Source organism: Rhyacophila brunnea, unplaced genomic scaffold (genome assembly GCF_057557595.1).
Source record: "Rhyacophila brunnea isolate RB1 unplaced genomic scaffold, BYU_Rbru_1.0 scaffold_18, whole genome shotgun sequence".
Taxonomy (NCBI): Eukaryota; Metazoa; Arthropoda; class Insecta; order Trichoptera; family Rhyacophilidae; genus Rhyacophila; species Rhyacophila brunnea.
Genome location: NW_028232837.1, coordinates 12921454 through 12988209, shown reverse-complemented (window position 1 = coordinate 12988209; position 66756 = coordinate 12921454). Strand labels below are relative to the sequence as shown.

Sequence of the window (66756 nt, the reverse complement as noted above, 5' to 3'; positions counted from 1 at the left end):
CCCTGCCTTGACCAAACCATAATAGTAGAGGCAGGCTTTGGAGATCCGACAAAAATAATACACACTTTGTCATTGAATTTAGAGTAGGTACAAATTCCAGATGGTGTCTTTTTTATATTTTGTTTTATTAAGGAAACAAACAGTTACATATTGGTTACAAAAATTTAAAATATAATAATGAAAAGTTATTGCAACCAGCAAAGTTGATTAGTTTTTTTTTAAATTAATGTTACCTTTGCCTAACCAAACCATAATAGATAAAATATATACTTATATCTATAAAATATCTAAAATTATGTATAATTGAAATATAGATAGACGAATATTTTTTTGCCTATATAAATATTATGGCTCGGTTAACACATGTATAATTGAATTTTAAAAACTAACCAATACTATCTACAATCTGTAGTCTTAGTTCAATGAAAACAAATACGTACCTATAACTGACAAAGTTTAGTGTGCACTATTTACGTATGATGTACCAGGCTATCTCAACCTTTCGCTACTAATGGTAAGTAAATGTTTATGTGCATGGATTCTTTGTATCCGAGTACGGGACGAGTCATTGGTCAACAACATATTCTTGCAAAAACTTCCAGAATTTCTATGTAGATAGGTGCTCCGCCTGGTAACAACAGTGGCGAAGGGTGGACGTAGGCTGTTAAGATTCGACATAAATAAATTGTTCCCACTAAACTTTGTCAGTCATGCCTACATATTTGTTTTAATTGAACTAACAATATAATTTGCAGATGGTACTGGTTAGTTTTTGAAATGCAATTAAACTCTACCTAAAGTATAGGTATGACAAAATAGTCCACACTTTTCGTTGAATTAAGAATAGATACATATTAGGTACAGATGGTGTTGGTAAGGTTTTCAAAAATCATTAAGCCCTGCTTATACCGATCCATAACCGATGAAAAATTATAGATAAACGAATATCGTTAGACTATTATTTATTAGGGCTTGGATTAGCAGGGTTTAATTGAATTTAAAAAATAATTAACAAACACAATCTACTTTCACACTGTAGTCTTAGTGCAATGAAAACAATTACCACTAAATGACGAAGTTTAGTTATCACTATTTATGTAGGATCTTAACAGCCTACCTCCACCCTTCGCCACTGGTAACATACGTAAATGACGAATTGATTTAGGTAGGTATTTAAATCGTTTTAAAAATATACTCGTACATAAAACAATATGTTCTAATCGTTTTTGACAGGCATATACGATATACAGAGGACTGAGAAGCCATCTCGAGGACAACCTTCGGTTAGTTTGATCTCTGCTGACAGTGCCTAGGTACTTACTATGTATACTGTATATATATATTATATTTCTTTTCTGATTTATAAGTAGATATTATTCGTAAAGAATAAGCTCTGCTGTATATTATACGAGTACCCATTTGTAAATAACATAAATATTATAGGTAATGTTATCTGATCCTCTTTTGTGAATAGAATTAAAACGGTTTCAATGAAAATCTAGATACGAAGCATTAAATAAAATGATATTTCTTTCAAAGACACGCGGACATCAAATAGCTTAGTGTTGCTTTTCAAAGGGAAATTTCATTACCATGGCAATATTGTGACCCTACATCAGTAATTCCCAACCTGGATTCTACGAGCTTGGGTCCGGTGTTTCACGAGAACTTTATAAATACAAATATGGTTGCGACAAAACGCTAGCCTGTCAGATTTATAAAAAATAATTACAAGATAAAAAGAACTTTTTATATACAACGTTTTTAAATTTTCTGTTGAATCATATAAACTTGACTTGACTAGCGTACACGATCAAAAATTTTTGTAGGTATTTGATAGAAATAATACTGAAATGTCATTTTGACATTTCATATTGATTTCCATAGTAACGCACGTATACATTAATAATTTAGTTGCTAGGACCCCAGACCCCTAGCTACCAATAATAGTGGATTGGATTACGAATTTCTTCCGAAATAACGTTTCATACAAAACAGAATTAACTGAAAATGAATTCAATTCTACTTAAAAATGGCTAAAAATATTTTAAAAAATGCATTGCATTGTGTTCTGATATATTCTAAAAGTTTCAAATGTCTAGCTAGTCGGGAAGTTAGTTAAAAATCGATTGTAAGATTTGTACTGGATAAACAACCACCGGACAAATAAGAATACGACCTAATAAAAACGTTGTAAAAAAGAACACAACTTATCTCGGCCTTCGCAATAAATACCCCGTCGCAGGACGGATGTTATCTTTGTTGGTGAGTGACATCCCGTGGGGGTAGGCAGACCATACGTTTCTCAGGGGCGGCACATTATATTACAACTTTTGAGAACTGTGGCGATTTTTCATGAAGCAGACGATGCGGTCGCTTCGTTCGAAAGTGCCGACATCTTAGTTTACAAAATAATGGTTTAACAAATCCTGGCAACTAATAGGTATTGTAATACCCAATGGTGGTTTATCGCACAGGTATTTTTTTCACAAGGGGGTCTCCAAACCTGTCTCAACGAGCTCCAGTCCTCCACGTACTTAAAAATACCGTTTTTGAGAGTATGTTTCGTGGAAATGCTTGTATTTTTTTAAAGATTTTTTTTCCATTCGATTCCATTGATAGCCAAACATAAACAGGTTAGTACCTACCTAAATAGGTAGGTACAATTTTGCATACAATTTGAAATTAAAAATTATTCTATTAAAGCATACTCAGTCAGGCCAAGGGCGGCACTTTCCCCAGGGACGCCACTGTTGACGATGCCGTGCATCGTTCGATTAACCTATTTGATGGCACCATAAAGTTTTATATAATTTATTTTTCTGACTTCTTCTTCTTCTTTCACCCTGTCACGATCGAGCATTGGGGCAAAGGGCAAGCACAAGTTTGCACCACTTACCTCGGTCCATCGCCAACTCACTCGTCTCCCGCTATGCCAAACCTGCAGTGCGTAGATCGCTTTTGTAGCACTGCTGCAGGGTGAGGGAGGGCCAGCCACGGCGACGGAACCCGTGAGGCTGTGCCACAAGGGTATAAAGTGTCGCACTCTCTGACGGCATCCGAAACACATGTCCCTAATATCTGTGAACGTGTTAAATAGCTGAATTTATAATTGTTTTTATCAGTATTTTTTTTCGACCATGTCCGATCCTAATAGGATCATATGTGCCTCCACAGAGTAGAGGTTTGTATTAACAGATTTTAGTTTTTTACGAGAAATTGATGTCAGCCACTTGCTCAACCTATTAGGTCCATACCCTGACTCACACACAAATTGAAAAACAATATATTGTGTAGGTACTTGCCAGACCCAGGATTCGAACCTGGGATCCACGGCGTGATAGTCCAACGCTTAAGCCGTGCGGTCACCGTGGGCAGTATTAGTATACTTTACTTTTAAATAAGAACTTATTTTCTCTTCTTTTTTCTTACATTATGATGATTGTTGTCAGTAATTAAACATTTTAGTATATTATATTTCATGACAATTTATAATTTTGTACTTAATTTATATTATATTGTATTATGGCACATTGGCCAATAGCTGTACTGCCATAATACTCTTTTTTTTAAATAATTAATGAACTTGGTAAAGCGTCAATTACATTGAGCTTCTTTACGAGCTGTTTGTTGGCGAATTTATAATCTGCCTGTAAAGTCGCCCAGTATAATCATCGAACAAGTTAACAAGCACTCCCGGTAAAAAAAAACGCACTGGGTTATGTCGAAATAGTCGCTGGCTTGTGGCTTCTCAGCGAATGGAAAGTTTTGTGTGTAATCATCAAATCACAGTAGCTGAATCGCCCGCTTTTAAATTCGCCAACAAACAGCTCGTAAAGAAGCTCAATGTAATTGACGCTTAAGAAGATACTAGCTTTTTACTGATTTTTCGTGAGGATTGTCTACCAATCAGTACATATTAAATTTGTAATTATTTTATTAGTGTCTGTTTAATGGTAAACGTTCACTTTGTATACCTAGTCTCTTGAAGACTGATTTTTAGCTTTTCCAACAGAAACTTATTATTTTTGTTTGTGCATATGTTGTGCGTTTCACTATTACTAATTTTCGCAGAAGTAATTATGACACTTAATTGACACCTTGACAGCACTCGAAATGGAAAATTTATTAACCGGAGCGCTCATTAATTTTCTGAAAATAGTAACATAGTTATCTAATTTTATGTGTGTTTTATAAAAATAAGTGTATTAGATTTTTTGTTATATGGCCATTTTAGGCTTAAGCGGTAAAATTATTTTTTCCATGAGACGGAACGACAATGTTGCCAATTTTACAACCCGGAACGGCGCTCCGGTGCGCTCCTGTCCATTTTGAGCCCTGCACCTTTATTTAAAACACAAAAACCGATAACCAAATATACTACTAGTTAATTTCGTTTTAATTAGATAGTATGCCCATAGCTTCATTGATGAAACACATTGGCGCGAATCCAGTGGTTACAGGTTCAAATTCTGTCGGACATCTATTTAAAAAAACATATAAGTAGTAGATTATATATCTGAGGTGTTTTCAAATTACAGTTATGTTCAATTAAAATGATTACATTAATTCTATTTCATTAAATATATTTTTATACTAGGGGTGGCAATTTCGGATTAGCACCCGGTCGGCAGCCGCTCTTAGCGCGGCCCTGCCTATGTTCCTTCTGACTACACCCCTGTGGATACCTTAACGTCAAAAGTATGTCATATTTATTTATCTAGATTTCGCACATCATTTATATTCATATGTAGCAGTAGCGAAGGGTGGAGGTAGGCTGTTAAAATCTGACATAAATAGTGCTTGCTAAACTCTGTCAGTCAAACATATTTTAAGTTCATTCAAATAAGACTACAATAAATGTAGATAGTGTAAAGGTTCAAATAGACTATAGGTATGACGATCGGGCACATATATGCTAAGAGCGATTTAGTGTCTATGATCAAATATATGCCATTCCGACATATTATACATACATATTGTATGACAACTATGACATCGTATTTACACTCTGTGAAACCCTGTGACACAGGACGCCAACATAAGAAACGGGTTTTTCGGCATTTATATGACCGATCGACATATAGTGTATTTGAAGCATTACCAATTCAATTTTCTAAAGTCTATTTGAGCCATTAGCTAGTTTTTAAAATCCAATTCAACCCTTCGCAATACATAGTAGATAATAGAAAAAAATATTCGTTTATAGGTATACAAAATTATGCCATAATTTTGGATACTTTATAGATATAAGAATATTTTTTATTGATTATGGTTTTGTATAGGTAGGCAGGGCTGAATTTAGAAAAAAACTAACCAACACCGTCTGTAATATGTATTTGTAATTCAACGAAAACAAATAAGTATGACTGAAAAAGTGTGCACTATTTTGTCATGCCTAAACTATTATGGTTTTGATTTAGGCAGAGTTTAATTGAATTTCAAAAACTAACCAGCACCATATCTGTAAATTGTATTCATAGCTCAATGAAAACAAATAAGTAGGTATGACTTTAGTGTGCACAATTTATGTCGAACCCAGGCTACATCCACCTCTCGCCACTGATATGTATTGATAGGTGCCTAGTATTATTGAACTAAAAAAATATAAAACTTTATAAGTTAACACATCGAAAAAAATCGGTATGTGTACTTATGTACGCGCGTTAGAAGTAATACTTCTTTGGCGTAACAAAACAAAATAAGCCGTTACCTGAGTCTATTAATATTACAGTGGATTAGGTTGATGAAAATGTCGCGATTAATCTGTGCCTCATATAGCATATGATAATTGTAATTTAATTATTGTATTGGACCAAAACTCATCCTTGCCATACAGCGGTTATAATCGATTCAGAAGTGCCCATGATGAATTAATAAAAAATCAAATTTTAATACATTTTTTGAATTATTTACCAACTCAACATTCACAAAATTTATTTATTTATTGATACATAATTTTACTCATAAATAATACTTACATAAATATAGCCTCAAATCTTGAAACACACACAATGAAAAATAAATATACACTCCAATATAAATAAAGTTTTATGAATATAAATTAACAGTGTAGAATGTTAGTCTCCTGGTTATGTTTACAATACGTGCTCTTTACTTGGCTGTATTGAACGACTAACTAAATGACACTATGCGCGTGCGCATGCACTCTTGAGACTGAAATGAATATAATCATAATAATAACTAAAAAAATCATAATCGTCACACGCCAAAAATACAATCTGATATGTTTTTCCAAACGCGCCAAAAGAAGTATAACTTCAAAAATGCGTTTCATAATAGTTACCAATAAAGCATTAAAATATCAAAGATTTGTAATTTTTATTGATACTATCTACTTATTAATTTTATTGTCATGTCAGCGACTAAACAGATTGATGGCGGAACGTAGATACATATATATTATATTTATTTCCTTAGTTCGCAATTCTGTCCGTGAAGATTGGAGAGACTGAAATAATAATATTACGAAAGCTTTAACATTTACATTCAAGTTTTCAACTTGAAGATAATATCTACGAGGAGAAAATACATTGAAATAAATTCTCAAAAGAGCGGTCTTTTGCAAAATAAGCTGTTGACCATTATTAATAATTTTATTTAAGCGCCATGATAAGAGTAAGTCTCATCTAAATCCTAAATAAAATAAAGATTTACTTCGAATGAAATTAGATAAGAAAACGTCTTTTGATTTTCAAAACTGTTTTAATGCTTATATACTTAACTGCTTTTAAAAATGAGAGACGAGGAGTAAAAGTAGCATCAGCTTTTCTTCAATTCATTACATTTCGCCTATCTACCTGTTCTATGTGAACAGTGACGTCCATGGCCCCCACAAAGGGGGGGGGGGGACTGACAGAGCTCTAGCATGGGGGCCCGGCGTGGCGAGTCGACCAGATAAGTAAGATGAACACACATCACAAATTTGCTCTAACAGCAAAAAAGTCTTTAAAAAAGTCAGCACTATTTTCCATCTGTAATGTTAATATTTTAAAGTATGTGGTAATGCGATGCAACTTTTAATTGTGTGTCGGTACTCGCTAACTCTATAATTCAAGTGGATTTAAGTACTATAAATACACTAAATATCTATAATTTTACTGTAACCACCATTTGGAAAGCGCTACTATAAAGCGTCATACTGCCTTTAACCGTAGCGATAGGTAGGGGGGGCAAAATATATCCTAGCCGGGGGCCCGCTTCATTATGTGGGGGCCATGGTGACTTCCCTGGGCAAAGTGGCGCCCTTAATCAGACTTAGAATGCCGCCCCCAATATATATTTTATTTATCTGTAAATTCTTTATTAAACGACCTAATTACCTGTTTTATTATTTATTTTGAGCTATCTTAAAAAAAATAAACCAAAAATCTTTAAATATACATACACAATGATAATTATAATTTTTCAGGAAATCTACTCTCAAACATTGGTAGTAATGGGTTTGTGGATATCTGTGGTTTTGAAGCATCTCTTATGAAAATCTTGCCTGTGTGATAAACAGGCATTACAACATTACATTTGAGAAATTTAAAAAAATTATATTCGGAAGCAGCGTTGCCAAATTAGCATGTTATGTGTATTTTTTTAGAAAATAAGGATTAAAAAGACCGAAATATGAATCCTTTAGCCTTGGGGATAAAAATCGATTTTTTTAGATTCCTGGCTGATTCTATTTTTTTTGCTGACATAAGATAAAAAAAAAGCTCAACGATTCTGAATATTGTATTCAATATCAAAAACATCTTCGATTCTCGGACGGCTTTGTGTCGGAAATTCTCGAGAATTCTCGAGATATTGAGAAATAAAGAAATCAATCTGGAATTCTCTAGAATAAAATATTCTTGATTTCGAAAATTCTTCAATCCTGAGAATGGAAAAAAGCTACCCATGCTCCAATCAGATCTCAGACCGATAGACAGTTTTGACAGTTCAGACGGCTAACTTATTGTAATTGTTACAATAAGTGGTAATATTTCGAAACTTTCCTACCCTAGATAGCTGCCGTAGAGGCTGAAAGCAGTCTTGTGTATAGAATACATGCGCTGGCCCTGGTAACTACATTCTTATCGGAATAAAAAAATATTCTGTAAAGTGATTTTAATAACCCTGTTTCGACTCTGCGTTTTAAAGATCCAATCGTATTCGCAAAGGCAAACGTCGACGTAACAATAATAATACCACAGTTTATTGTCTGTACGTACACTTTACAATTCAGCGACTTTGTATGGCGATGAATATTGGATTGTAATAAATATGTTCGTCGGGCGGGAATTTCGAATTAGGAATGGCGGGAACTCGCCATTGTTGTAGCCAGCTATTGAGGGTGGGGGGGGGGTTTGGGGTGGGCTGTGGCTGTGGCTGTGGCATCGCTTCGCGCCTTCAAATATCATGGAAATGCGATTACAACATCTCGCGTGGACAATTCTCAATGATGTCATTACGGGGCCTTTGTGAGCGAGCGACGCTTTTCATTAAAAACAATAATATTATTGTCGAATAGGTACGTACCCACTTGCCTCGACTCAATCAATATACAATAATTATTGTTTCCAATTAATTCCATTATATCATGTCTAGATTTTAAACAAAAGCAGTATCTAGGTACGGTGGAAAAATCAATTGCTCTCTTTCTCATTGCAACAAATAGGTGCGCAAGTATGTGGAGAAAGAATTGTACCTACTTGTACAGCATCATTGTCTTCACAATGTCGAAGAAATGATTGCTAAACAGGAGAAATACCCCCTGGACTAAAACCACACAGATGTTAACGCCACCGTCAATAACCCCATGTTTAAAAAAACCCAAGATTTATTGACAGGGGTTAATGTGCGGGATGTTTTGTCCAACCGGTAATAATTGGAACCGTTACCATAGTTACAGTGAACTTTTTTCGTAATATATAATTATATTATAATATACTTATAGGTAATAACTGGAATAGTGTCTTTTCTTAATCAATTGGCAATGTAATTGTGTTTTATTTGTTTCCAATGTTCAATAATTAATTAAAGTTTATTTTAGTGCACTGTATCTATAAAAGCTCATCAGCTTATCACGTTAAATTGCGTTGTTAAATTTATTTTCACGATATCACATGCACATACCTACATATTATATTATTTTATGTACTTATAACATTTTTATTGAAGAAGTTAATTAAAATTTTCTACACTTTTCTACCTTTCGTCTCATCCAAAGATTCTCATCTCCCATTCATGGCAAGCTATTTATGAATGGGACATTAGACGACTTTTTTAATCGCTAAAAATACAGTAACTGTTGACGTAAAGTACCTATGTTGTTTTGTTTTTATCTTATAGTATTTTACATTCATTATGTACCTACTTACTACAGTACAGTATTACGTAAACACGCAACAATATTGTCCAATTCACCTATATTGAAGAGTTGTGAAGACTTATCCAAGCATGTCCCATGCATACAATCTCTCTCCTACGTCATATCGGCTTTGCCTTATGCTTATACGAAGGGAAAGAGAGAGGAAAACGGTAGAAACATCACCATTTGCCAACATGCTGACTAACCTTACATTATGTTTTCTTACGCAGTCTTTTAGCTAGTTTCCGGCATCCATGGTTGCCAGCAACCAGAAAGTGTGGCTTGCAAATACGAAAACTCTGATTTATTTATTTTGCCTCATGGTTGATTACTGGAAATCTGGTCAAAGGAGACCAGTCAACAGTGCGTAGAGGACATAAAGGCGTAATTACACCGGCCTATCCTCTATCACAACCAGTGACGTCCCTAGACAAAATGCCGCCCCTAAGCAGCGCTAAAATGCCGCCCCATTTTTTATACAGTATTTTTTATCATCTTTTCATGACTCCAATATCAAAGAAATGTGTTGTATGGAAACATTACTAAAAAAATAATATATACCTACCACTAAATCTAATTTAAATGCCATACCTACTTCAACAGACAATATTGCGGGTCCATGGTTTCAGATACATTTAAATATACACCTGATAACTTTAAAAACTCGCGAATGACTGGCAAACATATTTGGATAAATTAATTAGGTCAGTATGTACATACCTATAATTCAAATATAATTCGCAAATATGTCCGTGTCATTGCCAGTCATTAACGATGTGACGTTCAAGGACAACGGAAGTAAACTAGACATCGCGAACCCGATAAAAAAATCAGGTCTATTGAACCTTTTATGTTAATTAATAAATTTTGTTTCCAATCAGTGAGCTCAATCTTTTAGTATAATGATATTTCCGTTATTACTAAGTTAAGATACCTATTTCTATATAGTATATACACCTAATGATTCTCCTCGATTTGCCGCCCTTCGAGTAATTGCCGCCCCCAAGCGATGCTCAAGCTGCCTACCCCCACGGGACGTCACTGATCACAACCAGTGACGTCCCTAGACAAAATTCCGCCCCTAGGCGGCGCCAAAATGCCGCCCCATTTTTTATACAGTATTCTGTTTCAACCTTTCATCACTCCAATATCTAATAAATGTGTTGAATGGGTGAATTAGGTACTAACGAAATATATACCACTAAATCTAATTTAAAATATTGCGAGTCCACGGTTTCAAATACATATATTTAAAAATACACTTGACAACTTTCAAAACTCGCGAGTGACTGGCAAAAATATTTGTATATGTAGGTACCTACCTATTATTCAAAATATAATTCGCAAATCTGCACGTGTCATTGCTGGTCATCAAGGACGTGACGTCCAAGGACAGCGGAAGTAAACTAGACATCGCGAAACCTACATTAAAATTACAGTCCTGTTAAACCTTTTAAGTACTTATGTTAATTAATACATTTTGTTTCCAACCAGTGAACTGATTTTTTTTAATGGAAAGATATTTCCGTTATTATAAGTTTATGTACTTACATATTTCTATAGAGGTAGGTATACCTAATCATTATCCTCGATTTGCCGTCCTTCGAGTAACTGCCGCCCCCAAGCGACGCTCAATCTGCCTACCCCCAGGCGGCTCTCGTGGTGCAGTGGGTAAGGCGCTGGCCTTCCACCCGAGAGTTCTGGGTTCGATTCCCGGTCATGACAAAAACATTAATGTGTTTTTTTCGAAGCCTGGGTGTTTGTGATTGTTCAAAGTTACTAACAACCACCTTGTACGAAAAAGCAAGGACATGGTTATTAATAATTCAAAAAAAAAAAAAAAATCTGCCTACCCCCAGGGGACGTCACTGATCACAACCACCCGATCATCTGCGCCGATCAACCTCGATCATGAAATGAAGTCGTGGAAAAATAGAAGAATTCCTATGTTTCGCGCATTTATGCGACAATTCGGTCCACGGTTACCAAAAACACACAAAACGATCCAAATTACATTTCACAAACGAGTCGATCGACGCAGATGATTGGGGTGGACGTCAGGTTGAGAGTATGCCAGTGTAATATAAGCTTGATAAAGTTGCCGTTATCCGGTAACTATTCAAATCATTAGCTCATGATTTTTTAATGTCGTTCTTTAGAATTTTATAACCTACATATTTTTTTTCTTTCGACCATCTCCGATCCTAATAGGATCATATGGGCCTCCACAGAGTGGAGGTTTGTATTGACAGATTTTGTTTTTACTAGAAATTGATGTCAGCCACTTGCTCAACCTATTAGGTCCATACTCTGACTCATACACAAATTGAAAAACAATATGTGAATTGTGTACTTACCAGACCCAGGATTCGAACCTGGGACCCACGACCCAATAGGACATATTTTACGAAATATGAATAAGTAATTGAAGTTATACTTCTTTTGGCGCGTTTGGGAAATCAGATCAGAGTGTATTTTTGGCGTGTGACATATTGTAACAAATAATTTATTTTTTCACACGTAAAAAAACGCACTCGATTGGATTCGAATCACCGATTGTTCGGTTATCAGCCAAACGCACTACCTTTACGCCACAGTATGATACTGAAATCGTGACGATTATACAGTATAATATTATAGTTTAGAATTGTTCCGTTGCCTAGGCAGCGAATTTATTATTGTCGGCCATTTGCAATTCCTTACGTAAACAAACGATTAAATGTCAGTTAGTAATATAAGTTAAAGTGTATAGAAATAAACAAATACACCAACGGCATTCCAATAAGCGGTATTTTTTCTTGAGTGTTTAATTTAACAAGATAATAATTAAGAGCTAGTCAAAGAATCTAGTCTCTTTAGTAAAGAAGTATAACTTCTAACGCGCGTACATAAGTACACACACCGATTTTTTTTATTTATATTGTCAATTTCATTTACTGTTATAAAGTTCCCCAAACAAAATCGCAATGATGTTCGCTGTTTAAACTCCCATCACAATAAAATTCAGAGTCCAGTGTGCCGTGAAAAAGTAAGTGGGCACTAGAGCTCTATTGTCGCGCGTGGGAGGCGCCATCTGACGGCCAAACCCGCAAACGTATCTACCTACTGAACAAGAAAACAGATGGAAAATGATACTTCTTTTTTTAAATAATACCTTTATGGCTATTCAAGTGGAAAAATAACGCGTTGACAAAAGAATCTTTACAAATTTGGGAAATGTAGGTAAAGTGTTTATTTTATCAATTTTATTGAAATGGTTATTTTTGGCTAAAGAATTATATAATATCTATTGTGTAGGTATATTATGTAAAGCTTTAATTTCTTGTAGGTGTTATTCCCATCCTATGTAGGTATATTGTATATTATCTCGGCACCTTGTATTAGATTAATTTATTATTATTATGTATGACGATTATTATCTCCGTAAAATTGTAGAAATGTTTTGAATCCAATTATTAAGAGCATACATTAGTGAAACGGCAAATAATTTTCAACAATAGGTGGGACGTAATTTCGCACTCGTTGCCAATCGGAGAGTATCGCTCTATATCTTTTGTGATGGCGTCGGAGGAATATATTCTTAAATCGTGTTGTATTGTCGTGACCAGGGAACTCAGAAATAATGGGAACTGAAATACACAACGGGTAAGGCGATAGCAGGTAACCGACTCGAGTAAGGAAGAACCGGGTTAAACTTACACACGTGTTAAGAATACGTTTTACGTCGAATACTAAAAACTGCTCTCGGTTTATGCATTTACGCTCATTTAATGTTGGTGTATTACACACACTATTGCACGTGCATAATGCGTGCTTCATTTTCGTAGGACACTCACACATTCAAAAGCCTGCTTCACCATGCGGCGTATTGAATATTGCCTATCGGTATTATATTTATTATCTGTTCTGTGGTCGTGACGCATTTTGAATTTTTATGACAAATTATGTTTTGTTCGTCACGCGTCGTTTGCACAATCTGCACGTCGCGTAGTCACGATCTTTTTAGACCATGCCTCAGCCTTAATAATATATCAACTCTAGAATAATATCTACAGTATCCGTGACCTCCTAAAACCACCTCATTAACTTCCATTAGCTCATTTATAGTAAGTACTGAAATCAAATATATAATATTATAGGTAAACAGTGACGTCCCGTGTGGGTAGGCAGGTCGTGCGTTGCATAGGGGCGGCACATTATAAAGACTGGCGAATGAAGGAACTAATACAATTATTACAATGTTTGAGAGCTGTGGCTGTTTTCCATGAAGCAGATGACGCGGTCGCTTCATTAGAAACAATCGACACTTTAGTTTAAAAAATAATCGAAGCAGAAAAATCCTGATACCATAACTATTTTTGTAGTGCAATAATATATAATATAATGTAATACATATTGTAATGATTGTTTATCGAACAGGCAAAATTTTTACAAAGATGCGTCCAAAACTGTCAGCGCCACATACCTTCACGTACCTAAAACCACTGTTTGAGAGTATGCTTCGTCGAAATGTTCTAATTCTCGGTAGCCGATTTGTATGTCAATTGAAAGATTTTTCGTGTATTTGTCTGTGTAAGATAGCCAAAAATAAATAATAAAATAAATAATTAGGTACATAAGGAATCTATAGCAAATTTGTAAGAAAAAACTAATGGGGACTACATTCTATTTTGCCCAAGGACGTCACTGTAGTTAAGTAACCTGTCATTGTTATGCTAATGCAGCTATCGTTCTTCTATTAGATAACTATTATCAATCTGGAACAACACTCTGCTGGATGAAGACCTCTTTGAGATTATTCCATTCCTCTCGTAATTTCACATACTTACGTACTTCCTCATAATTTATTAATCTTACTTACTATTAAATATAATGAAATAGTATAATAGCTTTGCTCTTACTAACAATTGAAATGCGAAATTATGAAATCTCATTGATACGGTGCTATTCCCCTATATTCAGGTGTGCTCATTGGGTCGGGAGTGGCGTGCCTTGTCACTTATTGAGGGTTTAAATTTTGTAAAATTTAAAAAAAAAACTAGAAAAAATACTTATGAGGGTTGTCTATTTATGACGTTACGTCTTTACACCCTAAGGGGGAGTAGCGGAATACCCAAAAACCGTACCCATGTTAATGAAGGATGTACTCAATAGCAATATTAATGTAAGAATAAACGAACAATATTCTTTAAAGCATATCTCTATTATCTACTATTGCTAATGTGACCATTTATTTTTTTCCTCAAAACGGGACATCTAATTTGTATGTGTGTATTCAAGAAAACGCATATTTCGTCATAGTTTTTATTTATTCATGAAAAGAACAGGAATGAACACGTGAAAATAAATAATTTATGTGGTCTCATATTTTTCTGAAGAACAGTATTTGCTCAAGTAAGTATATTAGGTTTGATTTCAAATAGGAATGGAATTCTTGGCAGGACTTTTAACTTAAATTTACTTTGGTAATTAACATTGCTTTAAGAACTGCGACTTGCAACTGTGTTTTTCCGCTCGTCCACAACTTATCCAAATGCTTAAGATTATAGAAAAATAGTCAAATTGTTATAATGTAATAGAATTTGAAAGTACATGACTTTGTTTCATGTCTTCATGTCGCCTGCGGTGCAATTTATATTAATGTGATAACAATATATTTTTGTGTTAATATACCTACATACTTTAATAACAAATTAATCAATTATTTCATGATACCTACGTTAATTTATTCAATATTTATGGTAAATATGTACAGTGACGTCCCTAGATAAAATGCCGCCCCTAACCAGCGCCGAAATGCCGCCTGGTTTTTATTTTTACCTACAGTATTTTTATCATCCTTTCAAGAGTCCAATATCTAAGAAATGTGTTGTATGGATACTTTTACTAACAAAATATCAGACTATTTATTCACGAATCTGCACGTGTCGTTTCTGGTCATCAAGGACGTCGAAAGGCAATGGAAGTATTCTAGATATCGCGGACCCGATAAAACCAGTGAGCTGATTTTTTTAATGGAAAGATATTTTCGATATACCCACAATCGGCCTATAGGCTTATAGGCCTATAAAATTCGTTATTACTAAGTTTATGTAGCTATTTCTATGTATTCCAAATGATTCTCCTCGATTTGCCGCCCTTCGAGTAACTGACGCCCCCAAGCGACGCTCAATCTGCCTACCCCCACGGGACGTCACTGAATATGTATTAGATTTGGTTCAGGGTGGCAACCACCCTTGACGCGTTCTTGTTTTCACGTAACTTATTAATGACACAATTAAGTGTTTTTAAAAGTGAAAATATCTGTAATTTTTATAGCTATATATCAGCTATCGGGATATAAAGTGAACTTCGTTGGTAGTGCTAGTTATAGCTCATAATGCAATATGGTAAACTGTTTCTAGAAAATGATGATGGTTGCATATTTGAACGAAATGTACAATCTAAAATCTTCATTTATTGATTATAATATGTTGCATCGCATTCGAAGATCATCAACAACTAGCACAATAATATGGTAATTCGCAATTCAGTGCCACGACCTGAATATAGTCGGTTTTGATCAGGAAATGATAATGAAATACGTGAGAATTTCCCGAGATTGTCTAAAATATTTCAAGGGTTCCTCCGACCTAAAAAGATTTGGAGATCTAGAGTAGTGTAGACTGTGGAGACTGGAGAGAGGAGTGTAAAAAACAAAATGCTTCATAGTATCCTTAGATTATATACCTATATTATCAAATCTCTAGTAAGTTGTCAAAACTATTTTAGGTGCGTTTTCATCTCAAAATCTTAACGAACTGTTGCATATTTAAAAAATATACAAACATGTAGGCTGACCGGTGGGTATTTCATCAACCCATTATTAATGCAAACGTATGCACGTCAATGGATGATGGCATGCAATTTATTGAGAGTTTACTATGCGTTCTCCCAAATTTCTATTATCACTCGCATTCCCTCTGTTCTACGTCAGGGATGCTGTGATGACTGATGAGTGTTCATGCCAAATTGTGATGACACGCAATCACTGGACCGAATCAGGACAAGTAGACTAATTTTAAATTATTGCTAAGTTTATTATAATACTAATTACGATCTTTCTATCTGCTATAATAATATTATACAATACGGGGCTAAAATTCCCATTCAAATTCGAATATATTTATTTATTTTACAAATTACAAATTCAAAACATTCACAAAATGACACGAAAAATAACAAAATAGAAGCAATGTTTTAATAAATGAGTTGCCGAATGAGTTAAGTAGACCTTATTTTAAGAATTCCAACTTCAAGAACGTCCACCAATATATCAATACCCGAAGCGTTTTGTTTGAACACAGCTATTGTCCGCCTAATTGGCATGACCAATGGCAGGTTACTTCTGCACCTTGGCAGAACAAACAATTAGTTATTGATGTTACCGATTTCTAAGATAGTTAGCAGGGGGACACACCTATTACATACTATGCTAAAGTCCACTTTAACGATTTACGTTACTTCTAGAATAAGCCCTTACACGAGTTTTTGAGCAAACCAATTAAGGTTTATTTTAGAAGGTCCTAACTTTACTCGCCGAAGTTTAGGAGGAATGTGGCCCTCAGCGTATTGACAAAAAAGCTCCAGCGAACCGAGTGGCGCGAAGTTACTTATTTCGATGTTTGCGAGATCTTATTATTAAGAGCATACATAAGTGAAACGGAAAATAATTTTCAACAGTAGGTAGAACGAAATTTCACTATCAATCAATCAATTCAATCGGAGACTGACAGTCGAGGTGTGAGCACGTCGATTTGTTTTGTGATGGCGTCGAAGGAATATATTCATAAATCGTGTAAATATGACTAAAAAACGTTCCGCATGTACTTGAAAAAGAAAACATGTCAATGAATATACTATAATTATTACGAATATAATAATAAACATAACATTAAAAGGACGCATTTTGGATTTAAATGACAAATTATATTTCGTTCGGCTCGCGTCATTTGCACAATCCGCGCATCGCCTAGTCACGATCTTTTTAGACCATGCCTCAGCTGAAGTATAGCCTTAAGATGATACTTCAGTGAAACGGCAAATAATTTTCAACTATAGGCGCGACGAAATTTTGGACTCGCTGGCATTAGGAGAGCGAACGTCGATGTGTGAATACGTCAATTTGTTTCGTGATGGCAACGGGGGTATCAATTCTTAAATCGTGTAAAGATGACAAAAAACGTTTCCCATTTACTTAAAAAAGAAAAAACGTCAATGAATATATTATTATTGTTACTAATAGAACAATAAACAGAACATTAAATGGACGCATTTTGGATTTATATGACAAATTATATTTCGTTCGGCTCGCGTCATTTTCACAATCCGCGCATCGCTTAGTCACGATCTTTTTAGACCATGCCTCAGCTGAAGTATAGCCTTAATGAATCTACTTCTTACATGTCCGTTAAATAGTATTTTCCACTGTGTGGATTAACCTATGTATGTATATACTTAAATTATAAATTTGACAATAATACAATTCACGCGTTGTTGGGTATACCTAACCCTTAATTCGATTCTGTCTGCTGCTATTTGTTCAAAATGTACAACTGTCATGGTCCCATGAATGGGGAAGGGACATTATCATAGATGAGCGATATACTATGTATTTCTTTTTGGCGAAATTTCAAATATATTAAATTTATTATAGTGGTGTAATTACGAATATTATGTATAATATATTATAAGTCAGTACAGTAGCTTTAAAGATTTTTTCACGCGCCATAAAAGAAATGGATGCCATGTAAGACCAATCTTAATAATCCTTTTAGAATCTTATTCGAGACATTTTTATTAACTTTACCCAGTGACGTCCCGTGGGGGTAGGCAGATTGAGCATCGCTTGAGGGCGGCAGTTACTCGAAAAGCGGCAAATGGAGATAAATCATTAGGTATATATAGAAATAGCTATCTAAACTGAGTAATAACGGAAATATCTTTCCAGTAAAAAAATCAGCCAACTGGTTGGAAACAAAATGTATTTTTTATATTTATATTTTTTTGTCCGGTTCGCGATGTCTAGTTTACTTCCGTTGACTCCATGTACGTCACGTTATTGGTGAATGCAAATTTGCGAATTATATTTGAATTATAGGTAGGTACATACTTACATAATTTAAAATTTATCCAAATATGTTTGCCAGTCACTCGCGAGTTTTTAAAGTTGTCAAGTGTATTTTTAAATGTACCTATCTGAAACAGTAGACTCGTAATATTGTCTATTGAAGCAGAGATGAGATCTAAATTTAGTGGTGTAGGTATATCTTGTTATTAATATAACCTTATGACACATTTCTTAGATATTGAATTCATGGAAGATTGATAAAAAGTACTGTATAAAAAAATGTGGCAGCATTTTGGCACCGCCTAGGAGCGGCATTTTGTCTAAGGACGTCACTGACTTTACCTATCTGTTAATCGAAAATGACCCTGTTGGATATAGTAATATGTGTATTGACAAATTTTCAATGAAAGTAATTTACTATGTACCTACCTAATAAAGTAACTACCTACCCATTATTTGGGTTTTTGAAAGTTAGATAAAAAATCTAAAGAACTGTCTCCTAAATAAAGAAAGAATGGTTACACACTGATTAATAAAAAAAACACCCATCTCGCGTCTGATAAAAATTCACAATAATATGTTGCCTTTCAATGTATGTTTCGAGCATAGAGGTATTAAATAAAGAGAGGGGCAAGCAATCGACTTTCTCATACAACTGAATGAAGCAGGCCAACAATTAATAGCCGACAACTTACAAGGAATAGCGACGCGATAAAAAAAAATCAGGGCATCACGAAGGATTTACTTTGGTCATTATAACGTACCCATATAATATAATGTTAACGTGGAAATTTTGTCACAAATTGATTACCAGCCCGCCTCGTCATACTTTTTCACCATACTTTCATATCACCTGCCGCCCCTAGGTTTCGACCTAACAGGTTGCGCAAATTGCTAACATCCATTTCTCGTACAAGCATAATTCGGTTAAATGTGTGATAAACCGCCATTGGGGATTTAAAAATATATGCCTGCTAATAGGTATGGCCATGGACCTCACGGGCTGACCTAGCTCTAGCCCGGCGTGGCGGATCGACCTGATTAGTGAGATAAACACACTCATCATAAATTTGCTTTAATGAGAAAAAAGTCGCCTGCGGTGCTATTTTACTGATATTTTGAAAAATCTAGTTCTATGACCCAATTTTTGATTATTGTGTGTCAATATTCGATAACTCCATAATTCAAGTGGATTTATTCAACAATACAAAAAAAAACGCTAAAAATACACCGAATACCCTTAATTTTACCTGATATTCTGTAGAGCGTCCCACTACACTTAACCCAGCAATGGGTAAGGGAGGGTCCAGGGATCTCAGAAATAATGGGAACTGAAATACCAAACGGGTAAGGCGATGGCAGGTAACCGACTGGAGTAAAGAAGAATCCGGGTTAAACTTACACACGCGTCAAGAATACGTTTTACGTCGAATACTGAAAACTGCTGTCGGTTTATGCTTTTACGCTCATTTAATGTTGATGTATTACATACACTATTGCACATGCATAATGCGTGCTTCATTTTCGTAGGACACTCATACATTCAAAGGCCTGCATCAACATGCGGCGTATTGAATATAGCCTGTCGGTCTTCTATTTATTATCTGTTCTGTGGGAGGGTCCCTTCAACCCATCAAGATGTGAGGGCCATGGGATATCGCTAGAAATTATTATATTCTCATCAAAGATTCTGACGAAGCGACCACCACATCAGCTTTATATTTGGCTTTTTTTATTATTTTATTATTTTATTATTAGTCATAGCACTTCTTTCGCGATTCAACCTAGACGTATTTGACATCGCGTGGTCCACTTTTAATTTACCTACCGAATCTGATTATGGGAAAACAGATTGCGCTTACCGTAAATGTTTCATACATAATAAACTTAATAAGCAGTGTATTTTTGTACGACATTTAATTAAAAGGCATAGGTACACAAATAAATTTACTGTGACCTGTGACTAATCTTTAATAGAACCAAATGAATATTAATATTAATTATAATTAGACTCGTGGTCGACTTTATATAAACATGTAATAATTATAACAATGATTTTTTTGTTTTGATATTTTTAGGCTACAAGTTTGTTTACTGGAACCAGAAGGGAACAGCGGAAATTTTCATGACCGATTTTGACGAAATTCATGAATTCAAGAATGATAACCTAACCTAAGTTAACTAATAATCCAGTATATCGGCTATCTTCAAAAAATTGCCGGTGGCTTCCACTGAAATCTAAATAAACAAGAACCATAGACTATAGATACATACATACAGATACATCGACGCTGCGTGAAGCGATTCAGCACGATTTGCCGGCGATACTTTTGGAAACTAACTAAAAAATAGGTAGACCTTTTATCTTACTCTAGCGCGTGTCCCAGAGATTATAAGGGTGCCGAATACTTTCTCACTCGCACTCATGCATCGTTTTTGTTCAGGCCTTGACAAGAACCCTTTTTAGTTGTAATGGTAGCTTTCTTATTGGAAAGAGATGATCGTATACTAAACGATCTCCAATTTTATTAGATTCAATATGAACATGAATTCAATTTTCATAGCTGATTTTGTCAAAATTCATGAATTCAAGAATGAAAACCTAACCTAACGGCTATTTTCAAAATTTGTTTGCTGCTGGCTTCCTGTAAAGTGTAAACCGACAAGAACCGTGTTTTATTTAGATTTGAATATTATGTCAATCATATAAGACCCAAAAAGTTGGACGGTCTTTAATATATGGCCACATATTTCCGATACATCATTTCACTGTGAAGTTTCATACGGCGAACTGCATACGTTCAAGTTTCCGGACACGGGAAGGAACAGCGACATTGCAGTAGAACGAAGGGCAAGCGTATTCTTAACACGTGTTTAAGTTTATACCATATTATTCCTCACTCGAGATCGGTTGCATGTTACTATACACCCATTAGGTATTTCAGTTTCCATTATTTCTGAGTTCCCTGACAAGAACCTTTGTGGTTCTAATGGTATTCATAGGCAATCAACTGTTGCTACTGGTACAGTAACGAATTCAGTCATATTAGTTTCTTACCTGGAAATAATTCCTCTAAAGGTGTGGGGTGAGTTGTGCTAGTGCCGAGGAAAAGCAATCTACCAAAAATAAACACTCGTACGTGCTGTGATACGGCTGCCATCTTGGGTTGTATTATATATTATCCCTCTTCTCTTTGGCCATGTCCTCCCCTTAGCTGGAGCATATGGACACCATGCAGCATCTCCAAGAAACCTTGTCGCCTGTCAGTATTCTTGCATCATTCCAGGTCATGCCAGCCAGTGGCGAGGGGTGGAGGTAGCCTGTTAAGATTTGACATAAATGGTGCACACTAAATTTTGTCAGTAATACTTATTCGTTTTCATTGAACTAAGAATACGAATTGCAGATGATTATGCTGGTTAGTTTTTGAAATTCAATTAAACCCTGACTAATCCAAACCATAATAGTTTAGGTATCCTATGGGCGATCCGACAAAAATAGTGCACACTTTTTCAGTCATACTTATTTTTTTTCGTTGTATTAAGTAGATATAGATACATATTGCAGATGGTGTTGGTTAGTTTTTTTTTAATTCATTAAATCCTGCCTAACCAAACCATAAACGATAAAAAATATTTTTCTATCTATAAAATATCTAAATTGATGTATAGTTTAATGATATAATTAATAAGCAGTAGTCTTAGTTCACTGAAAACAAATACGTATTACTGACAAAGTTCAGTGTAAACTAATAATGTCGGATCTTAACAGCCTACCTCCACCCCTCGCCACTGATGCCAGCATCCTATAGCTCCGACGTATACATACACCATAGATAAAGTATACACTCTGTCGTGTAGTGAGTAAAATCCGAGAATGTAGATAGTGGCCTCTGGTAACACAATATTTTATAAGGCAACATAAACATAGCAAGTTGTAGTAATTATTTGAATTATGAATATTAAGGGCACATAAACGAAAATCATTCAATGAAAGCTCTCATGTTTTGTGGTCATCGCATTCACGAAGTATTTCAAATAATATCGCCGTGAGAACATTGTGGTCAGGGAAATTCGCTCAATTAGGCAATGCAAGGGATGTCAGATGGTATTAGTCATTATATCCTGTTCCCACTACATTCGCTTAATATTATTAACATCAATCTGGGAAAATATAATAATAATACCCACTATAATGTGCGATGTGCAGAATAAATTATTAATTAACACCAGTGACGTCCCGTGGAGGTAGGCAGATTGAGCGTCGCTTGGGGGCGGCAGTTACTCGAAGGGCGGCAAAGAGGATAACCATTTGGTATATATATATAGACATAGCTAAAATTATTTTGTTTACTTTACATGTTGTAGGTACCTACAATAAAAGCATTGTAAAAATGGTGTGTAAATAATAAATCTGTGTAAAATTGCTAAATAGTACAAACCAAATGTGTCAGAAATATCAACCACATAGAACCTAAGACTGATTGTATGGGTTTGATGATTTGGATATATTTATTCGCTTTTTATATACCTACAAATTTAATTTTGTATGTTTTAGTGGTATATATTTTGTTAGTAATGTATCCATACAACACATTTATTGGATATTGGAGTCATGAAAGAATGATAAATAATGCTGTATAAAAAGTGGAGCTGCATTTTGGCGCTGCCTAGGGACATAACTGATTAAAACCCATATCATTAGTCAGTGACTACTAGGTAAAGTGCCGCCTGTATGCAGACTTAGAATGCCGTCCCCATTAATATAAAGTTTCAAATTCGATAGGTACCTATTTAGTTATTTATTATTTATTTTCGACTACCTAAAAACAGACAAACACACCAAAAATCTTTATATTTACCACGGAACTCAAAAATAATGGGAACTGAAATACCTAACGGGTGTGGAGAAACAGACAACTGATCTCGAGTGTGGAAGAATATGGGACAATACGCTTGTATTTCGTTCTGATAACTGCTCTCGTTTTATGCACTGACGCTCATTCAATATTGGTTGCAACACACACTATTGCACGTCTATAATGCGTGGTTCGTTTTTTTAGGGCACTCACACATTCAAAACCCTGCGTCAAAATGTAGTGTATTGGGATATAGCCTATCGGAATTCTATTCATTAATCTGTTCAGTGATATTGATATAGTTCATGAAACCTACTCTCAGACAGTGGTGGTGTTAAGTACGTGGAGGTCTGAGATTCTGGCAGGCTTAGAGCAGCGCTCGAATTGGAAAAGTTTACGAACCGGAGCGCTCAACAAATAAAAAAGATATTTACATAGTCATCAAATCGTATGTGTATTTTATAAAAATAAGTTTCTCAGATTTTCTATTCTATGGCCTATCTAGCTCAGACAGTCAACATATTTTTTCCACGAGACGGAGCGATAATTTTACAAATTTCACGAGACGGAACGGCGCTCCGGTGCGTTCCGTTCCATTTCGAGCCCTGGTTTAGAGGGACCCTAGAGCAAAATTCTGTCTGTGCGATAAACCACCATTACAACATGTATTGCAGTACAACTTTACCTAGTTATGTTCTAATGGATTTAAGTGTTGTACTATTCCGTTTGAGTAGTTTTTTTTTTCTTTTTCGGCATCCTCAAACACTATGCGGACTTATCAATGGTAAATACACACCAATTGGTATAATACAAAACTTAAATCAATTAGAATTTAAATTCAAATTCATCAGTACCCTCAGTCGATAGTATTAATATTATAATACATAGTTATGTTGTTAGGACTTTTTTATGATTCGATTACTTTTTAAACTGAGATGTCAATAATTTATAATTTAAGAAACCATTTAAAATGTTACCGTTACAAGTATTAATTGAATTCAAAATAACTCGTGTATCGGGTACAAGTAAAATATTAATATTTTTTTGCAATTAGTGTTACCTACCCGGTTAATAATAATGTGTTAAATAACACCCACAATGATTCATGTTTCAGGATTTAAGTAACTAAATTGTATTTGGTGTATTATAAGGGGAGGCTTTCTAACATGGCCAAGGAAGTAGCAAAATCATACATAATATTATTGTGGAGAAATTTGAGCGGCAGGGATAAAATATTTGGGGATGAAGAAATTAAACCTGAATATTCTTTGAATGTTATGTACCTACATAATATTATAGCTGAATTATGTTCTTATAATAAAATGGGCACCCAATATTGCCTACCTGTTACTTTTGCGATTTTTTTTCAATAGATTATGATTATAGGTACAAAAGAAGAAATATTCTTCTTTGTCCAATGGATGTTAGCCCACTTGCTCAACCTATTAGGTCCATACTCTGACTCCAAACACAAATTGAAAAACAATGTATTGTGTATTTGTCAGACCCAGGATTCGAATCTGTGTCCCACGACCATGGCCCCTAGATCCTGAAGTGGGCCGCCTACCTATCGCCAATGTTACCCTGCTGCCCTTCGATATTGGATAAATAGCAATTTCTATCATTCAGGAAACAGTAAAAAGATATACAATATAAAATTATACAAGTGTATTATTGTTTAGTAATATCAATCTTGATATTATTATCACATCAAATTGCATTCCACAACTACATATTATTTTAAAATGTTAATATTCATTGTCAAAAAACGCCGCAGACGACTTTTGTATAATTGAACAAATTTGTGGTGTGCGTTTATCTTACAACTGGGGCCTTATGTTGTAACTTGCGAGTTGAAGTCGCCCGGTCGACATGACGTCATATGACATCATTGTGACGTACTTTTTTTTTTCGACCATGTCCGATCCTGATAGGATCATATGGGCCTCCACAGAGTGGAGGTTTGTATTGACAGATTTTGTTTTTTACGAGAAATGGATGTCAGCCACTTGCTCAACCTATTAGGTCCATACCCTGACACACACAAATTGAAAAACAATATGTGTACTTGCCAGACCCAGGATTCGAACCTGGGACCCACGGCTTTATAGTCCAACGCTTATGCCGCGCGGCCATGATAATAGCATTCAAGAAATTAACGCTACTCAAATATTGGCATTATTCATTGTCCCCATACACAAATAGGTGTTTCAGCATAATAATATCTATGGTGAGCCGTGTGCTTGGGCGGCTCGCCTCGATGCGTGTATTGAGGTTACGTCACAATTACGTCATGTCGTCGTGTGACTTCATGTCACAAGTTATAACATAAGGCCCATGGTCGACCCGTCACGCCGGGCCCCTGATAGGAGCCCCGTCACCCCCCACCCCACCCTTGTGCGGGCCATGACCACGACATTATAAGCGGACGCGCAAGCCACTCGGCCATCGTGGGCGTCAGAACTACAATGACACCCAATTACATATTTGCATTGACACACTAACGAACTAATCAACGGCTTTAGATCATTGTGCTGTTTCCCTGAAATCGTCTCCTAGCAACCTGGATTCCAACGACTGGTCAGTAGTACGCAAGGGCCCTGAGTCATTGGCAGGTTAGGAAAGTAAAGGGACGGTATCATAGACTATAGATACATCTAGACGCCACCCGTTGCATTGCTAAATGAAGCCGCGTGCCTTGCGTTTGGTTTGTGGGCGAGCGAACGCATTCGTCTACAAATGTTCGAGACCATAGACCATTTCGCTAGTGCTCGCTCAGAATTAAAATATAATTTTCTATTTTTTTACGTTATATAGTATTTTAAGCGGTCAAAATGCAACCATTAGATAAAGATATCCATAATTTAAGTTATTTTAAAGAAATACTAGGTCACTGATATTAAAATATATAATAATATACAAATAAATTATCACGAACATGTATCAACTTACCTATGAAACGTAATACCATCTTCTTGCTTATCAGTACGGCTACCACATTTTAGGACAATACACAGAACCATCTTTTCTACTTAATTAACTAAAAATATTTACCACTGACTTTATGTTTAACACAAAAAATAGCAATTTTAGCAACACGAGCTCGCATGTTATCGACGCTATGTGAAGCGTTTCGCCACGATTTGCCAGCGATACTTTTGGAAACTAGCTCACACATATGTAGACCTTTTATCTTACTATCGTTTTTGTTCAAGCCTTGGACGGTATCTTAAGTCTGCTTAAGGGCGGCATTATATCTAGCAGTGGCGATTAGTCGAGGTAGGCTGTTAAGATCTGACATAAATAGTGCATTTACACATTAAACTTTGTTAGCCATACGTATTCGTTTTCATTGTATTAAGACTACAATTTACAGATGGTGTTGGTTAATTTTTAAAAATTAATTAAACCCTGCTTAAACCAAATCATCATAGTTTTTGTATACCTTAGGCGATCCGACAACATTGTGCATACCTAAACTGTTAGGAATACATATTACACACATTGTTGGTTAATTTGTTTGAATTCATTAATCCCTGCCTAAACCAAGCAACACTAGATAAAAAAATCATTCTATCTATAAATTATTCAAAATTATGATTTAATGGATAATTTTAGATATTTTTTAGATATACGAGTATTTTTTGACTATTATCTATTATGACTTGGTATTCGCAGGGTTTAATTGATTTTTTAAAACTAACCAACACCATCTGAAAAATGTAGCTTAGTTCAATGAAAACAAATACGGATGACTGAGAAAGTTTAGTGTGCACTATTTATGGCGGATCTTAACAGCCTATCTCCACCCTTCGCCACTGATATCTAGGGACGTCACTGAATACGAAGCAACCACCTCATATGCTTCATGAAAAATCACCGCTGGTCGCGAGGTTAAAAAATCGCCCCCCAGTTCGAGTGTCCCCGTTCGGACACGCGATACGCGGCAAAGAAGTGTCACTAATGAAATCCGCCGGTGATTATAAAAGGTTTCATCGGGCTACTTCAGCAAAGTTATGATTCAGTTTAACCGGCCACACTTCCGGTCTAAATCCCGACATATGTCTTCCCATAACAATCACCCTCCATTATATTATTATGATCGTTCATTTATGAATTTAATGCCCAGTACCCTAGTCCAGTGTTTCTCAAGTTATTCTCTCCTGAACAATTCACGTGCATCGTCTGTTAAATAATTTAAGGCCATGCATTAGTTGAGGCACGGTCTAAAAAGATCGTTGCTAGGCGATGCGCGGACTGCGGGTCGCGGGTGCAAATGACACCTGTCAAACGAAATATTATTTTTCATATAAATCCAACATACGTTCATTTTATGTTCTGTTTATTGTTCTATTAGTAACAATAATAATATATTCATTGACATGTTTTCTTTTTAAAGTAAATGGGTAACGTTTTTAGTCATCTTTACACGATTTTAGAATTAATTGACCCGTCGCCATCACGCAGCAAAGTGACGTGCTTCTGGCTCGAGATTCTCTCAGTGAATGGCAGCGAGTCCAAAATTTCGTCGCGCCTACAGTTGGAAATTATTTGGCGTTTCACTGATGCGTCACCTTGATATTAAAAATAATTTAATATAATTACAAGATAAAAAGAACTTTTTTTATACTTACAACGTTTTTAAATTTTCTGTTGAATCATATAAACTTGACTTGACTAGCTTAAGGCCAAGGGGGGACATGCTCGTCGAAGGTCAAAATTGAGTTTTTATTGTATTTTCAAACCATGATCCTGGACACTCCTTAAACGTTGCAGATAATCTATTTATATAATTTTGAAGCCTTATTATCCTTTATAGTTATTTTAAACATTTGATGACTGCATAAAGTATTTTTGTTACATAAAATAGTATTCTTTTAAACCTCTCGCTCTAATGTTTTAGAATATAGTCATATTTCGGTACATAACTGTGCAGTGGTGTTAAGATTTTTTACATTTATTAATTTTTAAACGCATTTATAAAACCATTAATATAATTTATTACGAGATAATTTTTGTAAAATATTTACGATAAAAAATTATATTGATAATCTCTGTGATCCCAAATTTGACAAGAATTAGGCATTTTATTATTCAAAACATCGGCAAGATTAACACATTTGAAGATGATTCTAAAGATACTTATTATAAGCTATGTCTTTGACCATTCAAGTGTGATAAACATCTTATGAATAATGATTGCTTTATAATAATTATTGACCTAAGAATAAGGTAGTGTTTTTTTTAAATACGCCATTTCTTTTGGCATTCCCCAGTAGTTAAGCTACAACATACGGCCGTAGCCATAAATTGACAAACTATAATTAAAGTAGGGAGTAAAATTATGTTAACGCGCGTGTTTGATTATTGTTTGTCAATATTCGACAACTCCACAATTTAAGTGGGTGTATTAAAAATACAAAAAAAAATGATATAAAATACCCTTCATTTTACCTTGAACACTATTTGTATTACACAATATTACACACACACGGCCCCCCCCCGAAGATTCTAGCCTGGGGGCCCGCTTCAAGATTTTGGGACCATGAAACACACTCAGCGCATCTATTCTATACACAAGGCTGCTATCGGCGGCTATCGAGGGTAGTTTATTATTTTATATATTGAGGTATAGTAATTGTTACAGTATGTTAGCCGTCTAAACTGTCAAAACTGTTTATCTACCTCTAAAAGTTAACACAGCCAAGAGAGGTGCTGTTAAAACATGGCACTTTTTGAAAGTTCAGACGGTTAACTTATTGTAACAATTAACCGCCTCAATACATATATATGATAAACTACCCTCGATAGTCGCCGATAGTACTGATAGTAGCCTTGTATATGGAATAGACGCGCAGGTGGTTGATCAAAATAAATCATCACCAGTTGACGATGTTCTTTAAAGGGTTTAAAGCGAACGAAACCGTTCTTGATTATCATTAAACTAAGTGGAATACGTACTACATTTATTGTATTTTATTTTAATTAATTAATACAATCTATTTCCACCGAGAATTGACAGTTAACAACATAAAAGAAGAAAAAACATTCAGGTGAACTTCAATCGGAAACGAATTTATTCATTAAAATACTCGTATAGGTAACAGCAGCAGTGGCTAATTTTAAAACTCACCACAATAAAAATAAATAAATAAAAGTCATAAATTCCTGCTATCAACCAGGGGCGGCTCTAGTAAAGGAGCAAAGTGTGCACTGCACTCCCATCATCGATTAAATAAAAATATATAATATACAACCCCCATGTATTCCGAAAAATACGATATCGAAAACTTATACGAAATCAATCATTTTGAATTCCGCGCGCATTCGAGCAATAGTGATTTCGACGCGCAACGCCACCGTCTACCAATACACACGTAACTACACCAATGAGACGCGACTAATACACACATACCTCCATCGGTGAGACATGGCAAGGAGCAAAATTCAAAGTGTACCTTGAGTTTACACTATTTTTCACGCATACATTTAAAAATTCACAACAGCAAATGAGGCTAGTAGAATCAAAACCAACAAAGTTCTATAAGACTACATGAATCTTCGTTGGAAATGATGTTTTCCAAGTTAATTCTTCAGGAGGTTGCTTGTACCTAATGCCATAGCACACAAAGCTTAACTCGGCGTTCGGACAATAAAACCATACACTGGCCGATATAAATATTCCAACACAAGCGCTTAGGCCACGCGTCGAGATATAGTTGGAAGCCTAATTATTGATGACTAATGTCATGTCGATGCATGCCGTGCAAAAATAGAAATATATTCCCGACTTATTTATCAAACGGTTAGTTTAGTAAGTTTAGTTCAACGTACTCCGCTCCCGGTTTCACCGATTTCGCCGATATTACTCGTATTATGCTAACGTTGGTGGATTAATTTTTTTATTTTCATTTTGAGATTACCCTATTACTATTAGTGTTTCAATAGGTAGGTATCTTAAATTAGATGTACACACAGTTCAGTTCAGCTTGTTGATTTTTTTAATCAGGTGGGTATTTCACAGAAACGCTGTTATTGAGAATAAATAGGTACTTAGGTGTAGAATTGTAGACGTAGGTGGGTGGGTAGCTTTTAACAATTAATTATCCTAGTGTTTGTCGTATTGAAGTAGGTACCTAGTTACATAGGACTTATAATATTTATTATTACGTTTATTTTGTACAGATAGGTAGGTAGGTATCTATTCAATAAGAAGGAAATGGAGCATAGGTACTGTCGTTGAATGAGAATTTTACAAGTGGAATTATTATTGTTCATCGTTATTTTAATGAGCGATTCACATCGAGACGGATGACAGTTTACATTGGCCGACATTATTAGCTCAGCCAGGTATTCATTCATTGAACGGTACCTACCTACCTATTTATAATTTTTCTTATTTGAAACGATAATGGGGCCCTATTTCGTGATCGATTTGAGATTAGGTGGTACCTATTTTGATAGGTAAGTAAGTACGATAAAAAGGCCCCATTTCTTTCGTGGTCATTTTGAGATTAGGTAGGTATCATTAACCTTATCATTAGGTAGGTAACTGTGTAGGTAGTATGTCGATAACTACCCACTGTCCTATAGTTTAATGGGAATTAATTTTCCGAGTCGAATTCATGAAGCAATTATTATTCACATCGGCGCATCATCTATTCTATAGGTGGGTAAGTATAAAGACTGCTTTCGGATCACAATAAGTGCTAATACTTCGATACAACCCTACCTTGGATAGCTGCCGTAGCGGCAGAATGTCATCAATGGGAATTTAGAGCATAAATCGACGATTCAATGCAATAACGTCATCGTAGGTATCGTGACAATGCATTCATTAAACGAAGCTGCGATTTTATATGACAGATCACAGCACTGTCGTGTCGCGGGAACGTTCTGCGATTTGAATCTGACATGGGCTGATTTTAAAGAAAATACCGAAGATATTGATTTTTCCCACTCAATATCGACGTTTCGGCTTAAATATGTTCAATAAGCATGTCACTCATCATGTTAAATGTGCCGAAATTCCTTCGTTGCAAAGTTTATATCATTTTTTGCAGTTCGACGTTTAACATAGGGGCAGATTGGCAATGCGCGGAGGTGACATTTATTTTTTATAACTTTTATTATAACTTTTATTATAACTATCTTATTACTCGATGGACAACGTTAAAACTTTGGGGAATATGTAAATATGCATCGTCTAAAACATATCTACAATGCGGCTGCACGCAATGAATTTTTAAAAATCGGCGGTCACAGTTAGAGTTCCGTAAACAACGCGACCGAATTATGTCAAATTATCAGCTATGTTTCGCATTAATCATTTCAAAATCATACGTATATTTAAAATGTGTTTTCAAGAGAGCTAGCCGCCTACCTAGCTGGCTGGCGTTATATTTTAGTAAATGAATTTTTTTAAATCGGGTAATTTAATACTTAATTATAAATAATGAATAATTATTATTAACGTGACAAATTTTAACTTAAAAATGAACTAATAGTCTTATACAGTAGAGAAGATTTCTACGTTACTGTTGGAGCATTATTGCTACTTCAACTTTTCACTAATAATAATTTACTGGAAGTATTTGGCAAAAGTGTTACCCTATTAAAAATAATTTGTACAATCCCGATGATTTCAGTAGGAAGTGAGCGTTGTTTCTCAACTTTAGAAAAGGTTAAGTAATTTTTGAGAAATACAATGACTCAAGACAGGCTAAATGCTCTTGCGATGTTAAGTATAGAAAAACAATTGATATCGTCAACACCAGACTTTAATGTTCGTGTTATCGACGTGTTTTCAAAATCGATGGAAGATGGGGACTTCTTGCATAAATAGGTGAGTTTTTTTGCACTCCCTCATATTCTTGTCACCGGCCGCCACTGCTATCAACGCACATGGTAAAAATATCAATGTATCTACCTATTTCCTAAAATCCCATTATGTAATTAAAAATAGGTAGTTATTATTGAAAATAACAGTGACGAGTACAGTGACACCCTTTAGGGGTAGACAGGTCCTACATTGCATTAGGCCGGCACATTATAAAGGGCGGCGAATCACTGACATACCGTGGGAGTAGGCAGATTGAGCGTCGCTTGGGGGCGGCAGTTACTCGAAGGGCGGCAAATCGAGGAGAATCATTAGATATATTATATAGAAATAGGTGCCTCAACTTAGCAATAACGGACTTTCCATTAAAAAAATTAGCTCACTGGTTGGAAACAAATGTATTAATTAATTAATGACTGTAATGACTGTAATTTTTCGTCGGGTTCGCGATGTCTAGTTTACTTTCATTGTCCTTGGACGTCACGTCCTTGATGACCAGCAATGACGCGTGCAGATTTGCGAATTATATTTGGAATATAGGTAGGTACATACCTAAGTAGTTACCTAATTAATTTATCCAAATATTTTTGCTAATCATTCGCGAGTTTTGAACGTTGTCAGGTGTATTTTTAAATGTATCTGAAACCGCGGACCCGCAATATTGTTTATTCAAGTATAGATGGCATTTGAATTAGATTTAGTGGTATTTTATTAGTAATGTATCCATACAACACATTTCTTAGATAGGTGCTGAAAGGATGATAAAAAGTATCTACTGTATTAAAAATATGGTGCGGCTCTTTGGCGCTGCCTAGGGGCGGCATTTTAAGTAGAGACGTCACTGCGGCGAATGAAGTAACTAAAATACAAATATTTCAACTTTTGAGAGCTGTGACAGTTTTCAACAAAGCAGACAATGCGGTCGCTTCATTAGAAACATCTTAATTTAAAATATAATCGAACCATATAAAATCATAATTATTATTGTAATATTGTAATACCCATTGCAATACACATCGTAATGGCGGTTCATTGAACAGGGAAAATTTTCACAAAGGTACCCCCAAGCCTGTCACTGCCACAGACATCGATGTACTTAAACCACCACTGTTTCAGAATAAGTTTCGTGAAAATGCTCCAATAATTCTCAATAAATGATATGTACGTCAATAATTCAAAGATTTTTTGAGTAATTGTCTGTTTAATATAGCCAAAAATACATAATAAAATACGTAAGTAGGTACCTACCTGACGACTTTGGAGATAATTTGAAACTAAACATGGAACATGACGACCCCATCATTCTAAGCCTGCTTAAGGTCACCACTTTTCCTAGGGACGTAACTGGTGATAACACATAATAATTTTAGTTGTTTATTTTTTTTTATACAAGTACATATCTGTTTGAGTGGTTATATTATAGACCCCATGACCCCTTCTATGTTAGGTTGCAGGGGTTTTGTTATCCTTTGGATTATGTTTTATTTTTATACTCAATTTGTGAGAAATGTGCATAGTTTTAAGTATTAATATAATTTAATAATTGTATGACTAGTTTTTACCATCAGCGTTTCTTTAGGGACTCAATCTACTCAACGTGCTAATTCAAAGTTAATTTTGTGCAAGCTGAAAAAATGCCTTAACCAGCTTGCATATAAAAACTCATCTCGTCTGCAACGTGTCGAATACATCGATGTGACGTCATCGCTATTTACAAAACACGTTGCCATTTTAGTTTGAAAAAACATCTAGTGCTGCTAGCAATAAATCTCGGGCTGCGAGTCGAAGACGCCAGAACACATACTCACACCTACGAATTGGTCATTCCTATACCGGATCGCCGTTCACCACATCCAAATATATACGTTTCGAGAGGTTACGCGCGACTATCGCTACTTGTTAGGTAGATGTGCGCGGTCTTCATATACAACATCGGAGCGACGTTCCTAGAAGGTTTAATTTATAGTTGTGCGACAGACGACCTGGCTCTCAAATCTTAACTCGCCTTATGCAAAAACCATGGAAAATTCTTTATAGCTCAAGGCGGTGGTGATTCTAATGAATATTTTGTCGTATTCATTGGGAAATGAGAACTATTTTCTTCAAACTTAGATTTATTTTATAACCGCATTGTTTGTATTTTTCCCATGAAAAAATTGTCACATATTATGACTGAACTTATGAATAGATAATGCCGCAGAGTCATAATTGTAATATACTTATCCTAACTTATATGACTGCAATCACTGAATCTGAAAGGCATGAATCATTTTTATTTGTCATCGTTTGAACTGTTTTGAAATTGATGTCCGTCATCTTAATAATTTTCCAGTTTCCCGGCGGCGTCGAGCTGGTGCCAGACCTCGCCGACAAAGGACTACATTCAGCGCCGCGCAGACCCTGCGGCTGGAGGTGGAATTCCGGAGGGCTGAGTACGTAGCGAGAGCCAGGCGGCTAGAGCTGGCAGCCGCCTTGAGGCTTAGTGAGACTCAGGTCAAGATATGGTTCCAGAACCGGCGAGCTAAAGACAAAAGAATCGAGAAGGCGCATCTGGATCAGCATTATAGGTACAACTTTTCATTAGTGATATGGATCTATGTTTTACATTTATGTGTGTTTTTATATATTATCTAAATAAATATTTTTTAAAGTTATGGATTTATGTACCTAAACCATTATTTTCATTGTCTTAAAATGACACTGTAGGTAGTTGTCACACATTTTATAAATTATAACATGAATTTTAAACAAGTCCCTAGGTAAAGTGCCGCCCTTAAGCAGAATTACAATTCCGTCCCCTATCATTTTTACTTTAAAATTGTCTGGAAATTCTTGAGCGATCTCACTAGCGCTAACACTGAGTTACATCTTGCAAATACGTTCCTATGTAATTCAAAGTGGAGAATTTTTTTAAGCACTACAACCGGTCAAGATCCCCAATGACAGTAGTGTAGTGAATCAGTACTGTTTTTGGTAATAAAAGTGAAACAATCACAAACACCCAGGCTTTGAAAAAATCACATAAATATAGTATGTCCTCACCAGGAATCAAACCCGGAGCACCGCGAGAGCCTACCTACTCAGTACTCTCCTATTTTCGGCTATCATAAATATACAAATACACCAAAAATCTTTAAACTGACAAACACACCATCTACTAATAATTACAGCATGTCCACTAAACATACTCTCAAAAAGCAGTGGTTTTATGTACGTGGAGGTCTGTGGAGATTGGAGGCACCGTTGTGATTTTTTTTCCTGGGCGATAAACCGCCTAATGGCGGATTGTGATCAATATGTAATACAACGGATATTCCAATACAATAATAGTTATGTTGTGATGATTTTTTATACTTTAATTATTTGTTCAACTAATGTGCCTTTCTAATGAAGCGACAACATCATCTGCTTTACGGAAAACTGCCGCTGCTCTAAAAAGTTGTGATATTTTTATTCGTTCCGTTCTTTCATTCGCCACCCTTTATAATGTGCCGCCCCTATACATGACCTCCCTACTTCCAAGGGACGTCACTGACTTTGTGATTATAATGTTTATAATAATACCTTCTTCTTCCTGGCGTTACAATCCGAATCGCGAACTTGATTTAGACTGACATGTTCATTGTTTGCTAATCTGGTATGTTATAATCAACAGGAACCTGGCAGCATCATCAGGCCTGATAAGTCTTCCGCCTTACTACACACCGCTGCCCCGTGCGTGCGCCCTTTGCCTCTACAGACAGGACGCAGTATGTCCACATCTTCCTGAACAACCAGGAACACCAAGAAGTCATTTCTCGGAAGGCCTACCTACTTAACTAGTCGTTAACTAATAAATATGAATATCATAATCAAAAAGTCAAAATGGATAATAATTATGTCAAAGACAAAACGGCAACCCGTTTTTGCATTGTGGCGATGACTGACATAACGGGTCTAGGACGATTTGGCGCCGGAACAACTGGACGCCACGAAATTCTAAATTAAATAGGCTTAGGTACTTTTAAAAAAAATATTTATTAATATTTATATTTAAATTATTATATTATGATTTAATAGTCGGTGAGAAGTTAAATATGCACATGTAAATAATGATTTAATCGTGCGTATGTTTAAGTTCCAACGAAAAAAGAGTTTTTTTCTTTTATATAAAGCCTTAGGCATGGTAATTCTCAATCCGCAATAAAAAAAACATTATGTTAAGAGTAAAATGAATTAAAACTACTAAGTAGTAGATATATACTGATTAAAATTCCTCGTCTAAGTTCTGTATACGTGACTACGACAGTGCGGCGTCCAATTGTCCTGGCGTCCAATTGTCCCATTCCCGACATAACAATAACAAAAATGCACACGGCACATATTGTGAAATGATGCGATGCCACTTATAAAAATTAATACCTAATCTTGGCGAAATGTGTATACCTACTCTCGAGATAGTTTTTTAAAGTAAAGTAGATGGTATTTTAGGGAATAAGTTATCGATCTCATGCGGGTCAGAAAAGACGTACCTACTTCCTATAACATTATAAACCGGGACAAAATGTCAAATCGGCCCATCGTCAAACGGCGACAATCCCGGTAAAATCGGTACTTATAGTTAGCTTATCTATGTATTATGAGAGTGAAAAAATATACAACTGAAGACAATTTGAGCAAAAGCGAACGAACCAATTCATCATAAGTTATAAGTAGATCATTCTACAGTAGTCCCTGTCTTGATTGCGGAGATTGGACCGATTGGGCCTCACGTTCAGGGCGTCGTTGAATGGATGGTTCGTTGTGCGTCAGGTACCGGGCTCGAATCCCGGGTCTGTGGGTTTCAATGTGTGTTTGGACTTAATATGTTGAGCAAGTGGCTAACGTCCATTTCTCATTAAAAAAAAACAAATAAATGTTAATACAAACCTTCACTCTGTGTAGTCCCATAAATGATCTAATTAGAATCAGATAGGTAGCGTAAAAAATACTGAAGATAAACAAAAAAATAATTGAAGTCCTTGTGGCTGTTCGGGACTTTCTTTCAGTTACCTATCTTCCACAGGCACCCTTCGCCACTGGCTAATGTGCTACAGTGCCGGTTTCAATGTAGCAAGCAAACCAATACAACTGTGAATCGCTTTATCCGCACTCATGGCGCCACTGTAGAATAATTTATATATACCTAAAAATCATTAAAATTCTGATTCATTCAATTTTTTTCGGAAAATAATTATCTAGTACCTAGATATAACATACCTACTTATGTGTTTGTATTCGGAAAAAAAATTGGGCACGTCTCATAATGAAAATAAATACATAATTATTACCTCTAAAAGAGCCTCGTCTCAATATTATGTAGGTATATGCATAAGACTTGGGTAGTTCGTTTATGCATCTCGATCATATAATTAAAATAGTATAATTACGTACCTACCTAATAGAAGATAATATATTATGTAATAAACGCTTTAAATTAAACAAATAAATGTTTATTTATTCCACTTTCCAAACCTTGTATTATCAAACGCTTATTTTCCATTTTATTAAGACTTGTGGCACAATGGCAGACTTAAAATGCCGACAAATTTCACTTATAGTTTTAATTAAACTGTCTGCAAATCCATAAGGTAGTTACCTACTTACCTGTTAATTATTTATTTTCGACGATCTTAAACAAATACACCAAACTTCTTTAAGTTGAGATAGGTAGACTCTGTACAAATTTATAAGACGGTTTTGTGTAGCTTTTTGTGCTCAAAAATAATAGTTTAAACTAAAAGATTATAATATACTTACAATAAAATTTAATTAAAATAACAGATAATACTTCTGATAATTAGAGCATTTCCACGAAACCTACTCTCAAACAGTAGTAGTTTTAAGTACGAAGAATCACCCTTCTAAAAAAATTGACTGTGCGATAAACTGCTATTACAATATGTAGGTTATAGTTTTTTATGTGTCGATTATTTTTAAAAGTGATGTCTTTCTCATGAATCAGCATTGTCCAATAAGAATTTAAATCTTCGAATTTTATTCGAAATGAAATATCGCATAAGATGAAAACAAGCAGGCAATCAACAATGGATATTTGTTTTTTCTTTAAAATGGTTCGCCCGGGTGAGCTTTTTGAATATTATCTTGCTAAAGAATAAATAGCAAGGTAGCGAGGGGTAGTGGGCAAATCTCGGCCCAAATGAATTGTTAGTACCTATTAGTATTATTACTTTTCCAGCATCTTGACCGCGGATCAAGAAAATGAGAGAGCATTAGATTTCATCCCCTATCTAATAGCATACTACCTTTATAATAATAACAATCGCATCCTAATGAAAGGTTTGTAGTTCTTTCTCAAAAATGTATTGTGCAGTCACGCAGGCTTCGTTTTGTGTTGTAACTCGTAAGTGCCTAATCACCCTAATTATCTACTAAAAACTTCGAGTTGTGATATATTATTTCATAATATTTTCTCAGTATCATCAACAACATTCCGAATCTGGCAACTGTTGAAAGAATGCCTCTCCAAGCTGATTCTTCTCTTTACAGTCGCGTGACGTCCTGTGTGGGTATGCATGTTATGCGTTGCATAGGAGTGACACATTATAGAGGGCGGCGAATGAAGGAATGAATATAACTATTATTACAACTTTTGAGTGGATTACCAATTACCTATCGATATATTATTTTAAAGCATAATCTTGACAACATATCTATCGTATTACCCATTTTAATATATAGGGTAGATGCACCAGTAGTCAGCCACTTGAAAGTAATGTAATATGTTTATAAAACATATTAGGTGTGTTATTTTATAAGCGAAATTTAACCAAGTGTTGTTGACATTTTTTATCATGTATATATCTCTGTTTATTCTAATATTTAGCATACGAATATTGTGGATTCTTTTGAGAAACTTTAGATTTTTTTGTAAAATTAGACAATTTTTCAAACGATTTCCGCTACCCTTGTAGAATACATTTTTGATCAATTATTATTTTAATCGTCCAAGTTTAAAGACCATATGATTGAGGTTATTCGTCTTTCCTGTGTGAAATGTTCTAGTTTTTTTGTACACCTTTGCGAAGTTGGTACTTTCATCAATTAATAAAATAAATACCTGCTTACATATTACTTGAAAATATTACCACCTATGCAATTATTATGAATACAATATTAGTGCCTACCTAATAATAATGTATGCAGTGGCGCACCCAGGATTTAATATTGGGGGGGACCCAAGGAGCAGAATGTAAATTAGTCCTATAGGCTATTTTTCTTTTTCACAGCCTAATTTCTCGTTTATCGGTCCTTTGTCTATTGCACTCGGTGTACCTACACCATGGTCCCCACATCCTGAAATGGGCCCTCAGGCTAGGATATTTGGCGGGCCCCCTACCTACCGCTAAGATTAAAGGCAGTGTGAAACACTACATTAACGTTTTTCAAATTGTGTTTTAGTTCAAATTAAGGGTACTTATACGGTGAAGTATTGGCGATTTTTACTACATCTACTTTAATTATGGAGCTGTCGAGTATCGACACATAATAATCAAAAAATATATTGCACAATTATATAAGTAATTGAAAATGTTCATGGCCATGAAGTACCTATAACAGCGACTTTTTTTACTATTAAAGCTAATTTATGATGTGTTTATCTCACTTATCTGGTCAACCCGACACGCCGGCCCCCCCACAGCCCAGGCCCCCAGGCTAGAGCCCTTCCCAGCCATGACCTACACTCCAGAATTCAGGTGGACACCGAGAATTTTTTGTCAGTTCCATTAGGGATTGGGTTTCTAAAAAAACCTGACATTAGTGTTTCGAAATTTTTGTTGGAAATTAAAATCTAAGAAATTTTTCTATAGTGCTGGAGAATTATTACAAATCATTTTTTTGCCGTGTTTTTATTTGTCTAAGCCCAAAGGTATAGTTTATTTGCTTTCAATTTCAATGTTTAAAATCTTTTCCCCCCCTGGGTCTGACTATAGTATTTATACACATGGATCATAGGTTACGTAGTGTACCTACCTTATGGTCTTTTTGTACTTCCTGCTCACTATAAATATATACGACCATTGGCCGTAGATTTAGAAAAATACACTATTTCATACCTTTAATATGTAGGTAGTGAGTACACCTTCAATTATAAAGGGCGAATTGCTTAACCACCCTATACTATTATAGGTATATCAGTCTATGATAATACTCATTTGATATTATTGTATTTTGTGTATAAATTAGTGAATTCAATATTTATGAAAACATGAATTTTCGGTAACCTGAGGTCCTTTCCAACTGCCAGGGCATTTAGAATCCTTAGAATTTAGATGAATACTTACAAAACCCAGTGAGGTCCCGTGGGGGTAGGCAAATCGAGCGTCGCTTGTGTGCGGCAGTTACTAGAAGGGCGGCTGATCGAGAATCATTTAGAATATATCCTAGGTATATAGAAATAGATACCCTAACTAGTAATAATGAAAATATCTTTCAATTAAAAAAAATTAGCTCACTGGTTCTGTCGGGTCTGCGATATCTAGTTTACTGAATAAATGATGGCCACAGATGGTGATCTGCAGTCATGGTGAAAATCAAATATCTCATTACCAAAAACTACTGAAATCACCTTGCATTAATAATTTATAGTAAACGTAGGTACCTACTAGTTTACAGAATTATTTGATTTATTTAAAATTCAATGGAATAGCAATATCAGCTTGGTAGGTGAGGCCATTACCTTTTTATATGAAGGCAATGCAGTAATTTGATTTTAAATCACAAAATAAACTATAAAAAATGGAATTTCATTATGCAAGAGTTATCAATACTGTGCTGCGATATCGCAACATCTACCCGTCTCCAGTGGGCAGATCACCTGCAGTTAGTACTGAAACACCACCCTCTAAGGCAGCGACACTCAACCTGCGGCCCTTAAAGCTAATCAGGAACATGATTTTTAATTTTGAAATAAACACTTGATACTACTCGTTTATAATTTTTTAAATCTAAGTTTTGTAAAAAAAAAAAAGAGGGGTTTCATGATTTTTTTCATCACACCAGTAGTGGTGCGGCCCACGTTACTTTAAAATATATATTTGGCCTGAAAAAAAGGTTTCAAAAAAGTATCACTGCTCTAAGGACCTACTTATCGCAGTCAGAATCCCGGTGGCACTGAAGAACCCCCTGCACCCGACGGCACAGTCAAGTGTAAGATAATTCAGAGCAAAATGTAAATTAATGAAACAAACAAGTAAAGTTTGATACTTTTATTTTTAAAATATTTCATACATTCCACAAACAATTTGAACATATCCCATACTCACCATACAAGATTAATATTTTCAATACTTACAGCTTCCATAACTGCATGGAATGTGATGTGCAGCAGATCCATTGGAACCAAAGATTTTTATTCAAGGCAAGTAACACCTTGCGGGCATTTTTCATTGTATTATGTGTACTAGTATCATTTACTTGCTTGGGCTACTGTTCATTTAAAAAAAAATGACTTGACGCATGAGGGGATCATACTTATTCTTTCTTACCTGGTGGAGACCCCTCGCAGTATGCCAGAAGTCGGTAGACACCACATGATGGTTATGCCATGCAAAATAAACAAGTTGAAATGTTTCTATCAGAACGAAAGGGTTTTAAAAAAATAAAATCACTCAACACGGTATGGGGCTTTCCTGAGATCTCATCAAAGAATACTTTTATTGAACACCAATTACATATTTCTAGACATATCTATTCTCTTAACAATTCAGTCTATGCCTAAACTAAAGTAATCAATCATGTTTTAAATAAAAAATAATTACCCTCGTCTCGCTGATAAAATCAGATCTCCACATATTCTTTCTCTCAACCATATTAAAATCTAAACACGAATGTAGTAAGTCATTAAAAAAAACTAATCTATTACAATAGAAGTGTTACTTATCTATTTGTAGTATTATAATTTAGTCAAATAGAATAATGCATTAAAACTAATTCTTACAAATATTATCATCCTCCTTAACTAATAGTCGTAAGTCATAAGATAGCATGTACTACTCTAAATTATCCGTAAGAGAAACAGAGCAATCAGCTCCGGCAGATCGCATCTAAACTCGATGGAACAACACCGCCAAGGAAAGATTGCCAAAAGCTCGTCTTCATTTACGGGTAACCAGGGTGGGCTCACTAAGACTATCTCAACAAATAGACTGATCGGACACTTCGCACTTCTCTTATTCGTTACTGTTACAGAATTGTTCAATAATATCTGGATACATAATAAAATATATTGTCACATTACAACACTGAGGAAAAAATAAACACTTTTTCTCCCTACGTCCTCTGTTCTGTCACTCGCGAATCCGTCTACTCGAAGTGAATCCGGTGTCCTCGTCTAGCAAAGTGTCTGTCGGGACACGTCGTTCTAGCTCGATATTCTTTTCACTAAAAACTAGTAGATGCGTTCTAAGCATAGCCACGGATCGGACTGCCTGCCTGACTAGTTTTTAGAGCGAACGGGACCTATAGGTTAACAAAACTGTTAGTTTACACAGCAACACTACAAAATACTAATGCAGAATAAGAAACAATTACAAAGCTACAGAGCCCTCCATTACCACAGTATTTGAAATTGAGCCAGCCAAACTGAATACTGCTATGTCTACGGTTCCAATCCATCCAACATAGTTCTTCCTACGGGACAATAAATACACTATCCTGCGGGAGTTCAAATTTCTATTCAAAATAATGAGTGATTATCAAACTTTCCTATAGGAAATTCCTGTGAAGACTGAATTCTCATTTCATATTTGATAACATATCTGGCAGATCGATTGCGAGATTTATACTTTTCAATTTTATTGTGATGCCAATGTAGGGTTCTGCCGCGATTCATTTGATGTCTTTCGAGGATATGACGATGTTAAGATGTAGTTCAAAATGATATCTCAATAAATTGTAATGGAAAATTTGAAAGTAAAATATTCCCAAAGTGATCAAAGCGCTATACTCACGTGAAATATTTAGAATCGACGAGGTCCTCCAGAGTTTCCCCCTCCCATGTTGCCGCCTCCGCCACCACCCATATTGCTGTATCCACCGTTACTGCTGGAACCATAACCTCCCCCTCCTCCGCCGCCGCCACCACCCATCTGAGAATTGCCCATGGGGCCCCCTCCATAAGGTGCTTGTCTGTTCTGATTAAAGTTTGTGCGCATGGGCCCGGCACTGTATCCTTGTTGGTAGCCTCCGCCAAAGCTGTCCTGCTGCCCCCATCCTCCTCCGCCGCTGCCTTGGCTTCCGCCGTAACCCCCACCCCCGCCTCCCTGTTGATTGCCCCATGAGCCACCGCCGCCTCCGCTGTTATTGCCAGACTCCCAAGGATTTTGGCTACCCCAGCCCTGGTTGTATCCTGACAAAAAAAAAAAAAAATACAGTTGACAGAAACAATTGCAAAATAGCATGTAAATAGAACCGGTGATCGTGAACATCGTCGCATTATGCAGATGGAAGTCTTGTCAAGTCAATCTTGTATTCTGATGTAATGGAAAAACTACTCGAAAATTATACATAAGAAACAAAAGTGTAGCGAGGCTTCGTATTGATATGAGTCTTGATGTACTCAAACAACATAGCGGCACAAGCGTCAATCTCCACAGGAAAATAGGAAATCACAAAAAGCACAAGCTCTCCGTGGGGCAAGATCTGTGGCTTATCCAATTCATAAAGATAATGGGACATACCTTGGTTGGAGTTGTTCCAGTCTCCCCCGTTGTTCTGAGAGTTTCTTCCTCCCCAGCCGCCACCTCCACCCCCTCGGCCACCGGTGGGTCTGCCGCCGCCCCCTCCACTCCTTCCGCCGATGTTCCTGCCGCCGCCACCGCCGCCGCCTCCGCCCATCTCCATTTCCTGCTTGGAGATTGCTTTCTTCACGTCCACTGTCTTGCCGCAGATCGTGTGACCGTGTTGTACTGCTTGGAATTATAAAGGGGGACATTTCAATAGCATTTGATCTTAAACTGGTGAACCTTCAGAGTAACGAAATACAACTCGATGTGAAATGTAATAATAATTGACAACAACTGTCACCATTCACTTAATTGTTAATGAATCAAATTCATAAACAAAATCAAGTTCGTAGTGTTTACTATTTGCAGTAATAAACGATATGTTGGCGACGAAATGACCAAAATATAGCTGGACTGCACACACAAATGAAAACAAGGTCAATTGATTCTATTCCAATAAAACAATGGCTACATTAAATCCTTGACAATGTTTATATTATATCAAAATGTGAAAACATTGTTAATTAAATAGAAGATAATGTGAAATTAAAAAAAATCTCTATAATAGTCCACAAAACAACTTTACTCACAGCATATTTTATCCACAGGATCGTAGTCTTCGAACTCGACGAATCCAAAGCCTCGCTTCTTTCCTGTGTCCTTATCAGTGACAATACTAACGGAGCGAATCTTTCCAAAGCCGTTAAAGTACTCCTGAAGGTGCTTCTCGTCATGTTCATCGCGCAGACCTCCAACAAACAGTTTCTTAACTGTGGCACCTGCCTCCGGTCGCTTGATATCTTGTCGGGGTACAGCTCGCTTCGGTTCCACCACCCTAAAGACAAAACTTTACTTTAAAACCTGGGCGATGAATATACCAACATTTCTAATGGTGATAGTAATAACTGTCGCAGGGCATTGTATTGGTATGGATTTTGATGTATCCAAACAACATAGCGGCTCAAGCATTTTATCTCCACAGTCAACATAGGAAATCATCACGGGCATAAATGGCCCGCATGAGGCAAGATCTGTGGACTAACACTAATGAAGTAAACAGGCGGTTAATGAAACATGATCAATAAGATGGGGGAGGTTCAAAATCATAACGCCATCGAGGTATCATTGTAGATAAGTGATGGCCAACCTTTCAAGGATGGGATTATAAAATCATAGATAACCTCCAACTGACTGACACAGGGCCAAGATCCGGTAGCTATGTTAAATCAACGGGCAATGCGTCAATAAAATGAGCAGTGCGCGTAGGGAGCTGCAAAATTTCCCTCACAAAAAAACCTTCACTACTACCTACTGCAATTTATGCCACATCATCGCTATAGAATTGGTTTGTCGAATATCCGTTTTTGTCGAAATCGACCTTTTAATGCAGAATGCTTTTTTGTATCTAAATGGACTAGAACCATCCTTTTCTTTAAATTACTTCGTAATGGTATGAATAAATCATTCACATGCTGTAAAAATAACAATTTAAATATCTTCATGTATTTACATATAAGATAATGAAATTTGTTTTTAGTCTCCTGAACATTTGGTCTATTCGACACAAACCAATCCTACAGCGACGACATGTCAAGTCAAACTATATACCAATTAAAAATTATTTAAATACTATTTTTAAAATATATCATTATAAGTTTTTAAATCTATAATCAAAATCATGTTTTATCACGAGGTTTTGCATTCTCACAACACACGGAATGCTGTTGCGAATTACTGCTAAACACAAATTCATTAGTAGAGGCGATTTATGCTAGAAGCATTACGATCATGTCACATGAGCTTCACAGTAAGCCACTGGCAAAATATATGCAATAATTGTTTCACCTGCCATTTAAAATGAAATTGCTTCCATCCCGTAACTTATGATCCGAAAATGAAAGTCGGTTTTACTAAACTATTAGTTTTTGGCTCAGAATGTGCATGAGATCAAGACGATCCCATCGAAATATCGAATAAAACAATATTTAGCCCATAGCGCGCGCAAGCTTACCATGAAATCATGTGATTTGAGTTTCTAGTATTATTGTGCTAGCAGTTAGATTGGAAAAATACGAAAGTACTGTACACAGTTGGAATTGGCTGAAATCCATCACAAATGCATTATAAGTAAAAATATAAACTCAAAAGGGGAAGAATTAAACCTAATACGACATAGGTACCTACTTACATTTTTTAAATGGATTGCAAAATTCTCCGAAAACTTAATGCCAGACTAAGAAAGCCATTGCAGCACTCAAAATATGAAACGATCAGATAAGCCGGCCCCACATGTATGGAACCCGCATGGCGTGGGTAACCAAAAAAAAAGCAAGACAAGAATCAAAGAAAATGAGAAATTTTACCTTTGGTCGACTCTGTGCGGACGAGCGTCTTGCGCATCATCAACCATGTGAGCGCGGGAGTAGGTGATAAAGCCGAAACCTCGCGACCGCTTGGTTTTGGGGTCCTTCATTACGACCACGTCGACGATTTCGCCCCATTGTTCGAAATGCCTCTTCAGGGACTCGTCGGTGGTCCTGTAATCCAGCCCTCCGATGAAAAGCTTGCGCATGTGCTCGGGCTCTTTGCTGTCCTGTATAACAAAAGAAAATTTGTGAATAAAAGTCGACAAACATAGTCGCGTCGCAAAATGGCGGCGAGGCGTCAGTAGAAAGCGATGACCGCATTTCTCGAAATGTGCGAATAAAACGAATATTCACTATCACCCCATACGTACAACGTGGATTATCGCCAATAGATAGTAGGAAAATAGAAACAATTCTTTAAAAAGGTGTGAATACGCATGCAGAGTTGGCCTAGAAAAATTAATGGCGTTGATGATTCATAAATGGAAAAAATTCAAAGCCAAGTCGGCCAAACCACGAGTTGTTTATATGAAAAATAATAGCACGAAAACAATAATAGAGAAACAAAACAACAATAAAAGCACTTACATAGTCTCCACCACCATCGTTGCCGTTTTCTTGTTTCATTTTACTTTCGGATGATCAAGACGAACCGGCTAGTCGGAGAACTGAAGAAAGAATGGGAAGAATAGACTGCGGAGGTGAGGGAAGGCAACAAACGCCGGGTTCACCGGATATCGATGTGGCAGTACGCGTTTCCGGTAGATGTTGCAATTAAACAATAATACAGTAAAATGGCAATATTATTCAATTTTTGAAAAAAACAAAAATCAAAAAAATATATCGTATTATTTTTATTACTATTGATGAAGGATTAGGAGAAATGTAGTACTTTGTATTCGGATAACATATAAATGGTGGCTCGTGAACTCGTGTGCCATTGGTAATGTTTACATTTCTGCGGGAAAAAATGTAAAGAACCGTGAAATTTCCGCCGATATTATTGGTAGACATAAACAGCAATAGCCATGACACAAATGTAGTACAAATAACGCGATAATTCATCAGACCACCACAAAAACGTGAACGATTAGACGCTTCTTTACTGTCTGTATCATTCAACCTGAATCAAACAAACGAAATGGAACCGTTTGGTTTGGGACCGTTTGGTAAATGTCCACTGAAACGCTTTTCTGACGACTAATTAGTGTTGCCAGTACTTAAAATTAATTCATAACATATTAGTCTCTAAAACAGAAACATATTTATTGAAACGTCAACTTGGTATGAAATTCTAACCTCCTATCGTTGTCTACAATAATACAAATTCGTATTCATTCATTTTAAATGTACAAAATATAAAGAATGCTTCGTGAATAGGTAGCCATTTAGTTAATTTATAAGATTTATAGGTATGACAAGTTTTTAAAAATTACTTTTGATAAGAGCTTTTTATAATTGATAACTTGTTCATGTCGACAGTATGATTTTGTGACTTACGACAATCGAACATATTAAATTGATAAAATTCGTTAGGTAGGTTATATAAAGATCATTCCGGGTTGATTTAACACAGTTTGTAGTTTAGAATCTCCGTTACAAAATATAAATAAAATGAAAATAAATTCTTGGTCTGACATAATAATTATAGTAATGATATTAAATCGAACTCATTGTATAGAAAATATGGTTGGATTTTGAGATAATAATACAAAAAGCGGCTTCTTGTTCGCGTATGGTTACTTATGAATAATAGGTATTGATTATTAATCTATAATATACATAATTCAAATAAACTTTTATGGTGTAAATGTCTAACATATTAATATGAACACCTCACGATATATGAATGAATAATATATATGAACGATAATATAATAATATAATAATGAATGAACGATATATGAATGAACACATGAATAGGCGCGGGGACGGGCACGGGTAGAGTGTCCGTAGTAGCCCGCGCGCGTCCAGTCGTGTGCGTCAAATCAGGGATAGGAAACCATAAACACAGAAAAGTTTTTACCGGAAAACTCCTATTTGAAATGGCAAAACTTTGCAGCAAAATATGGGGCCAATGAAATCAATATGGAAAGCACTAATTTAACATAAGAATTTTATAACTTATACAAGAAACTGCGGGAACAACCAGACAAGTTTTTCGAAAAAGAGTAACATGAGAAAATATTTGATTAAGTATATTCTAATAATTGATCTAAGTTTTTTTCTATTCCTTTTGAGTCATTTTTTGCGATCCGACATCTTCAAACACCACCAATGGTTGATACACACTGTCATCTGATACAGGTAATTCCTGTTTATTTGGTAAATTTATATAATATATGAATTAATTTAAATTCAAATTTCATCAAGTACGCTTGGTCGATTTTATAATTTGATTATATATTGGATACTATGTAAGTTAAAGTTTAAAAAAGACTTTTCGGTTCATATGGTGTGAATGTAGGTGTAGAATGTACGCTTCATAACTTTGCACCCCGGCTCTAGGATGGAAATGATGTACCTACTTAATATATTTTATTTTTATTATGTTTATATTTTTTTATTAGGGAAAACAAACAGTTACATAGACTACAAATATGTATAAAATAGACTAGAAAAAGATATTGCAACAAGCAAAGTTTCCGTATAAATTATAGTAATTATAGTTAATCATATTATAATTATTTAAATACAGAGAAATTAGATAAAGAGATAAATGAGAAAGAATATTGAATAATTAAAGACAAAAAAACATTTTTTTATGTACCTACCTTTATAACTATAAGTAAGATAAGTATACAATTTAATATATGTGCGTTAAGAATTATTGAAATTTAAAGATATTATTTTTACATAATATATATTTATTTAGTACTACATATTATATTAATACAAGTGAATATCATTTGATATAATTTTATGCCACTTAATAAGGCAAAGAGGCGTATCAGTGTAGTAAAAAGTGCAAAGTTATAAAACGTATACCTACTTTACATCACTTCGCACGATCTATGCTTTGTGAAAATAATACCACAACTACACCAGACGCGCGCGGTAAGCTTATGATGGTTTGAGACACCCGCTACTCGCTCGTTTCCCGCGTCGGCGCCCGTCTATTCAGTGCGGACACCTCTATGCGCGCAGTATAGGAAGAGCCCGACGCATGTACGATCTTGCCTGCGTCGAGCTAGACGCGCCAAAACAACACGCGCGAACACCCGTCCCCGCGCATTGTCTACGGACACGTCGAAACATGTTCATACGTTTGAGTTGCCCGCGCCGCCGCCGCGCCGCGCCCGTCAAACCACCACGGACGAGCACTAAGTCCGTAGATAAAAATAATACGATAGATATTTTGTTGATTCTACTATTTAGCAACGGACGACCCATGTACGAGAAAAATAGGTACCTAGTCAATATTTATTTGACTGTTGGGATAAATAATTAATACAAAAAATTCGTAGGTACCTAATATCTTCAAATAATCCTAATGCCAGTGCTCCATTGGCGAGCCAAAAGTCCGAGCGATTTGTCTATGCTCTGCTACTGATCAACGAACGAATAAAAAAGTCGACCTGTCAAAAATGAAAAGTTACGATTTTTATGTTATTTATATGTAGACTTGCATAAAATAATAGAGCAGTGAAAACAACACAAGTTTTACGATTTCTTTTATGAATTTCATAAATACAAATAAAAAAATAATTGGTAAATCTCTCATTTTCTAATGTGTAAATTTACAAATTTATCAATGAAAATGTTTAAAACAATTACAGATTTTTTTCGGTCCGAATGATTGCGTATTAAAGTCAAATCGAATTTGCATAGTGATCGACTGACGAAGTCTGACAAAAATATCAAACATGTTTGATATCCAACGAGCCTGGTCTGCGGATTAAAAAGTCCGCAGGTCTGGGGTGCTCCACGCGAAAAAAAAGTTCAAGGACTGTAAATCGTCTGACTTGCGTGCCAATAGAGCGCCGGCATAAAATGTTTTATATATTATTAACATATTAAAATAAAAAAGGAGAGAAGAAACTAATTATTTTCTAATCTCTTAGTGATGAGCGTTCTGCGCAACTCAAACGTATAACCGTATAAATGTATAACCAAAAAAAGACATTGCTAAAGCGTTTCAAATCTTAAAAAATCTTAAAGATTTTCACACACTACGTTTGAGTTGCGCAAAACGCTCAACGCTGCGCCGAACGCTGCCATTCAGGACGTAATGTGTGGCCTCAGTGACAGCGTTTTGCACAGCGCAGCGTGCAGCATGGAGGACGAACACATGTTACGCAAAGCAGGTGGCCTTTAAGCCAAGTTGACACGGTCCAAGTACGATCCAAGTAGACTTGGATAGGAATAATTAGTATGAAGATGTCTCATCCAAGTGACAGCTTCATACTATTTGAGTACCTTGGTATCAAAGTGGGACAAACGCCACCTCCCACTAAATTCATGTTTTAATTGATTATGGTACTGCAAGTGATGCTCTTTTCAAAAAATCCACCAAAAGTATCAAAAACGGTAGTTTTGATAGAGATTTTTGAGTTTAAAGTTGGTATGTTATATGAAAAACGGACACTTTTCACACATGTTTGTGAGTCTCCTGTAAAATTTTGTAAATAGCTTATGTCCCACTTTGATACCAAGGTACTCATTTATTCCTATCCTGTGTTATTCTGTTTTCCCAAAAATAGTTTGAAAGTTGACGTCTTACATCTCGCGCTGCGACAAAAGTACTGTTGTTTCGTCTATTACCTGATAATTGATTCGTAGTTGATTCTGTAGCAATATTATTTATAACGTTATGATTATCAAAATTACCTTCGAGATCTCTTATAAACATTGTGTAAAATGCATGTAGCTTTTCTTATTATACAAGCATGTTCCACGTTCGTTTCTATCGCTTTACTTAATATACGCCACTTTGCATATAACAACCCAAAAACACATTCAATACATTTCCTCGCGCGAGAGAGAAGCTTATTAAAATTTATACTTTGTCTATTCAAATTTCTTGCTGGAACGTCACTATTAACTTCTCTGCAGGTGTTATGCAATTTGATATATGAAAGTTTGGATTTCTTACTTTTAAACGTGGTTCAATTTTTTCTAATACTATATAATCAAATGTTGATATGGACATCCTTGTATATTCATGAAATTTTTCTTTATCTAACCTTAAACTTTCATATAATGTAACAAATTCGCCAAAAATTTCTCTTTGCTTCACAGTATCACTAGGACCTTTCTTTTTATACATAAGATCAGTTTTAAAAAACGAACTTTCTTCTAAACACATCAATAATATCGTACGACTCCATGATAACTTTTCAAACCGAACCTCGCGCTCCCAACGCTCCCTTAGTAGAGAACGCTGCGCTGCACGCAACGCTTACTGAGGCCGTACACATACACTTATGTCAAAATAATATAGTCCAGTCAAATTAGACCAAAAAATACGTTATGGTTGCAAAAGGTGGGGTAGAAGATTTGTTTTTCCTACTTGTATATTATGATAATGAGTAAGAAAATGACTTCGGCACAACTTTTGGCTTATTAAATTTCCTAAAATTTTTATATCATACGATTTTTTTCTATCTCTGACCGTTTATGAGATATTTGCTGTTGAAAACAGTATATATGTATTCGAAAACACGCGTTTTAGTAAAAATCAAACTTTAATGAGAAGAAATACCATTTTAAACTTAAAATCTTACAAAAAAACAGTTTGGGATTACAAACTAGACTTTATGGTCAATGGGCCCAATGTTCCAGATGGTGCGTGGGAGTGTTAGAAATGGCCACATTCCAATACCCCACCATTCAAAATCAATTTAATAAGCTTTAAAATTGTATATAACAATATTTTTTCCACGACCGACCGTTTTTGAGAAATAAGCGAAAAACCAAAAAAAAAATCCCAAAATTTTGTGGTTTTTTACCCGCCAAAAGTTGTGCCGAAGTCATCCGAATTGGCAAACTCGTTTTTTCTTACTCATTATCATAATATACAAGTAGGGAAAAAAATCTTCTACCCCACCTTTTGCAACCAAAAAGTACAGATTGACTGATTAATATGTCAAATGATATAATTATGACAGTCTTCAATAGCGGCCTGCACACACATAATCTTGTCTGCGTGAAAGCCTTGTATGCGCCTTGTATGCGGGAATGATTGTGTGTCTAAAATCGCGTAGCGAACAGCGGAAAGAGTGAGGTTGGTCGCGTCCAATCTTTCACGCGTGCCGTACGTCAAGTCGTTTTGTAACACATTTCACCACGTTTAATCTTTCACGTGTGCCATACGTCAAATCGTTTTACTACGTTCGTCACAAATGGGAATTCGCAATTTCTCTCGCCAATTTATTACGGACCTTATGGACTATATGTATAAAATATTCGCATGTTGTGGAGAATCAAATCGGCGGCTTATGAAAATAGAAGTTTACGCGATGTAGCGTGTGCAAAAATAATTAATTTTTTCAACGAGAGAGGATTTCCGAAGGCTAATAGAGACTTTGTAGTAAAAAAATTCAATGCTGAGGGGTTCTTTTCGGAAAGAATTTTTAAAAAAGTAGAGAAAAGTCGACGTAGCGGTAGCGGAAGAGATGAAGTAGGTATATGAGCCATCATTGTGGTATTACGATCTGCTGCTCTTCACGAAGGACGAAGAGCTTCCAACGGCAAACATGTCAAATATGGATTAGGAGATCGGGGATATTGAGGATGAATCTGTAATCAAATGATGAACTACTGTTCATTCTTAAATAATTTTTAAAATCATCGGGATAGTTTTGACGTAATTCACGAATTAAGAGTAGGTGACCAAAACGCCGTCTATAGTCTTTCACCCAGACTTTTCGTTTTTTGTTTTGACTTAAACTTATACTTGCGCCTCCACAAGCTACAGCTAGTATAATATTTCCTCTTTATAGGTAGGTATATTCATTTATAATGTACACAATAAGTGTGTACAGAATATGCATTTTGTATAAAAATAAAGCTAAACTTGTTTTCTTTTATTTTGTTCACTGTCAACAATATTTTGTGTGTTGTTTATAACACACAAAATTTGAATTCAATACTGGTGAATACTAAAGATAGATTAGATAAACTTAACTAAAGTGGAATTTATCTATTAAATTGTGACTCTTGTGATGCCAAATATGTTGGACAAACGGGACGTTCTTTTAACCTTTCCCTTACCATGGCCATTTTAAATACTGTTTAGTCATCGTTTAACATTTTATTCTGTGTATATTACATGCAATTATCTTATAATCGTGTATCATATCGGACATCGATAAATGTACGTCAAAACCAAACCACGGCGTGTCTCGGTCTGTTTTAAATGGAACAACCAACATACGCTGCCATTTCACGGAGAGTGGGGGTGGCTAATTCATCCGAAGCGAACGAGGGATGTTATTAGGTAGGATAACATCTGTGTGGACTTGCGTTATCACGTTCACCACATAAAATAATAGTTATAATTTTTCAATATCGATTCCCTATATAATTTTAAAACACTGTGATCTTATTGTATCATGTTATTAAGTATTATTAAAAATCGTATTTTAAAACACATTAAAATAATATACTTACATAAGAATAATTAAACAAGAAAAATACTCCAATCTTATAGTTTCCACTAAATATATTTTAATATCATGTTTCTTATGGTGAAATAATACACATTAATAAATATTAATCACTACGCTACTTGAACTTATACGCACGTATTAAGTCTATACCTCTAAGACTATAGATATATCATACCTACTTTTAGATAATTTCCCTAGTATAACCTAGTATATAAAAAAAATACCTATAATTTTGCAATATCGATTCCCTGATTATAATCTATATAAAAATCAATATTTGTTTATTTGTTTGTTCGTATTTTATGCGCTGCCATACAGTTCATCCGATTGCGATAAAAGTTTGTCAACTTATCGCTTGGACTTGCGCGCAGATTATAGACTATATCTTGTACATGAAAGAAAAGAAGAAAAAAGAAAAATGAACGTCTGTCTGTCTCTCTGTCCTATGCGTTCCTATACCATTCATCCGATTGCAATGACATTTTCGTGAGTTGTTGTGTGCACACCCGTCAAGGTTTCTGAATTAGAAAAACTATCTTTTTCTTCTTCTTCTTCATTATATCTTCTTTTATTCATATGGTTCCTATACTATTTATCGGATTGCGATGAAACCTTCGTCAGTTGTTGTGGTAACACCCGCAAAGGTTTCTGAATTAGTACAACAATTTTCTTCATCCTTTTCTTCTATTCTATCTTCTTCTATTCGTATGCGTTCTTATACCATTCGTCCGATTGCAATGAAACTTTCGTCAGTTGTTGTGCCCACACCCGCGAAGGTTTTTGAATTAGTACAACAATTTTCTTCATTTTTTTCTTGTATTCTAAAAAACGTTGTTTGTAAACCTGTCTGAAGATAATATTTAGACTAATTTTATAATACCTCACTTCTATACTATTGTTAAGTGTGCTCGTGAAAAAATTATATACAAGGATCAAATCATAATATTGAAATTTGAGGCAAATTTGTTTACGAACGATAACTGTAAGTTGTTAAACTTGTCTATTTAGTTAAAATTAAAAAAAAAGTGAATAAATCAATGCAAGGACCACTAATGCATTGACTGATTTAAAAAGACAAAGTGAAGGCATACATAAAGGAAGCTTGGAGCTTTGGAAATCAAAATTTAAATAAAAATCGTCATGTTTCCACTTTCAAATGATTTTGCGCCAGATATATTGAAGCAAACAAAAATCTATTTACTGAGCGCTTTGATAGTTTGCTAATGCACTTTCCCCATTATTTATTTCACAAATTTACTCTAATAGTAAAAAAAATCACCTGCGGAGCTACTTGATTTCAAAACTATGATACCTATATTAAATATGTAGGTAGTTGTGCGTTTGATGTGATACCCATATAATGATTGATATATTAAATGATAACTCCCGTGTATGTGTATAATTTAGGAAACACTACATTAGAGCACCACACTGCCCTTAACCTCAGAGAAAGGTAGGAGGGCCCGACAAATATCCTGGCCTAGGGGCTCGCTTCCTGATGTGGAGCCCATGATAAAATCCATCTGTCAATAAACAATGATGAATTTGGATTGAATACTAATGAAATCTTTTTTACACATCCATCGCATGAAAAACAAATAAATTTAAAAATGAATAAATATAATATAAGTAGTGAAACCTTGTTTATTATTTATATATTTAAGTTTTCTTCATTTTTGTATTAGTGCCTACATTTTTGACTATTTAAAAAGGTGCCTGAATTATTTAATGAAATAAAGGGGGGGGAGAGGCGCCAAGTTTCGATTTTTTTAAAAATGGAGGCGTAATAACATTACGTTTGGAAATCACTGATGTATATGATAGGAATTTAATACTTGTGTATTTTTGTAGATACTAAACATTATACTTACCTACATATAATAAAACAATCATTAGATTTACTTAGATGGAAGATAACGGTGTGAAAGACCCCTTACTTCAAAAATTGTACTGAATTCCACACCACCGTGGAGGTAGGTACAGTTCAATTGCGGGTTTTTATCTTAAAATGTATTAGTCCTACCTATCTAAACTTCACTGATTTTAGGGACATAATAACATGGAGTTAATGTTATAGTATAATACCTACATGTAAATGCAACAGGTTTACTATAATTAATTATTTAGACATGAACTCACTAATATTATTTTGTATAAAATAAAAAAGATAATAATAAATATAAGTAAGCAATTATTCATTAGACGAAACCAACTGAAAGAAAGCATAGTGGTTCGTACCACGAGAAAGTCGTGTATACTATTGAAAATACTAAAAGTACTTTCTACGACTATTGTATACCTACATACTTCATAAACAAAAGAATATCTAGTTGTATTTGAAATGCATGTCCTGACTAAATATTCTTTTCGGGCATAAGTTATTATTAGTAATTTATAACTACCAGTGACGTTCCTTGATATAATGCCGCCCCTAGGCAGCGCCAAAATGCCGCCTCATGTTTTTATACAGTATTTTTATCATCCTTTCATGAGTACAATATCTAAGAAATGTGTTGTATGGATACATTACTAACAAAACATCAGACTGCAATTATTCGCAAATCTGCACGTGTCGTTTCTGGTCACCAAGGACATCGAAGGGCAACGGAAGTAAACTAGACATCCCGAACCCGACAAAACCACTGAGCTGAATTTTTCAATGGAAAGATAATTTCGTTATTATTAAGTTTCGGTAGCTATTTCTATATATTCCAAAAAATTCTCCTCGATTTGCCGCCCCTCGAGAAACTGCCGCCCCCAAGCGACGCTCAATCTGCCTACCCCCACGGGACGTCACTGATAACTACAATATAATTTATTGTATAGGTAGAATATGCAAGCACTCATAGGCACAAAGGCAAACGACCGCTTGTTGTGCGTTTTGTGCAGGTCACTCGAGGTAGGTATATTTTCAAATGCACATGTTCCACAAACTGATGTAAACTTTACAGACCTTGTAATAAGGGTTTGTATTCTTCTAAATCTGGGTAAAAAGGTTTTTATGACCTGCCCGAGATACCGGGAATTTTCGGTAACTGTTTAGGAATAAACGCCATATGAAGCGAAGTTAACATGTTAAAACGAACACTAATAACATTACATTAAGGGTTAGTTTGGCATTTATCGTCAGATGCACGGAACATTTTAAACTTCAAGGTTCGTTATATTATGGGAGGCTTTATTTGAGCGCATCAGTCATATAATTAAATTGAACAAACACATAAATTGGTCTTGCTGTTCTAACAAATAACATTTTATAATAGTGTCTCACTTTACAAAATTATTATGTGGGTTTCTCTAACGTATATCTTTTTACATAGCCCTATCACTGTCTTATCAAAATATCGATCAGACTTTGGAAATTGATTTATTTTATATAGAAAACATTTAATTAAACTACTTGTGCATTTTTATTTTTACGCATAAGCATTTTATCTACAAATAGCTAAAAGTAGATTTTTCTGTATATAATAATAAATGGGGTATCCATGATTTAAGGGCCTAAATAAAGTGCGAGTTCTTCATGGCAACGGGAATGTACTAGGATCAAAGAACATTTAGCCTGTGCCAAAAATGGTAATGAATCTTCAGCTTTTGGAAATCATTTAAGTTTAAATAATCACTCTTTTAATATCAGTAAAAGTTTTAAAATCCTGCATTTGAATGAGAAATCTATAAAATTGGATAAACAGGAAATCCTAGAAATTAATAGGTATAAATTTTTGCCCAATTCTAATTTGTTAAATGATCAATTATATTTTGTGTCTTCTCCATTATTATACCCTATTTAATATTTGGGATTGTCATAACATAACTTTATATATTGTACCTTATTTATTATTTTAATTTTTATTTAATTTTGACTCATGTTTTGGTTGTATTTGTTTTTTATTCGATCTCACTTCAATTGATAATATTGTTTATTTTATTTTTTATAAAAATTTTATTGTAAATTTTGACTAATCATAATTATTTGTTGGTATTAATGTTATTGTAAGTGTAGATTGTTTCATATTTTGTGGTTTGTTAATATTTTAAATAATCTGTTTAATGCCCCTGACGTAGTATGAAATATTAATGTCCAACCTCATTAGTTTTAAATTAATCTGTTATTGGGAAGGTATTATTGGACGGATAATTATTTATGTACCTATTGTTATATTATGTCTATCGCTTTGAATTTTGTTTGATAAATATTGTTTTAAAAAAATGTATTTCGTTGAAAATGTCCCACTGAGGCGGACGAAACCGGTCCTAATATATTATTAATTAAAAGTGGAATAAGTACTATAAAAAATTAATAATTAAAAACAACAATGCTAAACTTGTGCATGCGTTATATTTTGGTTACCTATGTTGTTTGCGGAAGGATTTGATTGAATTGTTTTATCTCAAGAATGGTTTGTTTACCAAACTGTGTTTGAGCTAAATGTCAAAATGCAGTGTGACAAATAACACACTCACACACACTCTTGCTAAAACCGTTGAATTGTTGTACGCTCCAATGACTTCCACGATCGCGCCGTAATGAATGAGCGATATGCCTTTAGACGCTCAATCCCGGCGCGCGCTCCTCAAAACATGCGCAAAACGCTGTGCTATCGCGCAGGACATAGTTGACATGTAAATAATTATTGTAGCAGCAGACATCTAACACGTGTGATATTACGTGCTCAATACCGGGCTCTGGCGCGTACGCTGACATTCGAATGACCTTTTCAAAATGGCGTCTATGTGGTAGTTCGTAGTTCCATTTTTGACCATTCTTCAGATAAGTTTGTAGGTCTGTACCATAATTTCGGTATTTCCATACCTACCATAATTTGATGCGAAGTACCTAGGAACTCTAATTTCGTAATAGAGGAAAATTTGTCGAGCCGAGACAACAAAAGTTATTCGAGAGGTAGGTACTTAGGTACCTAACAAAAAGTCCTCGACACGAAACAGATTTTTTTGACGGAGAGATAAAAAATATGACTTAAATTCCCCATTACGTTTTTGTCACGTCAAACAAAAACCTATAGGTACTTACCTACATTTTCAACTGAAGACAATGCTTACTATAATTTTGAACGATTATTGTAATTTTTGGAATTGCGTACTAATTCAGGTTCATTTACCCGGATCGCCCTACTTTAAAATTGCTAGTTTGTGCACGCACATTAAAGGCTTGCAAAAACCAATGCGAATATTCGCAGCGAATTCGCAACGCAGCCGCTATCGCTGTCGCTACCACATGCATTTGATGCGAATTTCGCCACACCAAAGCGTCAGCGACGCAGCCATAGACTAAATAATTTTATTTCCGCTCCAGATTTAAAATTGTAAATCCTTATTATTCGAATTTGACTTTGAAGTCCTTGGAGATAGGGTTTGCTCTTTCTTCTTCGCGTGAGGTTATATTCTACTAATTTATTTTCCGTTTTCTTTTCGTTGGTCATTCTCCCCTTTTTATTTACTGGTCATACCCGCTTACCTTTTTTATGTAGGGAGTTTGGCATTCCTTTGTTTTCATTATGGATTTGGCTTTCTTATAGTTTACATGTTGCGCTGACAGTTCATTGTAACTATTAAAAAAATATATCTTGAACGAACGTTAAGTGATAGTTAAGTGAACGTTAAGTGATCAGTGATTGTGGCGCAACATCTGAAGTGAGGAGGATATCGTCGTGGTAAATGCAATAGGTCGTATGTCAAAAAAATCTCAAAACTGTTTTATTGCGCCATAGTGATCAGCTCAGTCATCTACACGACCTCGAATAGCTCTTATGTCGTTGAACCAATAAGAAGTCGACTATTTCAACACTTGCAAAAAGACGAATCGACACGTCATTGATATTGGTCAAGCCAAACAGTTGTATGTCAAACCTCATCATGACAGTAATGTTTTTGTTTGTTTCTATTCCTCGTTCTTGACGTTATATTCAAGAATTCATCAAATAATTTGATGTAAGTAATTTTCTAACCACTGTTTTATTTAAATCTACTTTATAATTACATTACTGTTGTTAATTTTAGTAAATTTTTCAAGATTCTTTCTAGAGATACTAACCTTACTTTTTGTCTCATTTATTTATTATTGCCAAAGTAATTATTTGTTCAAGATCGACAGTTTTAATAAGACACTGTTTATTTAGAGTAAAAATTAGTTATATAATAATGCAATTATTATTAATTAAATAGAAATTTGGTACACGAATCTTTGACATAGAACCTTTTGCATCAGGGAATTCCGAGCATCGGTTTTGACATACGATCAATTGCATCTGTTCCAGATTACCAAAAAGCTATCAAAATGATTAATGGAAGTCGTGGGCGGTACTTGGTATCTTTAGCAGTCAGCAAAATTACTTCATCTAAGAATAACGGTAAGAATAAATAAGTTTATCTCGTCATAAAACAATACGGTGTGGAGTGGAGATGACATTTTGCTGAGGAGCATGAACGATTATCAAATTTAAAAATCATTATTTTCTTCAGGACCTCAAGTAACCTGTGGAGTCGTAGGAACCACTGACGATGTGGCGTTACAAGTTGAACCTGGGAATGCGGCGGAAATTGAACTCTTAAAGCATCCATTAGAAGAAATTTTTCAAAATATTGGCTCAGAAATAGAACTCGATTTTGCTGAAGTTAATAATACTTTGACTGTTGAAACTCCAATTTTAGAACAAGCAGAATCATTGTTGAAGCAACCTTCGGACATAGAGATAGCAGAGAACACTGTATCAACACAATCAGCCCTGAGACAAAATATAAATTATGATATGACGATGGCTGAACATCTAAGTGGCCCTGAACATTCACTATCTGACAGCAGTAGTGACTCTGAAGATCTGTATCAACCTGAAGCTAATCAATCAAGCTCATCAGAAGATTTAGAGGAGTTTGCTATGCAGTCTGACACCCATGGTGATGAACCTAATGAGCAAGTCAATCAAAGAAAACGAAAAGGGCAAAGCATTAATTGTAAACTGTGGAAGAGGCAAAAAAACTCTCAACTGCGATTGCTAGGCAAGTCTTATGTGGGTTTTGAGAAGAGTGAAGAGTCCGGCAAGTATAGACAAACGTCTAAAAAAAAATCTAAGACCATAGGTCCACGTTGTGGTGGGCATAATGTGCGTCCTCAAAAGGGTGGGCCAAAAACAGCCTTTAAGTGCGATACAATTAGTGATAAACAACGCACCGTGATATTCACAAATTTTTGGAAAAAAACAAGTTGGGATTCCAAAAAAACATTTGTCACCGAAAACGTTTTGCAAACCACCCCAAAATACAGAAGAATCGCCAGTGAAAACTCAAGAAGAAAACAAAGCTTTCGCTTTTATTTTACAGCAAAAAATGAAGAAACTGAAGAAATAACTGAAAATATAATTAAAAAACAAGTTTGCAAAAAATTTTTTTTAAACACTTTAAGTATAGGGGAAAAATGCTTAAAATTATGGACCTCGAAGGTTGAAGAGCCGCAGTCATCTGAAACGAATTTAAATAAACAGAAAGATGCAACACTAACTATTTCAGAAGAGTTAGAGACCTGGTTTAACTCTCTGCCAAAAGTTGAATCGCACTATTGTCGATCCTCTTCAAGTAAGTTATACCTGGAGCCAATTTTTTACAGTTTTCGAGACATGCATCGCTTATATCTAGAAAAATGTGCTTCTGAAAATAAAAGAAAAGTATCATGGGGTACATTTCAAAATACTTATAAAAAATTGAATCTAGACATTTACACGCCAAAAAAAGATCAGTGCAATGAGTGCACTTTGCACAAAAACGGGACACTCGACGAAGAAAGTTTTCAGAAACACATTAAAAAAAAGAACGATGCTAATGCGGAAAAAGAGTCTGATAAATCCTTAGCTCTGAAAAATGAAAACATCAGATGTTACACAGTCGATTTGCAAGCTGTTCTTCTTTCGCCTCGTTTAAATGCTTCAGCAAATTATTATAAAACAAAATTAAAAGTACACAACCAAGTCTATTATAACCAAGCCACGAAGGACGTCTCGTGTTATGTATGGCATGAGGGAGCTGGGGGGCTTGAAAGTGACGTCTTTTGCACTATAGCTACTAAATTTATCTTGAAGGAAATCGGCCATCTGGTACCGCAAAAAGTTATAATATGGAGCGATGGTTGTGCGTATCAAAATAGGAATGTAAAATTATCAAACGCACTACTCGACATCAGTATGAAGAATAATCTTATCATAGAACACAAATATCTGGAAGTAGGGCATACACACATGGAGGTTGACAGCGTCCATTCAACAATCGAAACGAAGCTGAGAAATCGAAAACAAATTTTCGTCCCTGCCGACTACATGGCTATCATTGAAAGTGCAAGAGTAAAGAAACCATACAAAACACTTTATCTCAGCCATGACGATTTTCAACAATTCAGCACAGACTACTACAGCAGTATTCGGCCTGGAAAGAAAACTGGCGACCCATGTGTAAACGATGTCGTTGCATACCAGTATACTCCAGAAGGTTTAATAAACTTTAAATTGGACTTCGGCCATACATGGAAACCACTTCCAACACGAGCGCGAGTTTCAATCGCAAGCAGTGAACGATTAAAATTATACAATGGGCCTTGCCCTATTGAGGAGAGTAAATACCAACACTTGCAGGTACTAAAACTATTAATTCCAGAGGACTACAGAGATTTTTACACCAGACTACCGTTTAAATAAAAAAAATACTTTTTTATAAAAAAAATTAAGTATTCTTTTAAAACTGCTATTTTTACTTTTAAGTAGGTATTTACCTGCTCTGTTTTAATGCTTTTTTAAAAAATATTTTATGTATTGTATTTTAACTTTAATCTTTTCTTTTAAAAATTGTAATTGTTTTTAAAAGTACCTAATTAAACAGATCTCCAATTTATAATAAATCTACTTTTTAAGCGTTTATGTACAAGTGTATAACAATATGTATATTAATATAATATAATCTGTATAATATTATATTCGTTTCATTATAAATACCAAATTTTAGTGAATTAAATATAGGTATGTATACATAAAAATTGGACTTATGTCAACAAAAGTGGCCAACATTGATGAGCAAATAGTCGTATGTCAACCTAACTTTCTAAATATTCATCTTACGTAAAAATGTTGATAACCATCTTAACAGGGAACAAATTTAACCATGAAAATAAATTTGTGAAAAAAATCGGTGAAATGGGGTTAAGATGGGATAGTTTTTTGTCTCTCCTGAAAAGTTTGGTATTTTTGACATACAACCTATTGCATTTACCACGACGATATTCTAAAAGCAATGGACATAGAGACGGCGAAGCAGGACTGCTACAGGAGGAAAAGTTCAACGTACGAGCGTCGATTTAGATGCTGATATTTGAGGTATCCTCGTTACGTACCTTATTTCAGCAGGGGGACCGGCAAGGAGTGGCACAACGCCCAAAAAATAATTATTGGCGGCCCCTACGGTCGTAGAGTTGGTCTATATGACAAGTTGCGTCGGTGCGACCACTCGTCATCAGCAAACCATCTGACGGAGAGGACCATCGCGGCCCTCCAGAATACGATGTTTTCCCAACGGGACAGCTTCTGTAAGGGTATGCAAGGGTTAGTGGATTGGGCAACCATTCCTCAAAACATCATAACAGCGATGGGCCTGTACCAAAAAATCGAAGAGGGTTTTGGGGACAACGAATAATAAAATTTGCGAGAACATGACTCAGATCCTTACCGAAAGGATACCTTCACTCGGGAGGCACGTCCTGTGGGAAGGGAGTTCTCCATCGGAGGTACGGGCTCTACCAGGGATTCGTACTCTAAGCGGAGGTGACCGCATCTGGACGACCAACAACATTGGGGGCCGCCTAGGAGACTTTCGGGGAGCTGGATGGCGTAGTGTACCCCCCCCCCCCAACATTGGTAAAAAAAAATAATAGCCGTAGCTCGACACCTTTTGTGCGGACACCACCATTGGTAAGTCCTTCTTTACTTTTACGGAAAGAATTTCAAACGCAACAATCAGCAGAGGTCACTCTCGAGATTGAGGACTTAAAGAACTCAGGGGTTCTAGAAGAAGCGGGTCCAACCCCCAGTTTTCTCTCAACCCTGTTTCTGATCAAGAAACAAAACGGGACCCTATGCCCTGTTTTCAACCAAAAGCGTTTGAATGCGTTCCTACAGCCAAAGCCATTCAAACTAATTCACCATTACAAGGTTCCAGCCGTCTTACAAACAGAAGACTGGCTAGTAATCATAGATCTAAGCCAGGCATACCTCCAGGTACCCATGGCTTCTCAACATCGTCGATTCGTTTGACTAGCCTACCAAGAGGAGCTCCTACAATTCATGTGTCTCCCGTTCGTGCTGTCAGCCACTCCGATTATGTTTGCATCCCTGACCAATTGGGTCGCCGAATTCCTACGAAAGAATGGCTGAGAATATTCACTTACCAGACGACTTCTTAGTGGCCAACCAATCCGAGAAACAGTCTCGGTTCAGGTGGAATACAGGATAACCTTCCTACAGTCTTTAGGGTGGTTAATTAATATTAAAAGACCCTGTCTGAAGCCAAGCCAATGAGGGTTCCTGGACATCACGTGGGACACACACAAGCGGAGGTTTCTGTCGCCGGAGAAGTGTGTAGCACTCCGTCACCATCTGCTAATGCAGGTACAAAAAGGCAGTTGGTCCCTCAGACAGGCACATATCCAATCCCTTCTGAGGCGACTCAACTTCACATCCTACCTCCACGAGGAAGGTTGCATTGCCGACGGCTACAACGCTCCAGTCATCAATATGGCCGAGGTCCCATCCTCGCCAATTGATGACAATCCAACCACAGGCCCAACAGGACATCATGTGGTGGCTCTAGGCGATAGGATCCTCAGAGTTGACAACGCAGGTACAAAAAGGCAGTTGGTCCCTCAGACAGACACATATCCAATCCCTTCTGGGGCGACTCAACTTCACACCCTACCTCCACGAGGAAGGTTGTATTGCCGATGGCTACAATGCTCCAGTCATCAATATGGCCGAGGTCCCATCCTCGCCAATTGATGACAATCCCACCACAGGCCCAACAGGGCATCATGTGGTGGCCCTAGGCGATAGGATCCTCAGATTTGACACAACGCAGGTACAAAAAGGCAGTTGGTCCCTCAGGCAAGCACATGTTCAATCCCTTCTGGGGGCGACTTAACTTCGCATCCTACCTCCACGAGGAAGGTTGCATTGCCGACGGCTACAAAGCTCCAGTCATCAATATTGTCGAGGTGACATTCTCGCCAATAGGCGACAATCCCACCACAGGCCTAACAGGACATCATGTGGTGGCTCCAGGTGATAGGCTCCTCATAGTTGACACACAGAACGACATTCAATCACTTCCTGACGACAGACGCAGCCGACACAGGCTAAGGAGCCCAACTGAAAGAACACCACCTATCAGGTACGTGGGAACAAGACCAGTTAGCATGGCATGGCATTCCAACATGAAGGAAATGTTTGCAATTCAATCTCGGGTACAATCAATCATAGGATCAGATCTGCTTCTGCAGACAGACAACAAAACAGTGGTGGCATACATCAACAACGAGGCCGGCACAAAATCTGTCACCTCCTAAACCTATGCCGACAGATACTAGTATTTACCAGTCGAGCTAACATCACGTTTACTGCACAATACTTCCGCAGAAATTACAACTGTGTGGCAGATCATCTCTCCCGCAGACAACTCATTCCCGAGTGGCACCTCATCAACACCGCAACCATCCCCCTGTTTCAAAGATGGGGTGTTTCCGAGGTGGATTTATTCGCAAGCGAAACAGCACATGTCGTTGCAACGTATGTGTCACGAGACGTTACAGACAGTGGTGCGCTGTTTCACGACGCCTTCAGCCGAGTATAGGACTTGCGTGGATATTCCCCCCACCAAACTTACTTTCACGAGTCCTAGCGCACCTGAACTCAGCAAAAGGGAAGTACTTACTAGTGGCACCGAGCTGGAAACAATGCTTTTGGGAAGTGGACTTACGAAAAAGGGCGACAGTACCTCCTTATACAATGCCTCACCTACATACGACACTAGTAGGTATGGAGACCAACCGTCCACCTCCAAGGACCCAGGACCTGTCCCTTGAACTATGGTAAATTTCGGGTAGGGGGAAATAACATCAAATTGAATGGTGGAAGAAAGGGCACTCCTTGCTTCCAAATGGCGGCCTTCGACTCTAACAACTTACAACCAGCTTGGATCAAATGGAAGACAATAACATGGTGTAACATGAACCAAATGGATCATAATAGCCCTCAACCAATGGAATTGGCCAGATACCTAGGCTACTTGCACAACATGGAGGGTTTGTCGTACAACACCATCCTGGTGCATAAGTCAGCCATAGCCACATTTTGCAAACCGATTATCATTGTAGATATCACCATCAACGAGGTACCTAGTACAACACAATATGTTACAAGCAATTTTGGTACACAAAACGAAACCTGTCAAACCACCGGTTTGGGATCCAGGACGAGTGGTAGATCATCTTAGGAAAACAACACCGGTGGAGTACAACCTTTTCGAAATGTCTCGTAGGACAGCTACCTACTCGGCTGCTTCTCGCATCGGGACGAAGGGTTCATGACCTCACACTACTCAGTAATAGTAGACAATGGATTAGTGGATAAAGGTGATCACATAATTGTATGGCCAATGTTTTGCGCAAAGACAGATACCGCCAAGCATCGTCAATCGGAATGGAAGCTAAGCGCTTCCACGTGTCAAAACATCGACCCAGTATTCTGGTTACGGAAACACGTCTGCATGTCAAACCCAAGGAGAGAGGAAGGATATTTCG

The 66756-nt window shown here is 36.0% G+C and overlaps 1 protein-coding gene across 2 annotated transcripts; it reads right to left on the bottom strand.

Annotated features, from left to right (window-relative positions):
* Window positions 1-41825: 41825 nt before the first annotated feature.
* Hrb87F (Heterogeneous nuclear ribonucleoprotein at 87F) lies at window positions 41826-46986 on the bottom strand. 2 transcript variants are annotated; one of them, XM_085945299.1, is made up of 6 exons: window positions 46891-46986; window positions 46300-46529; window positions 44527-44771; window positions 43892-44122; window positions 43163-43560; window positions 41826-42671 (listed from the first exon to the last, which is right to left on the bottom strand). In XM_085945299.1, the coding sequence occupies exons 1-5, from the start codon at window positions 46927-46929 to the stop codon at window positions 43172-43174; spliced, it is 1134 nt and encodes a 377-aa protein (XP_085801425.1). In that variant the 5' UTR covers window positions 46930-46986; the 3' UTR covers window positions 41826-42671; window positions 43163-43171. The 2 variants fall into 2 exon arrangements, with proteins under 2 accessions (XP_085801425.1, XP_085801427.1); XM_085945301.1 differs by having other exon boundaries at window positions 43892-44119.
* Between the last annotated feature and the right edge of the window lie 19770 nt (window positions 46987-66756).

Bases quoted from the DNA above. Each gene is read 5' to 3' on its own strand.
- Hrb87F (XM_085945299.1), bottom strand. From the start codon at position 46,929: ATGAAACAAGAAAACGGCAACGATGGTGGTGGAGACTAT. The intron at 44,772-46,299 runs GTAAAATTTCTC...TTTTGTCTTTAG, and splicing joins CCGCACAGAGTCGACCAAAG to GGTGGTGGAACCGAAGCGAG. The intron at 43,561-43,891 runs GTATGTCCCATT...TTTTTTTGTCAG, and splicing joins CTGGAACAACTCCAACCAAG to GATACAACCAGGGCTGGGGT.